This window comes from Brachyhypopomus gauderio, chromosome 10 (genome assembly GCF_052324685.1).
Source record: "Brachyhypopomus gauderio isolate BG-103 chromosome 10, BGAUD_0.2, whole genome shotgun sequence".
In the NCBI taxonomy this organism is placed as follows: domain Eukaryota; kingdom Metazoa; phylum Chordata; class Actinopteri; order Gymnotiformes; family Hypopomidae; genus Brachyhypopomus; species Brachyhypopomus gauderio.
Genome location: NC_135220.1, coordinates 17538125 through 17607475, shown reverse-complemented (window position 1 = coordinate 17607475; position 69351 = coordinate 17538125). Strand labels below are relative to the sequence as shown.

Here is a 69351-nt window from a genome sequence, read left to right as displayed (position 1 = left end):
GAGCGAGCAAACATTGCACTTGAACTGCAAGAACACACATTATTTGTATTATAGCCACATAAATAAAGTATCATTAGCTTCAGAAGAAGAGCCCTGTAAGAGTACAAAGCAGGGAGACTCCTCGTTTATAGCAGAGCCCTATAGAGAGAGAGAGTCGCGTCAACTCCGTTCACTCCAATGGACCAGTTTTTTACAGCAATGGCGGATCGTGGAGCCTGTCAATAGTTCCCGGAAGTTAGCAGCAAATACGAGCAGCGCAGTCAAACTGGATCAGTGGACCATCTGTGATACACTTTTACAGGTTAGTACGCTTAAAAAATCAGATTGTGTATTATAAGGACATCAGAATCAAATTAGCATGTGCATTAAAATGTCAATTAAAGCATTTTAGTGAATTATCCACCTCTTAATAAGCAGATTTAGGGAACTAAATCTATGCTAAGACAACGTGCTTACGGTTAGCGAGATTTCACATTAACGACCGACAGCCTATTAATTGTAAATTCCTCTCTTAATGCCATTTCACCTAAACGCGATGTTTTTGCGGGGCAGCTAAGTATTGGTTAAATGTAACATTTGAGTGTGATTGTAGAGTGTGTTGGGTCGAGTGTTACGAATTGACCAGGCAGAGAGTGATCCAAATGCGGAAGAACACCGCTTTTATTGAAATGAGACGCTGGCACAGAAACAGGCAGGGGAATCACGAGTACTAGGATAAGTAACAGCGTTTTCTTGGCGTGGTCAGGACGGTCCAGGGTCATACCGGGGGAGCAGACGTCAGGAGGTACAGAGGGACTAGGCAGGAGACAAGGTCGGGGACGTAAGCGAGGGTCAGAACACAGGAGAGCAGACAGGTAATAGAACGGTTAATACGGTAATGTGATGGTAAAAGGAGTTTATAGGTAACTGCATTAACTCTGCTGAGGACTTTAAATGGACCAATATATCGTGGACTAAGTTTTTTGCTCCGTTGCTTTAGGTTGAGATTCTGTGTCGACAGCCATACTCTCTGTCCTGGGTGGTAAATCAACGCTGCGAGACGACGACGGTTCGCGTTGAGCCTGCGTGTGTGTAGAGCGCATCGCAAATGTACATGTGCTAGTTCCCAGGTGCGGGCACTGTGTTTAAACCACTCATCTAGGGCTGGGACATCAGCTGGTGTTTTGTCCTACGGGAAAAACGCAGGTTGGTAACCATATACACATTGAAAAGGCGTGAGTTTGGTAGCGGTGTGTACAATAGAATTCCGAGCATACTCTGCCCACGGGAGATATTTGTGCCAGTTGTGCTGAGAAACGCAATATTGTCGGAGAAACCTCCCTAACTCCTGATTGTAACGCTCAACCTCTCCGTTAGACTCGGGGTGGTAGCCTGACGTCAGGCTGACAGTAATACCAAGAAGTTTGCAGAATTGTTTCCAAACCCGAGATGTAAACTGCGTGCCCCTATCGGAGACGATTTCTTCGGGCAAGCCATAAATCCGGAATACGTACTGGAAGAGGTCAAGAGCTGTCTCCATGGCAGTGGGTAGCTTGGGGCGAGGAATGAGACGGCACATTTTCGAGAACCGATCCACAATTACTGTAACAACAGTATTCCCTCCAGATGTGGGCAAATCCGTGACGAAGTCGATCGCGAGGTGCGTCCATGGCCGAAGAGGAACAGGTAAGGGAAGGAGTTCTCCTGCTGGTAGCGTCCGGGGACTACGTGACTGGGCACAAACGGAACATGCTAGGACATAATCACAAATATCGTCCTCCCAGGATGGCCACCAGTAACGTTGCGAAACGAGATGTCGTGTGCGTGTAATACCGGGGTGGCCTGTGCCCGCTGTGTCGTGTGCAAGCTGTAGGATACGCCCCCGAAGGGATACGGGTACGTATTGTTTCCCCTCCGGGCATTCTACCAGACTGGGATTGTTGCGCAAAGCCTCGTCCAATTCTTTTTGTACGTCCCATCGGAGAGCCGCGAGGAAGCAGGACTCCGGCAGAATATGTCCAGGTTCGTGGGTTGCTTCGTCCTTTTCGTGGATCCGTGATAGGGCATCGGCTTTGATGTTCTTTGACCCAGGTCTGTAAGAGACAGTGAAATGAAACCGGGAGAAAAACAGTGCCCATCTGGCTTGTCACGGGTTCAGGCGTCTGGCTGACTTCAGGTATTTGAGGTTCTTGTGATCTGTATATACAATAAATGGGTGCTCCGCTCCCTCCAACCAATGACGCCACTGCTCGAGCGCGAGTTTGATGGCCAGGAGTTCCCGATCTCCGACGTCATAGTTCATTTCAGCGGTTGTCAGTTTTTTGGAGAAGTAGGCGCAGGGATACAGTTTCGGCGGGTTTCCCTGCCTCTGAGAAAGAACAGCGCCCACTCCCACCTCCGAAGCGTCGACCTCTACGATGAACTGGAGTTGGGGGTCAGGAAGGTGCAGTACGGGGGCCGACGTGAATGCCTTCTTAAGGAGTGAGAACGCTCGTTCCTCTTCAGCGGTCCAGGCGAATTTCTGAGTCCTCCCTCCCTTTAAGAGATTAGTGAGAGGGGTAGCCAACTCACCGAAGCCTCGGATGAAACGGCGACAGAAGTTGGCGAATCCCAGGAATCACTGCAGCTCCTTTGTGGAACGAAGGGTCGGCCAGTTCGTGACTGCTTCCACCTTCTGCGTATCCATGGAGATCTGGCCAGGGGACAGCGTACATCCCAGAAATGTCACAGAGGAGCGATGAAATTCACACTTTTCCGCCTTCACATAAAGACTATGCTCCCGAAGGCGCTGTAACACAGCAGAGACGTGTTTGACGTGTTCTGAAACGGACGGGGAGTAAACCAGGATATCATCAATGTAAACGAATACGAAATCATCTATCAGATCACGGAAAATGTCATCCATAAATGCTTGGAATACGGCGGGGCTGTTAGTCCATATGGCATGACAAGATACTCATAGTGCCCTCTGGCGGTAACAAAGGCAGTTTTCCACTCATCGCCCTCCCGAATATGGACCAAGTTGTAAGCGCTGCGTAAATCTAGCTTGGTGAAGATGTTCGCTCCCATCAAGCGCTCTTGCGAAGCAGTGATAAAGGGGAGAGGGTAGGCATATTTCGATGTGACTGCGTTTAGGGCATGATAGTCTATACAAGGGCGTAATCCCCCATCCTTTTTCTCTACGAAGAAGAAACCAGCAGCAACCGGGGAGGTGGATGGTCGAATGAACCCCTTCTGCAGAGCCTCGGTGACGTAGGACTCCATCGCCAGATCTTCAGGGCGTGATAGAGGGTAAGGTTTCGTTTTACGAGGTAAGGGGGCTCCAGGCAGGAGGTCGATTGCGCAATCACAGGGACGATGAGGAGGCAGACGACAGGCACTGTCCTTGTTGAAGACGTCCGCAAATGCACGATACTGAGTGGGGATGACGTCAGAGAGAGGTGTGTCTGGGCTTTCCACCGAGGATGACCGGAGTGGTAGGTGAATGCACTTGCTAAGACAACTGTCCTTCCACCGTACGAGTTCTCGTTTTTTCCAGGAGATTTCAGGGTCGTGCATGGACAGCCATGGAAACCCGAGTATGATGGGGTCTCGGGGCGTGGATATGAGGAAGAACTCTTTCATTTCACTGTGGAACAGACCTACACGTAGCTCTACGGGGCAGGTACGGAGTGTAATCACACCCTCTCCTATAGGCTGCCCATTCAGTGAATTTATTCTCAAGGGAGGATCTACAGGTACAGTGGGGAGGTGTAAGTGGTAGGCGAGGTCCTGATCTATGAAATCGCCTGCTGCTCCCGAATCCACTAAAGCAGACAGGTTTGTATCTATGCTGCCCCAAAATATTAGTACGGGTAAGCTAACTTGACTATATTTTTTAATAGGCAGGAATGGCTGACATGTTAGTGGGGACCTGCCAAGCTGCACAAACTCGTCTGTCACCTGAAGACTCGGATCACGTACATGGGAAGGTGGCGCACAGGACGCAATGACAGGGACGTCGGTATTACTGGAGCGGTAGGTCAATAACAATTTGTCAACGTTAATGGACGCTTGAATGAACTCAGACAAGGTGAGGGCTTCACTTCGGCAAGCGAGTTCAACCTGAATGTCATTTCGCAGACCGCGGCGGAACACTGTTTTCAAGGCCGAGTCACTCCAACCGCTTCCTGTAATTGTAATCTTTAGTGAGGGTAAGATTGCTCCTGCTTAGTTGAGACAACCATTTTTTTCTCCTCTCAGTATCAGTGGGGAAACCATACATTTTTGCTCGATAATTTATCAATGTATTTTAATATGTCATATACTGTCTGGATGTAAATGTAATGTGTTTTAATGTACCCTTTTAAAGCATATTTCTGCACAATGAAGTCAAAGAAAATTTTCCTTCTGTCAGAAAATGTACATTAGTCATTTAGATTACTTAGGTCACCAATACCATGGGATTACATAAATTACCATGATTTAAAGATATGTTAATGTTAGAAAATTTATCTAATCTGAATTTCTCACCCCTTCCTGTCCCTCTAAATATATAAATGAACGTAATATATAACAATTATAAAACAATCAAAGCATTAAACAGCAATGTGCTCTAAAGTTGGTCGTTATATGTTCACAATAATCCTCAAATCGCAGTTCTGTCTCTGTGTTTATGCGCTCAAATTGAACTTCCTGGAACTATCTGAAGTCTCCGTGAATCACGTGACCATCAAGCGTTTTGAACTTCCGTTGTCGCGACTCTCTCTCTATACGGCTCTGGTTTAAAGCACAGTGCTGTAGGGGACTGGATGGCGAAGGCTCAGGGTGTGTGAATAAATGTGAAAAGAGAATACACAGATCATTCTTACCCTGCTGCTAGCTCTCTGATGTGTCACAGCCAACTCATCAATCAGCCAAAGATCCACCAATCACATCTCACAATCGCTCATCTATTCGCGTTCACTGGTTTATTGAATAGTTCCTGCACTTGTTCCTTGTGTCATTTCTCTATTTAAGACTCAAAAGTGAGTGTCTCCCGTCCTGCTGCTGACTCCCAAAGCCTGCTGCTCTGCTTTGATTCTATTATTGGCTATTTTTACTGCTGGTGTTGCTATAAGCATCTTTTTTGTTTGTTTGTTTTGTTCTTTTTATGTCTGATTTTGTGGTTTTTATTCAAAATTCCTTTTTTTCTGGTCTGTACGCTCATGTCTTGCTCCGGGTCTCTGAGTCTACGACATATCACATGATGTATCAGCTCCTCCCCAAAAAATGTTTCAGACAGCTGCCTGCAAAGGAGAATGGGACTGTTGGCTTATCTGTCAGCTTAAGAGTATCTGGCTGTATACTAAGAGTTGACAAGCTGAAAGGGTTGTAGTAGTTTAGGAATTTAAAACAGAGGGACACAGAAACGTTTTCCAACATGAGAGAGACAATGTTAGTGAGCACAATGGGTGCAGGTGTTTATGAACGTGAATGTATGTATCTTGTGTATGTGTAATCATGGGAAACTGTACATTCATGCTCTTTGACTGGACAAAGCTCTGGCCACCATGACTCTTTGCATAATGTCCCTCGCTACCTCTGAGCACCATGATAAAGGCTCTGTGATCAGCTGCCAAAAAGACTAACACCGCCGGAGTGCCATGCTTCCTATTGATGCAATGCACCAGCTCGAGCTAGATCACAACCCCCTACACAATTACACTAAAAACACCCAAACGGCAACAACCTTCCTCTGCTCCTCGAGGACTGGCCTGGTAGGATCACGTGACTCCACCAGCAAGACAAGTGTCAGGAATCACTGGTGGAAACTGTGGTCTTCATCACTTCTGTGGCAAATGCCCTCTGCTCTCCTTACTACGGCAGTTACGGCACTGAGACGACCACAGACAAGGACACGGAGGCAGGGAGGGGTAGGCGGAGGATCTTCAGGAGAAAGAACTCTGTCAGCTGTCAGGGTGGAAAGGCAGGCAATCACTGTAAGAAACATGAAAGAGAAGAGAGGTGTGAAGAACGCACTTGGTGAAGGCAACGTGCACGCAGGGATGGGGAGCAGGATGAAGGCAGAGAAAGTCTTCTTCAGTTCTGTCCCTCGGGGGGGGGGCTTGCTTCCTGGGAGTGTGTGTGGAGACCAGCTCCTCTCTGCATTCCACCGTGTAAGAGGAACCTTGATAATGAAAAACTGATTTATGGCCAAAGTAGCAAAACCACAAAATGCCACAATGAAATATTTTACTGGAGGCTCCTGGCATTTGGGGCCTAACTGTAGGACAAGAGAACAAATTCTGCAACATCTAATGATGCCATGTTGCTCTGCTCCATCCAACATCGTGACAAGCATCGTGGTTCTGATCAAAACGCATCAGGTACCCTAACAGAACACGTGCATTTATAGCACTCATGGCTAACAGCACAAACTGGAAAGCAATGCACCTTATTGAAATAACAGCTAATCAACTTGAAAGCATGTAATTGTGCCCTTGCATAGAAGGACACAAAAGACACCAAATGTTTCTGAGGTTCCCATTTTGTCTCAGTATGTTCAGCTGTGGTGGCGTCATGCTGACCTCATGTTTGTGTGTTATGTGAGCAGCAGTGTGTCACTGCTCTCGTAATGTGCGTCACAGGCAGTATAATAGCTCCCGTTTGAACATAATTAAATGATACAAGCAAAAGCAGACAGATGCAAGCCTCAAAGGGCCCTCGGGGGAAAAGCTGTTATTTTAAAACTGGGCTCATCATGTTATCTGAAATTGGGTAGCGTGCTATTACAACTCGAACCTGACCCGAATTAAGTGCCAAGCAATTTCAGTAGCACTCCTGAGTTTCCAGTTCCAGTGGCATTTATTTGAATAAAGCTAATTTGGATGAAATCCAAATATTTGGATCTGAAGTGTTCTTAGAGAAAAGTCCACACTGGTTCATAAAATTCAAAATTCAATTTAAATTCTAATCACACAAGTCTCTTTTTCATCTTTTTTCCATGATGGTCCATCTGTATGTCTTGGTTTTTCTTGATCTTCTCAACAGGAACAGCTTATAATGATCTGGTGTACTATTCTCCCACACACTGGGCCGGATTGGATGCCAAATAACTGTCATTATATTCATCAGTGGGTGTGTCATGATGGCTTTTGACGCAATCATTAAAAAAAGTAGGATAACTTCACACTTTTTTTTCAAGCAATCAGAAGCAGTAGGAGAATAGCTTCCATGTCATATTAGCTTCCCAAAGTCATAATGATGGATAGTTTTCTAAGCTATTTATATTTGCAGACACACATATAGGGATAGGTGTTAACTCTATTACTTGCAATGTAAAGTAAAAATAAATAAATAAATAAACAGATTTCAAAAAAAGTCCTGTCATGATCTCAGAGCATCATTTATTCATTCTACCTGGTATGGGGAGCCAATTAGCAAATCTGGAGGCTTGGAACAAAATCCATGAAAAAAGTTTTCAAGGTTTCTGAACTATCTACATCTGATTATACACCATGATTCTCTCACCTTCCTTGACTCACATATGAGATTAAGTGACATCCCATTCCTAATCCATAGGGTTCAATACAACGTTGGTCCACCTTTTGCAGCTAACAGCTTCAACTCTTCTGAGAAAGGCTGTCCACAAGGTTTAGGAGTGTGTTTATGAGGACATTCTTCCAGAAGCACTTTGTGAGGTCACATATTGAGTGTATGCGCTCTCGGTCTCCGCTCTAATTCATCCCAAAGGTGTTCTGTCGGGTTGAGGTCAGGACTCAAGTTCATCCACACCAGATTCTGCCATTCATGTCTTTATGGACCTTGCTTTGTGCACTCGTGTACAGTCATGTTGGAAGAGGAAGGGGGCAACCACAAAGTTGGGAGCATGAAATTGTCCAAAATGTCTTGGTATGCTGAAGCATTCAGAGTTCCTTTCACCGGAACTAAGGGGCCAAGTGTGTGTGTGTGTGTGTGTGTGTGTGTGTGTGTGTGTGTGTGTGTGTGTGTGTGTGTGTGTGTGTGTGTGTGTGTGTGTGTATGTAAAGCATAATTTGCTTTACATTTCACATAAACAGGAAATATGTCAAATGCAGACATTGCCCATGAAGGTTAGCATACTGATTTCATTAAAAAAATAATAGAAGTATAATTTGTGTGGCCACCTAAAAAAATCTGTATTCCATTATTGTTCTAAACCAATTTTCAATTGATTTCATATACATTATATATGCACATTTATTAATTTCATGCAGAAGCTTAGGTTATCTAAACAAATATATTTCCACCACATACCAGAAACAAATAAATTTTTTTACTTAAGATCAGAATGTTGTAAAAAATAAAATAGAAATGTTTCAAAGGGTTATGTTCCATTAGTTTGGATTATATCACAAATTCATCATCCAGCAATCTAAAGCATTCACAGAACTCCTGGAAGACATTTAGGTACATACTGTTCATTCCATTCACTGGTGAATCCACCCAGATCCTAACCTGGAATTTTTTTCTGTTATGTTCTAAACCAGGAAAGTTGACAAAGGGTCTGACAGTTCACATGTTAGGCTTTATTGTGTTTGCACAATGTTGACCAAATGTTAGACAATGGATTTTCCCATCAATTAATTTGAGCCTCCAGTGATGTCGCCACCTAATGGACATACATCGGTATTTACTCCCATGAAGAGAGTTACCATGTGATGAAACTGCTCTGTATGTCCAGTTCTGCACCAAAACAATAACCTTGAACAAAGCTAAATGTGGCACTTTATAATACAATATTACAATTTTGCCAATATGGTATGATTGTGTTTGTCCCTTTATTGATGTTCTGCTGATTGACTAATCTCTGCCCCCCTGTGCCTTCGTTATCTGTCTCATGGCTTAATTAAGTGAGACGCTTTGATGTGGCTCTGTGCTCAGCCTCTCCTGACAGCAGCCATGGGTGGCATGATGAATGGGTCTGCTGAGATAGAGGTTCCATGTCTTCCACTGGGTTCTGACAGCAGTGGGGTCTGACCTATCAGGTCCTCTGCTGGGTTCTTAAAGTAGTGTGTCCGCCGTGCGAGGCACATGCCCCCATGCTGCCCCTACTGAGGTATGACTCACAGACATGGACTGAGTTACAGCGTCATTAATGAAGGTATCCAGAGACAATGAGTCACAGATCAACATCTCTGAATTTTGAACATACCTTCCAGGCTGATAAATGAGCATTGCTTAGACTTGTCCTACTAAGAGGGTCAGAGATGTTTCCAGAGTGAAACAAAAGGATCCAAAAGTTTGAGTCCACAACCAACAACTGAAGCATTTGGTGAGGAGAAAGTGCCATCAAGCTGCTTCATCAAAGCTCTTTTGATATTATACCAAACAGTTGGACAATTATTTCACACAGGACACGAAAGAAGAGGGCAGTGGGACATCCTCCGATGACAGTGGAAGAGCAGGAGAACATGTGGTGAATATTGTGTAAGACATTACAGGGCAAAGGAGCATTCCAAGTGTACACAAATGACTTCGATATTGTAGACTACGTGCTTCAAAATACATTAAGCACATCAGGAACAGTAAATACATGTACCGGTAGTTTTTTTTTCCATTTGTTTTAATTTAGGAGATTGACTAGCTATCTTTTAGATTAGGTTTGTTGCAGTGTTTGTATGTACTATGTGGAATATGATGACATGACACACATACATTTGCAAGAACTCCAGAGGAATTCAAGCACCAGTTCCTGGTGGATAAAAGTCACTCAAATCTGTAAGACAAGACAGACCAACCTGTACTGTGCCTAGATCAACTACAAGAAAGCCTGTGATTCAATGCCGCACACATGGCTCCTGCAATGCTAGAGGCTGTATAACATCAAAAAGACTCCGAGGGCCTTCATCCAGAACTCGATAGGCCTTAGCAAGACGTCTCTAGAGGCCGACTTCAGAACAGAAGCACAAGTCACCATCAAGTTCAAGATTTACCAAGGAAATGCCCTGCTCACACCACTGCATGCAAATTATCTGTGCAAGATGCTAACAGGCACAGCGTACATGGAACACCACAACCGAGCAGCTGGCAAAATATACAGAGACGTATGGGCTGGAAGTGATGAGGTCAAAGTGGCACCTCTCCACCCTTGAAGTTCCTGTGGGACTTCCAGATATAAACTGACATAATGGTAATAGCCAGCCAGGTAAACATAGTAGTGATGGACAAACAGCAGAAGATGGCTGTAGTGTTAGATGTAGTAATCCCATGTAATAGCCTCATCAGGACCAGGGAGCACAAAACGTAGTGCTGAGGGCTGAGAAAAGGGCTAGAAAAGATGTGGGAGGTGAAGACAACAGTGGCTCCCATAATAATCGGAGCAATGGGGGTTGTGACCCCAAACTGGCTGAATGACTCCAGCAGATCCTGGGAAAAACATTAGAGGTGTCTGTCCAGAAGAGTGCAGTCCTGGGAACAGCTAAGATGATACGCCTCAAGCTTCTAGACCTCTGGTAGGAGTCCCAAGCTTCTAGACCTCTGGTAGGAGTCCCAAGCTTGAATAAAAAAAAAACTACTGGAAGGAGGGCAAGCGGGGAACGTTACATACTGTATATGTGTGTATTTATACACAAAGTATTGAGACACCACCTGCCCTTTTAGATAAACAGATTATTAATAGAAGAGGCCACTGGACTCGAAGCACACTGACAACTGACTACGGAGAATTGACCAAGAATTTATTGAGAAGAGTAAAAGAGCGGGTGTAGATAACCTGGCAAGCCAATGTTCAAGTAATGAACTCTTGAAGATCTTTCTGCCACTTTCCACTCACCAGACATCTCCCGCTGTCCACCGGCCAGAGAACTACGTGGTAATTACTGCTGACTGACTCAGCCGGACCCTGCTAGCCTGGGGCTATTTGCAGTGCAATATGGGAGTGTGTCCACACTCACTGAGACAGGAGTTTACTTGGTATGTCCCAGGTAAGGGATCCCCAAACCCTTGTTGTTTATGGTGGTGTTTGTAGTTTGTAGCAATGGGCCAGCAAGGGTGTGAGGGTGATCAGATTGTGCCATTGGTGGACATTCCAGCAGAACGAGGACATGAAATGAAAAAGAAATGACAACTGGAAGGAAGCTAGGCAACCAGGACAGGACTTACACCAAAGTAGTATGAGATTAAGCATTCTGCGCTACCCACAACACTATTGTGAAGGTGAGGGAGGGACTTGGGTGTAACTTGGGCATAACAACTTAGGTAGAGAGTGAGGAGGATGTTACATTAAGGGAGCATGGGCGCTCGATGAGATGGGCCTACCAGTGAGGAACAACCTACTCACTGTTATATAGGGTGGGGCCCACCTGAGCGAGATCAGACTAACAAGCCCTGATTAGTTCCTGGTTCATTTCCTCCCTCTGGTGGCCGTTAGCTGGAACTGCGGCCACACGTCACTATTTTTTTTTCAAGTAAAAAACACTGGCGCATATGTACACACACACACAGGCAAGCCAAGAAATCTGAATTTACCATACAGACGGCAATTCAAGAAAATAATGTTTAACAGAACACCAGATTTAAAAAGAAAAATCAATGTTAATTACAATTCTAAACATTTAGTTGAAATAATGAACAAATAAATATGGTGCATAAAGGGCATAAAATATATGATAGAAGATAAAAGATCAAATATAGAAGAGGTTAGTTTCTGAAAAGTAAATAGTAGTAACTTAAACCTACCTTTTAACCTACCTTTTTTGATAAATCACTTATCATTTATATTGATTGTCAGCTTACTGATAGGAAGATTGTCAGCCAACACACACACATATGCTCATTTTCATGAACGTTCACCCTCTGTCTCTTTCTTTGATTCCCCAGCACATACAAGGCAGTGCTGGGCTGTGCAGCCTACAGGCATCTGTCTCTTCTAACATGTAGCTGGGGAGACGTAGCTGTCTGGGGCTGCCTCCCTCAAAGCTGGTCTCATGGCAGTGTGCTACAGTAAGTGATCCAGAGGGCCCGGTTGGGGCCTAGTGGCCCCGAGGCTGCCTGCTCCCTCCCATGCAGGCCTGCAGTGGTTCCCCACTGTGAGTGATTCCCAGAGAAAATCAGACAGTACTGCAGGACTTGGACATCAAAACCCACTTCAGATCCATCAAAGAACAAAACAGGTACATGTAACACCCCCATTGAATCCCCCAGGGGGCGCCACCAGCTTCACTAGTGCACTGATTACACACTACTGTCCTGCAAATAGTGCAGTATATATAAATACCCCCCCCCCCTCACACACACCACTTGTTTTAGGTTCCTCTTAGTGTAAGTAACCCATAGTTTCACCTTGGCCATTCAAAAGCAGCATGTATGTGGGAGAAATACAGACCTCCACAATAGAAAAGTTTTTGAAACAAATCAGTGATTCACATAAACATGATTTAGATCAAAGCCGGCTCTCTTGTGTAGCTCCAGTCTGGATAGTGTGCGCCATCCAAAACACGGCCCGGGGCTTCTAAGAACTCACCAGCCAATACGGAGTTCAAACTCTGCCTGCCGAGATCAATGGAGTGTTTTAAAAGAACCAGCGGCTACACGCCTGTCGCAAGCCCCTCTGTTAACTGCCAATTAGAACTGTATGTGTTGAGCAAAACTGGAATTGTTCAAAGAGAGCAGAGTCCACATCGCAGGGGTCAATTCAATCTCCAGAGCAAGAAGGAAGAGGAAGTGAAAGCAGACTCTAATTAGGAATGCAAATACATTTCAGAGCTTTTCTCAAATGAACACAACCTCATAATTACAGTGTCCATGAAAATGAACCGTTTATGAGTAGTGGGCATCACACGTAAAATAACTTATAAAAAATGAGGAAACTCAGTCTAGTGTAATTAAAACTAGAAAAGTCATGTCACAGGCTGCACACACCTTACTGGATCAAACAAGTTTGGAGTCTGAGCTCATGTTCAATGAATCCTACATTTAATTATAACACATTTATCTAGAAACTACTTCAGAAAGTGTTATATAAGCAGAATGAGAGAGAAACCATCAGTTTGACTTTTGCCACGAGTGCTGTCACGAGTACACCCTGCATCACAATCTTTATTCTATATTGTACCTATTGGTTTTATTTTTACTTTTGATCATGAGTAAATTATAATATTTTCTCTTTTAACCTCCTCAATACACGTTTTTTAATTGATAATTATGACATCATATTATACAGTGACTACTGTAAATGATTTAGTAAGTGACTTTAGTGAGTAATTATAATTTATAGTGAGTAATTATTAATTTAAGAGACTAATGTAAAAGCAGGTTCCTGAATTAAGTTAATTTTGGTGGTATATTTTCACAACGCACCACTTTTAAATGAGTACTTACAGTTTCAAAAGAAAACATTATGTTTGTACCAGTGTTGACATGTTGTCCTAACTAAGTCTTTTATAGTGTTTCAGGGCGAATCTAAATGTATGTGTGTGTGTGTGTGTGTGTGTGTGTGTGTGTGTGTGTGTGTGTGTGTGTGTGTGTGTGTGTGTGTGTGTGTGTGTGTGTGTGTGTGTGGATGTATGCAGGCAGCCTTGTAGAGTTAAGGTTGTTAAGGTTTGGAGGAGCAGTTCTGATCGTCGGACCTTCTGATCTTCCCCTGGGCACTGCTGTCAGGTGTTTAGCAGGCTTGAATTGCCTCTGTACTACACCAATTATAAAGGCTTTAACGGGCCAAAGAGTTCTAGAGAACAGCTTCCTGCCAGTCTCTGATGACACCTCGTTACCCTCCAGCTGCACCTGGTCACAGATGAAGACCGGTCTTCTAACTGCCCTCAATCTGCGTGTTTCATCAAACTTTGCCCATGCACATGAAAGGATTTTGACTTTAATATTAAATATTCTCTGGTCAGAATCCCTGTCTAGCGTACACCATCAAGCAGGGATTATAACCGTATAACAGGCATTGTTGAAAAAATAATTACTGTTCCTAGTAATATAATTAGCCACTCGGTTAGACTCTAATTTATCGGTATAATTGAAGAAAGCATCATGGCAATTATTTAGGATTGTTTAGGATTATCTTGCTTGGTTGTGCATCGTTATTAATTAGTTTGTTTGCTTTTTTTGTGATTTTTTCAATGATTGTTTCATATTTAATGTTTGATTATTTATTTTAAAGTTTTTATTAAATGAATAACAGATGTGTGGATGGGTCACTCCTGCATGTGACATGAGAACCTCAGTGGCTGTATACTCACTGTCTCCTTTCAGCCACAGTTACACGTGCTGAGGTTCTGGAGGTTCGTGCACGATCACTACTTCCACTCCGAGATAGCACATATAAACCAGGCTTCATGAGAGATTGCACATGCGTGTGTGGGCCGGAGCCGAGGGGCAGGCCTGCTGCCCCTGCTCATCTCCCTCTACGCCAGCTCTTTTGCCCCCAACTACCCCTTCACTAGTGCAAATCACCACTCCGCTGACCAAGCTGGAGAAGACGGATAACATTGTGAGGATGCTCTTCACGGATTCTCACTCATTGTTGTTTGACCCTGTATCTGCCAAGCAGGAGGTCAAACATTAGCTGGACTTTGGCAGTAAGAAAAGGAGTTGACATGGCTCTGACCCAGCCTGGAAGTCCAGTGCCCCTGGGCTAGGAGAGAAAGGACAACATGGAGTCAAATCCTGAAGGTGGGTCTGGTCCTGATATCAACCCTCTCCAGCATGTTTCAATGGGCTTAGCAAGAGAGGAGCTTCACGCACATGCATCACAAAGATGAGCGGTTCAAACAGTGCTCATACAACACCTCCCATAGGACAGAAAATCCTGATCGATTGTATGTCGTCCAGTAGAGGGTTGTGCATTCAGTGCTGACTTCTGTATGTTGTGGTAACCTGCGAACTGCAGGATGTTGATGGTCGTTGATCACCGTCATGTGACGCAAACACATCCCTATAGGCAACATGTTAGAAATGGACCCTGACACCCTACAAATGAGAATGTGTCTGGCTACACAGGACATTTATTGTGGCACAGTAAAAATAAGTCGATTTCCTATTTGATGGAAAGGCATGTTGATCTGATATACTGTTGTTTTATGACTTTCAATAAATGTCCTATATTGATTATTCATATGGAGATAACACTATTGTGATTATAACCATGGCTTTGAGTCAACATGGCTTTGCTCAAAAATGGATAAAACATATAGCATTGGACTAGCATGTAAGCATGTACTGTACATGTAGCAGCTTTACTCACATGCATCACAAACATGTTTAGTATGTAATTTCCTAATTCAACTAGTTGTGGGGTATCAGACTCTACTAAGGGGGACATAAGACACAGTGCGAAATGTATTAACAACTGTTATTGTATTCCATACAGAGGACAAGAGACAGGGGACAGAAAGAGGGGGTCTGAATGTATAGATTCTGAGGAATTTCATACCCTCAGACTATTCAAACAGATTCACAGCTGAGGACAATTTGTCTGTATGTCTCTCTGTGTCACGTTTAGCTCCACCCCCACCTGTTTATCTTGTTTGCCCCTTTTATCCCTTTAGCCCCTCCCCTCTCTCTCTCTCTCTCTATCTTGCTGTGGCACTGCTTTGTTTGGGTTTGTCCACGTCCTCATGTTTTGGTTCTTTCATGTGTTTTCTTGCCACACCCGTCATTTGTAACTCCGCCCCTCATTATTGTTTCCAGCTGTGTCTTGTTTTGTTCCTGGTTAGGTCAGTGTATTTAATCCTTGTATTTGATCATTTGTTTTGTTGGTTATTGTATGTATCAGTGTTTATGCCTCACTCATGTTTCAGTCTATGTAGATGTCTGTTGTGATTAATGTTTTTGTACTTCTAGTGTTCTTTAGTTATTGTCTTTTAGTCTGTCTTTGATTGATTTGTATCCTTCAAATTTTTATGTAATTATTTAATAAACTGCTTCTACTTCTACAGTCACGTCCAGCCTCCACCTACCCAACGTCACTCTGCCACTGCTGAAGTAATTATAGTCAGTGTGCAAAGCAGAAAAACCACAAGGCAATCACAGATGTCTTGCTGAAATTAAGAATCCTTGATTAAATCATATTATTATTATTATTATTTTGCTATAAAGGAAAAAAATTGCCTTGGGAATCTTTGCTGAGCAATGAATTTCAAGATGGCTTGGCTTCCAATCATTTTGTGGTGTAGGACTTCCCAGCCTATGACAGTTCCTCAGAGCTTTGCCCAAGATCATCCTGCCGCACTGGCCAACTTTAAACCAGCCTCAGCCTGAGAATGGAACTGCCTTGACAGCAACAATGAGCAGAATCACTCACTCCTTTCCCTTAAAGGTCACACCCATAGGTCCACTAAAGCCTGTAATAATAATAATAAATTATTATTATTATTATGCCTCCATTAAAGGCATGGTAGACTTTTATTCTGGAATGGATATGGGTAATAGGCATGATTAGAAGTATCAGATTTAAAGGAAAGAACTCATTTTCACCCAAGAACATAATTTCATGAAGGCACGACATTTATGCTCATGAGTGAAATGAAAGATCTCAGCCAACTCGAGCTATTGATCTAGTGCCATTGCTTCTTTCCTCTCACACTTTTACATGCATCATGTAAAGTGTCCACAAATACATATTGTCCATGATTCGAAAAGAGAGAATGGATCACATTAAACTTAATCTTATTGTTAGTTGGACCTCAGGATTAAAAGTTTTCATACAAGAGTTCCCTTGGCTAATTATATCACATAACCTGCAGCAGTATTTGGTGTGGTTTCCCCACTCCCCCTCCAGACTGTCTTCTACAGTCGAGCTGGAAAAGGCGTTGGGGGGGTGAAGGGAACAGTGTTTCACGTGGTTATCGGAGCACTTGGGGCTGTGATCCCTAAACTGGGAGAATTCCAGGAACAGCATCAGAGATCTCCTTCCAGGAGAGTGCAGTCCTGGGAACAGCCAAGATACTGCTGGAGCCTCAAGCTCCCAGATATCTGGTGGAGGACCCAAACATGAAGGCAAAAGACCACACAGAGAAGGACGAGTGGGGAATTTTATATTGTGTTGAGTACTGAGTGCAGAGACACCGTCTGCTCTTTTTAGAAAACAGATTATTAATAGAAGAGGCCACTGGATTCAAAGTGCACGGACATAGTGATCTAGGGAATGACACTTCACAAAGTCTTATGATTTTTTTTTCTCTCATAGGTTCCTCATATTTTATTTTGAGAAATTTATATTTGAGACATTTCAATAAATAAGTCAGAGCAGCTGGAATGGAATTAAGATGACATAAGGACTGAAGGTGCTTCAGGTGCCCTGGGACACACGGTGCAGGGACAAACAAATACATTTACATTTATGGCATTTAGCAGACGCTCTTATCCAGAGCGACTTACAAATACCCCCCCAGGCATCGATCTGAGCCCCTCTCATTCTCTCATCCATCTCATGGTCTCATTCATATGGAAACAAAGCACGAGTCCTCTGAGCTGCTGCAATCCTTAAAACTCGCTGTGACGGTCAAGAAGCAGCTATCATCATTAAATCTCCTCAGAATGCGTCAGACACAATTTGTCTTAACTGAACTTAACCTACTTAACCCTTGCAGAAATCCCCAGACAGGTTGACTGAAATCCCCAGCTGGGGTGTCACAACCAGGGTGACGCATGCCATTTAGAGGCTGCCAGCTGACAGCAATTCTCTATCCAGTACAGGAGCTTTAGTCTGATCCACAGTCAGCTGATAGCACTTCTCTATGCAGTACAGGAGCTTTTAGTCTGATCCACAGTCAGCTGATAGCACTTTTCTGTCCAGTACAGGAGCTTTAGTCTGATCCAGTCAGCTGATAGCACTTCTCTGTCCAGTACAGGAGCTTTAGTCTGATCCACAGTCAGCTGATAGCACTTTTCTGTCCAGTACAGGAGCTTTAGTCTGATCCACAGTGAGCTGATAGCACTTCTCTATCCAGTACAGCAACCGTAGACTGATATTTTGCTGCTTTGATATTCTTAACTAAAATATGTAGTACCTGTAGGGATTTTAATATTTCCCAGTGAAATCACAATGAAAGAATAGTTCTTCAATGGTCATAAATTGTGCTGCAATGGATTCTTCATTCTTCATCTGTGAATGTGTTTGTATGTGTGTGTGTGTGTGTGTGTGTGTGTGTGTGTGTGTGTGTGTGTTTGAGGGTGCATGTGTCTGTGCATGTATGTGTGGTTTTGTATACGTGCACACAGAGTGCAACAGAAGGAAATCAAAGTCTTCAGCAGAAGCAGGTCATGATGGTGCTTGTCCCTCTGCAGACGTTCAGAGTAGCACCTGCTGGAACACACACAAAGAAAAATATCATTCACTTTAAAAACATGGAAATTCCTGTCTTCATAAAGATAATAAGATGACATAGCACTCCTATGATAGACAAAGAAAGAGTCATTGGTAAAAAAGAAATTATTTTCCTTCTAAATTTGAGTGTTGTATGTTGAAACTAATCTGCTCGGAAACACCCACTAAACTTGGAAATTGATGAGAAATTGATGACTCTGGCTCTTCAGGACCAGATTTTGTCACCCCTTCGTTTAAACACAACAATATATATTTTATTTGAAATATGCAAGATATCCATCTTACCATGACTTATACTCTGTAAGAGAACCAATGTTGCTGCAGATATGAGAAGATCTGTGTTTCTGTTTCAGCGGTAAAGCCCACTTCCTGTGCAACCTTTTTTTTTTTCTTTTTAATTCTTCCTTCCAAAGTAACTGTTTTGCCTACAGACATCTTTCATCATGACTGAGATACCTACCAGGCTTCTTTTATTTACATGTATCATTCAAGGTAAGTACAACTTTATTCATATTTTTCCCAGTTACAAAAATCTTTTTTTGATCTGAAAAAAAAAAATCAAACAATCAATTCTGTAATGTGGTGAGTGGACTGGTTACATTTTGTCCTTCAGAGACGTCTGTTCCATTTCTATAATATATATGTCTCATCAGTTCTTTGTATTAGTCTCTCATATGTATTCTGTTTTCAACACATAACGGTTCTCATTAGACATTTAATTAATCCTTTTTAGACACTGAAAATAATTTTGTTCGGTATTCATAATTTACCAATACCAGGAGTACTCTGTTATACCTTATACGTTGTCTATAAACTTGTTAGACACTGTTTTACAGGATATTAGGTGTGAAGTAAAAGTCACGTGTAAAACCACGTGTGAGAAACCCCTGATAAGTATTCCCTTAACGAATCAACAGGCATCCAGAGCATCATCACCATAGAGTATAAGGAATCAGTAACTGCGGTAGTGGGGCAGGAAGTGGAGCTGCCCTGCACCGTTCCACAGACCTATGAAATGAACATCAACCAGCTGGAGTGGCGGAGAGCAGACAAAAAACTGGTGGTGTTTAATCCTGCCTACCCAATTAACTACTGGGCAGATGTCAAACTAAAGCTGATCAACAGAACAGACACAAATAAACTGAGAGGCTCCATCTTGATTCTGAGTAATGTTAGCAAGAATAATGCCGGAGACTATATCTGTGACATCACCACGTTTCCTAATGGTTCCATCAAGAGAATAACATCAGTGCACATTACGGGTAAATTCACAATGAATCTTTAAACATTTTGTATGTTTTCATATTTTAAAAGGACTTTGCACATACTTTAAGAACAATTTAAAATAACCAAATAACCAAGTTTTGCTCAATGTGATTCGATGTGAGTCATTGTCTTCGCCCAAACATGTCTGATTGCATCCCAGATCCAAAGATCTTAATGGAGGTCATGCCGTCTTCCACTCTGATAGAGGGGGACATGGTGAACGTAACGTGTAGGAGCCATCCCCCTGCTGACAGGTACAGGTTATGGTCTTCACAGGTGAGCCCAAGGCATCAGCAGACATGGGCACCCACAATGTGCTTAGTCACCCGGCTTCCATCACCCTCAGTGTGACATCAACATCATCACACTCCTTGGACCCTTTTTCTCTCAACAGATCCACGTGTCATTGGAAAGCCAGGATGGAGATTTCACAATACAAAATGTTACTCGACAGAGCGGTTCCCTGACCTGCCAGCCCCTCTGGAACTCATCGAGTCAACACTTACAAAACCTGATGTCAACCAACCCACTGACCGTAGACTGTGAGTGTCCTACACCTATGGCGAGTGTCCATGGGTAAAATGCGCATATGTATGCTTCACTGTCGTAGTCTATCAAGGCCAGACACCACAGTTGTGACAGTAGCAGAATACAAGTCTTGATGATGTCTTTTAAGTTGTGAAAATTGCACAAATAAAGAAATCATTATTTTTGTTCTTCCAAACAGTCCTTGATAGCATTGAGTGTAGTTCCAGCAGCCATATAGAGGTTGACACTGGGATAAATCTGACAATAACGTGTGACGCCAAGTCCTCCAGGCCTCTACGTTACGTCTGGATGAAGGTGAGATACAGTCTGAACTGTGAGATCTGTCTGCCCAGTGCTTACACCTGTAACTTACCTACAGGTACTCCCTCTCACTCCCTGTAACAGGAGCTCATGTACTGCCATATTGACTAAAATTGAAAAAATGTTTATTTATGTCATCTAAAAATCCTTATTAATGTATATTGTGTTTGTTTATTCCCTTCAGGGTAATTCCAGTGTGTCCTCTGATGTCACTCTAAGCCTCTGGTCAGTTAACACTGGCGACTCAGGGATATACACTCTGACCATTAACGCAAGAAACCACAGTCGCCTCCACAGGCAGAAGAACTTCAATGTCACTGTGCTCAGCAGGACTCACACAGGTGAGTGGACAAAGTGTCCTGGAGTAGCCTAGTGAACCACCACAGAGGCTCCACGTTCTGGTTAAGCTATGTGGAACATTAAATCGAATTAATATTCATAACCAAAACAAATGAAAAACAAACAAACAAAATCAAAACAGAAACAGAATCATGACATGCATCTCATGGGATGTCTGCTGTGTTCTAGATCAGTAGCATGTGTGTATGCTGACCCAAGTGTGGTTTGTTAGATTCAGGTGGTTTGCACGTGTTCAGCAGACAAACATTTCCTGCACTTGGTGTTTTTGTGCTGTGAGGTCCTTCAGCTGAACACGTCTCTGAAGCATGATTTCAGTTTCACACGTGGGCAACAGAGAACCCATGACCTATGCCAAAACATCACTACTCACCCCCTACAAATGTCTAGACAACAGTTATGAACAGTGGATACGTTTTAGAAATATACTTTTTCAATCGGTAAACAAATCTCAGCTAACTTGTGTGTCTTTCATACAATGAAACACAATAATTGTTGATACATAAAATACATTTGTCTGTCTTTCAAACCAAAGAACACATGGAAACTTCACAGACCAGTCGCACAACATTGACGACGGGAGAGCCTGGTCCTGAGTTGACGACGTCTCAGTCAGGTCACGTCAGCGGGACTGCCTACACCTCCACAGCAAAAGGTCCTTATGCCACTTCTCCCCCTGCTGGAAGCAACACCACATTGCAGGCCAACATCACAACACAGCGCTCGGATGTGACGAACACAACTACAGCCTCTGAAGGCAGCTCAAGAGAGGGATGCTGTAAATGGCAGAATGCTACATCCAGCCCAGTGTCTCCCCAAAGAGGACTCACACGTGCACATGTGAACACCAGTATAGTCATGGACACTTCCATGAACCAGCCTGGGTTCACACAAGAGGGCAGCAAAAGTAGGTGGATAATTATTTAACACCGCCTTTTAATGTAGTTTGGATTTTGATAGATAAAGCCTATTTCTACTGGTAAAATAACTATATGTAAGTGGTAACAGAAACTTTTGTCAGTATGAAAGAATATTGAAAGTTATTTCAATATTTAAATTATTATTAATGCACTTTTCCCATTAGCCCCTTGGAGCTCTATTTGAACCAGTCTTTGTTTTTTGCTTTCAGATTCGCAGCAGAAAAACGCAGTCTATTTCCTCATACCTCTCATTCTTCTGTTGGTATTAATTGGGTTCCTTACGAGGAGATTTATTATCCAAAAAAGGTGAGACACACACATCAAAGTGGTCATGTGTCATCTGACGTCTTTCAGTCTGTTAGCCTCTTTCTGTGTTTTTTTCTCTGTCAGAATGGATATGCCACCTTCATTCAAGCCGCCTCCACCACCAGTGAAGTATACATCAGTAATAGACCATAACATAAAGATGACTGACATCTTAGTGTGATGGCTTCAAGCATCAAAACAGAGCCCTCATATTCTAGAATTGTGTATGGTATTTTTATTTCCAAAAACATTTTTTTGATATCCTGTAAATTTTGGCTTTGCATATGTATAATTAAAATGTAGTTTGAATTACTGTATAAAACGTTTTAAAATTGTATTGTATTTTTATTAGAATGCCACTTTACTTTTGGCAGCTGAGCTCTCCCACACTGCACTTGGGTTTGTGTGTGAAAGGTCAATGAGGTGCAGCACAGAAAGAGAAAAGAATCCTCACCTCAGCAGAGTAATAGATCATTGTAGATCACTGAATCACTGTAGATCACTGTAGTCATGGCACTATATAGTAATTTGATAAATAGCACACATGACGTTTTACAAAGATTTCATAGCAAATAGCACCTTCACAATATTCAGGCGCTCTGTAATAACTGTATGCAGTGGCGTGCACAGACATTTTGGGGGGCAAGTGCTCGGGGGGGGGCACTTTTTAGCGCACATGGAACACTTCATTATAAAAAAAATTACAAGCACACGTTGAATGAAATTTGACTTTTATTTGTCACATTCTCTAAACGTGAGTTTTCAATGGAGAAAAATTCACGCATCCAACTGATATAATTTATATCCAATATAGTCATGTCCTTCAGGTAACTTCTGTTTACCCTCCACTGTCTGCAGGCCTTGTTGCATATATTTTGCAATTAGTAAATCAATATAGGCCTACAATTAAGACAGTAAAAGACCGTAAAGTAGGAGAAGGAGTTATAGGCTACTGAGTGTTGTCATTACATGAATGCAGATGGGCATTTTTCACAGGTAATGGGGAACTTCCCGTTTCTTCTTTCACAAATGAATGTAATTTATGTTGCCCAACAAAACCTATACAACTGAAGACGTTCAGCTTAACACATAGATTTGCAAACTCTACCTTAATTATTTGTATGTGGTCGTCCTCACGTTATCTATCATTGATTTGGGCTAGTGCGACTAGTTTATCAGGTGACCAGTCGGCTAAAAATGCTTAGTAGTTTGGTGCTGTATGAGACATTTTACAACACAAGAAAATGATTTCACGTTGGGCTTAGAGGGCAAACGGTACGATTTGACTTGATGTGTATGTGACCTGGCTGGTGGGCACGGGAGAAGAAGTCTATCTGACCGTGTGTGCTGTACTGAAGACGCTTTCTTCCACTCGCTGAACTGAACTGCTGCTGCAGCGCATCTGGTGTTAAAGGAAGAGAGAGGTCGGGTGTGTGTGAGGTGGTGGCTCATTTCAGGGCATTGTTTTTAATTGCTCAGGTTTTCAAAAGATCATTTCAAACCGACCTCAGTAAAATGATAATAATAAAAAAATAAATAAATAAACGAAGTTTCAAAAGGGCACTTTCGTTGATAAAGGGCAGAGTTGGTGGTGCTTTAGCACCACCTGATGTCTACGTGTGCACGCCACTGACTGTATGTTTACATTATGCTGCTCAGTTCTAGTTCCAACACTAACTAAATAAATGTGAAGTGCAGGGGGCACGTCCTGCTGGTGAAGTAACACACTCCTGTACGGTGGCCTGGCACCCCAGAGCCCATCGTATCAAAGGGTGGTTAGAGATAACGGGCCAAAATCTTGCCAGTTACTTTGTAAAATCTGATGACATACTGTAGACTTAAACAGACTAGGCCAGTCCCAGCTTACAGCGTTTGGTTGCCACGGAAGTGATTTGGGAGAAATTCTGACAATGCATGATGACGTAGGACTGTATGGATGCTATGAGAACCCAAACCATATGGGTGAAATAGATGTAACGAATAACGCTGGAGGCCATGAAGCGTTAATATCCTTGCATGACCAGGAACCATTGCAGATGTCAACACTAAAACCTCAGGCCTCACCTCAGATAGTCATTGTCTGAGAAAAACCAACCATGTTAACCACATCAACCCTAGTGACCCATTGAGACAGGACGCCTTTCTTCACACAGCAGGTCAGCTGCATGGTTTTCACGTCCTTGTACGTAACCATCAAAGAAAGAAGTACATTCCTATCCTTCTGCTCTGGTATTTGCCAGTACTGTATACTGACCATTGCTGAATACTGACCAGTGCTGAAAGTATAAGTTTCTGGAACTCACGTTGATCAAGCCAACCAGTTGAATGATCTCGATAACAGTAATTAATTAGAGAAGCATTGGCACTGCAGTGTTATTAACACTGCAGGGTAATTTATTTACCTTGAGCAATGTTTCTACATACATCACTGAAAACATGAACAGAACCAACAATGTTCTGTTTGGCTACTCAAGTTATAAATATACACTGAAGCATATGTAAGTGTAAGGTCCACTTTTGAGAGAGAGAGAGAGAGAGAGAGAGAGAGAGAGAGAGAGAGAGAGAGAGGTGTGTGTGTGTGTGTGTGTGTGTGTGTGTGTGTGTGTGTGTGTGTGTGTGTGTGTGTGTGTGTGTGTGTGTGTGTGTGTGTGTGTGTCAGAATGAGAGACTGTGTGCACCTATACTAGCCTAACTGTATTGTTAGAAAATGTGAGACCTTGAAGCTTGCGGCTCAGAACTAAAACAGGAGATAGAAGTTTAACAAGAGGGACGTTTCCTGCCTTAACCCGTGTGGTCGGAAATGGAAAATAAAAAAGACAGAAAGAAAGAAAGAAAAACTATATCCTCACAAACTCCACACAGTTCAAACACTCTGCATGCATTAAACATCCAAAAGCAATGTTCCATATAAAAAATAAGTTTGCATTATCAGAATTCTCTGTTGGGCTGATGCAGCTACATGCGGCTGTATTATATGGAACATGGCGTAAAGAGTCTTCAGCTAAAGTAATAAGACCTGCACAGTTCCTTTATGGTTCCTCCTGTACTGTGTAGATTGCAGTAGGGACTTCCAGACTGTGTTCAACTAAAGCTGATTACCAAAGGACAGCGGTCTATGGATTCTTATAACATTGTTTGTCAGTCTACAAATATTTTCTATAATGTCCATGCAGAGATTTTTGCGAAGTTATCACAACTATATCCCACAATTAAATAAATAAATAAATAACTACATAAATCTAATGTAATAAGCTCGAGTAAGTAAATCTAAATCTATGTTTTGACAAGCATGCTTGCCGTTTCTTCAGGCTATAAATTAAATGAGCTGAGCAAAGAAAACTGAAAATAAAGATTTTATTTTAATACCCCATCAATAAAGGACTTAAAAAATAAGAAAGCCAGTATATATTGTTTGCAGTAAATGCAAAAAGTGTTCAGAAGTGTGGCTCATCACACAGCACACAAAGCAGTTCACTTTGTTAAGATGACGTGAATTGAGTGGATTGAGTATATGTCACATTTCCTGTTTGTAACTGAAAAAGATACAAGACAGTAAAAATAGATGCAGATACGTTGCACCCCATGGAGAATGCGTGCACGCACAACTAAAACTTCTTCACCAGCAAACAGATTAACAACAGGCCATCAGCAATGCCTGAAGGTAAGTAAATTAAGATTTTTCTTGCAAAATACACTGACAACAATCTGCATTCAGATCATTGACCAACATTGATCAATTGATCAACCTTTCACTATGGAGGGAATAATGTAGAGTAATGCGCAGTATCAGTGGAACTCCTTGCCTCATTACAGGGGCTGATTCCAGAGGAGGTTATTCCAGGAATTGTTTTCAATGAATATATTTTCAAAGAAATCATTTCAAAGAAGGATTTACGTATAAGTGAAAATTAACTAAATGTACTAACCAAATGTCACCCTCGGGTGTAACCTTCTGACTGGGAAAGCAATGAGATTTTAAGCAAGGATAACTTATGCATGGATAAATAAGCAATGATATCTATGCATTTCCAATGTGTCCATCCTACTGGCATATCTGCGATATTTTTAGTTGACATCCGTAAATCTTTAAATTAACAGCAAGAGAAATTAATAATGGGATTAATAAACAAGCACTCCATACTGATCATTATAATTATCAAGAGGAAACTGGCCCACATTAATTACTTTGTTTTGAATAATTTGTAATGCATTACTATATTTAAAATTGTCAGCAAGTGGAGAAATGTAATGTTGGCTTTATCCCTTTGTAGAATGCTACAAGCAGTACATCGGTTTGTCACTGACATCCCTAGCACTGCTAATATCTCTGTGCCTAAACGTACTCCTGTATTTACTGAGAAGAAGGGAGAGAAAGAACAAAGGTATTAAAGTGACAGCATTGTATTGGCCATTGTTATGTCATGAAGGCAAATACGTATATGATATTTTCTCTGGTGTATAATGATGTGTGTTACATTAGATGTGATTTTATGAGTAGTCTAATAGCACTGGGAACAAATTAAATCTGTCTCAATTAACTCAAAATGATTAACTCAAAACTCATAAATGATCAACATCAGTTTTTGCTTAAAGTTTACAGAATTCATCAAAGTTACACACGTCCATTTAAATGTACCTTTCTGTCTTTACAGCGTTGGAACAGTCACTTTACCGAGATTTGTGTCAAAGTAACAGGTATCAATGCAACATTTCTGCTCTCCTACGTATATATAAATATATTATATTTGTGTGTGTGTATGTGTGTGTGTGAGAGAGAGAGAGAGAGAGAGAGAGAGAGAGAGAGAGAGAGAGAGAGAGAGAGAGAGAGAGAGAGAGAGAGAGAGAGTGCAGTGTAGCAAGAGATGTAGAGATATTCAGAATTGTAGAACATAATATTTCCAGAGAAACAGGATGTTTTGGACAGAGGTCCTTCAGCTATATATATATATATATTCTCAATTTTTCCACAGGTTGGAGATTGAGGGAGAAAGGCCACAGAACCAAGACAACCCTATTTATGGAAATATCCATATAGATGGAGCAGGTTGGTTTGGTTTGACAGATTCAAGAACGTTTTCTAAATTTCTTTTATCTTTTCACTTTTTTCCTCATAACAGAAACATTTTGACAGTTATGTAGACCCATTTGTCACCCTATACATTCCAGAATGCAACTCTGCAAATTATGAAATTCTAAATTAAAAAATACTATAATTAAATATTTTTGCTACTATAGTTTCCAGATTGAGTGGTGATCAAATCGAAATATCATTCCATATTTATAGAAATATTGAATGAAACAACATCCATATCTTAAATGTCTGTAGAATGGGCAGAATGTTAATCTTTTCTTTGATACAGGACCTTTGAGAATGGCTGAAGATGTCTGCTATGAAAGTATGCAGTGCAGGAGACAGGACGAGAAGGTACCCACTGTCAAATAATATGCTCCAAAAACGAATGACGCATATAACAATCAGGAACACTTGAGCAAATGCTTCGTTATTAAAGACACATGAACATTGTAGTGTGAACCCCCTCACACTTTTCACACCAAGCCCCAGACTGACCAACAAGTTTTAAATGTTCGAGCTGTTCGTGACTGCAAACCCTCTTTAAGTGTTCTTTGCTGACACAAATGAAACATGACTATTTTGAGCAGGCCGTCCCACGCAATGCGTGAAAACAGCCACACGTGTAGAAATACTACAAAACTTTGACTTCCCACCACTGCTGTGGTATTGATCGTAGACCACCGTGCAACAAAGAGAAAGGCTGTATGCACGATGCAATGGTGAGGAAGGCCATAAACACCATCTTGGCCAAAGACTGAACTGTGTATCCATGCTAAACAATTCTGTTGGAACATATATATATTATTCTATATTCTATATATTCTATAGAACTCTTTTATCAGGTCACTGATTGATTTCACAGAACATCCCATAATAGTTAGATTCAGTTTAGGAGTGATAATTTTAATGATATAATAATGAATATAATGATTATAATGTTAATCATTTACGAAAATGTAACCAAAGACTAACATTTTTTCCCATAATAACTACGTTTATTTTAAACATTTTAGATGCCAGAGAAACTGAAATATATGAGATAATATTTGACTTATGTCTGAATCTTTCGGTGCTAAAATTCTCAAACAATTTCATGCAATGATTGAAGTTTGAAAAAAACTTCAATAAGATCCGAACTCACATCCAAACTGTACAATAAAGATTGTGTTCTGTGTGTCCAGTAGGCCTACATGAGAACATGTCAACCATAAGACAAAAACAAACTTTGCAACTCCACATCATGTATTACTTATTTTATAAGATAATATATCTAATTATACTACAGCAGACATTAAAATGCTCTTACAAGTAATTGGTAAAAATGAAAATGCATGTTGCGAAACCACACCAATTTAAATAAAATACATTATCATATACAGAAAATTGTATAATAATTATAACAAAGAATAGCCCAGAGTATAAATGATTGCAATAATGCTAATTTATAGAATTAATGTAAGTGATGTTTTCTCCTGAATCTGGTGCTCTGTGTATTTCTCCCAGGCTGAGCCAACAGACATCTCCTATGCCTCTCTGGACTTAAGTGTCAATACAAAGCGGAGGAAAAAGAGGAAGCACTATGTGAACCAGAACCTCATGCATCAAGCCCAGACTCATCCTCAGCCCGTGACCCAACAAAGCGTCCTGGAAACGGGTGCGGACGGTGAGCCGGCTCTACCTTCACGCACAGACAGCCTGATGGCCTCTCGCCATAGCATCTACCTCAACAGCCATCAGGTCGCCCTGGAAACAGAGGAGCGAGAGCGAGAGCGGGAACGAATGAGAGAAAAACAGTACCACCGTCAGAGAGAGATGGAGACAATGAATTTGCATTGTGACTTTGAGCTCGGCTTTGGCCAATCAGATCCAGGCCATGAACAGGACAGCTAAAGACAAAGTGCAAAAGTGCTAATTGGTGCAATATTTGGATTTTGGAGGTGAGTAAGCAAAATTATGCAAAAGACATTAGATCTGCCTTTATTTAAAATGGAATAAGCAAGTGTTCTGCAGCTCTCCTGTGTCTTTGCTATGAGCTTTTTGTGATCTCTAAAAAGAGCTTGCACAATTTTATGCACTGACAAACAATAAGAGGATATTGCATAAGTTTGTTGCTGTGATCGTACTGACATCACACTGACATGCACATTTTCCATAAACAAATAAATGAATAAGGGTTGTACACAGTCATTACAAAATTAGTAAAATGTATTTATGTGTTTGTGAGATGGCCTATTAATATATATATATTGGTATCGGTATATATATATGGGTAATTTTTACTTCCTTTAAAAAGGATGCCAGAGGTCATCCATTGTAATTCAAATCTGGTTAAGTGTTATTCTAAAAGAGAATGAGTTTGTACTGCACTGGTTTGTTATAAATGGAATAGTCTAGTTTGATGTTTAATTGACTATGTAAATTTCAAGCATGTCATGCTAATGCATATTTAAAATGTATGTTTTTGTTATTATATTTATAATTAAAAATTTGCGCCTTTAATTTTATCTATATGTTTTATGAACTGTGACTTTACTCTTTTCTAGTATATAAATTAACTCTTTTCTAGTCGTTAAAACTACAGGTTGTCTAAGCTTTAGCCTTGTCTTTGGTCATATGGTCTGTTTTCAGAAGACTAAGAAAACATGACTAGCTCAGCCAGTGGACAGTGTGTCTTATGTCCAGGATGTAGCACTGAAACAGTTGAGCTGGATCACTAAGGTTACCCAACTCCACTAATCAAGTGCCCAAATGAGTTACTGATTCCCTAATAAAACTAAAAATCACAATCAAGTGGGTTTCTGATGGGTGATGTGATAAAATGCACCAAAACGTGGGCACAATAATTGCAAGAAAAAGATCAATTGGTGTGCACCATTTGTTAATTTGTAAATGATTTTTCTCATGGTCAGATTTGGCCCAGATCAGACATCGAATCTTTGGTGCCACCTCTGATCAGATACCAAATGGAAACTGATTTGAATTACAATGGATGACCTCTGACATCCTTTTTAAAGGAAGTAAAAATTACCCATCAGGGAGACATTCTAATACATGGGGTAATATACTATATCAGTGATATGGGGACACCAAATGACTGTCACATATTGCACATCAAGACTACTACAAAAAAATTAACCTCTTACCTAAGGAAAAAAGTAGCAGTATTTACATTTAATCTATTAATTCTGCAGAATTACAACAAAGACAAAAGTGAAACAGAATTTCATAGGAAAAAAAATATTTTTGTATTTTAGCTATGGCATTTTGATGATGGCTTTATGGGAGTGCATTCTTTATGTCAAACACTTGTAGGGGTTTCACCTACTAATCCTTTAAAGTAGATATAATTTGTTTTACCTTAATTATTAATCAGTCTCATTAATTTTAGAATCAGTCTCATATTCTAATTATACCAGAACCACAAGTTTAGTTATCAACTAAAGGTAATGAATGGTTTGGTATCTGAAGGATTTAACAATGAATTCTTTGGAGGTTTTGGCAACAACCACTTTTGAATGACATCAACACAGACAATTTGGTGAAAATAAATGATACATTTATTTAAAACCAACTATTCTAAAACACAAAGAGCATCAACATGGATCAGTATATTTACAGTGAAGACTCAGCATGTAGTGTGTGTGTGTGTGTAAAAAAAAGGGGAGGAGTAAGTGTGCGCGCTTGTGCGCGTGTGAGGAGGCGGAGTTGTAATCTCAGTTCTCCTATGGAGAACAAAGCAACTAAAATGGCGCCGACTTTAAATAGTAGAGCAGCGCGACTATGTTAATGAGCTCAGCTGGTTTATTCCAACGTGGTCAGAACAAAGAGTAATGGCGCTGGCTTACTAACTAAAAATTAATGTGGTGTGTCTGAAAATGGGGAAGACTACAAGTTGTTCATTAATTAGATAAATAAAAACATGGACTTTGTGTGTACAAATCAATGAGGATTATGAAAATAAAGTCAAACACATTCAGAATGTATTTACAGAAAACTTAGTTAACTCTGTAGTTCAAATAACTATGCCCTTTGATGAACTATGCCCAGCGTTAAGAGTCTCACGTGTTGAGGATTTGGGGTTTTGTCGTCCTCCCTGAATTCTCCCGGAATTGGGAGGGAATTTCCACCGCAGGCTCCTCGTTGATTAAACGACGTCGTCCAGGTGTGCTGGGGAATCGTCCAGGAACGCGAGTCTCGTTCACGGTTTAACAACAGGGAGTTGATCGCCTTTGTTTCAGTCCGTGTGGCCGCGTTAACAAGCTTGATTGAAGTAGTTTGGTGAATCTGTTGTCGCAGTAACGTTGATCGGTTGCTGGTTAGATTACACCGTAACTCGGGCTCGTTAATGAAGTAATACGACTTTCAGCTGTTTGCTGTTAGTCGTTGCAAAGTTCGCGTGTTCTCAAAGAAAAACCGGAGAGAGAGAGAAATGACGGAGCCTCTCTTTAATAGGTCTAACCTCGGTGTCAGTCAAACCAGAGAGAGAGAGATGAATGGCTGTTCAGGGTATTTAAACACCTGAACTGTAGACACACCCTTACTTCCGTCAAAGCAAGCTTGTTCCATGTGTTGCCAGTGGTACTGCCACCTGCTGGTTTAGCATGGTACCTACATTCCCCCCTTGGTCTTCAGACTGGGGCCGATGTCACAGTCCTGAAGAGCACAAAAGGTTATCCCTGCAGTCCATGTTCCCTGTAGCATCCACTGGAAGGTGATCAATTCCATGAGTCAAGTTGTCCATCCCGCTCATAGCATAATCCATGAGATGGCTGGGAGATGCTGTAGAGACACATCTGGGCAACAAGTTCACTACTGGGCAGTTCTTGAACAGTAACTAAGGTTAACCAAATCAAGAAAAACAATGAAAGGATACTAATGCATGGCTTAGATTTCTCTTGGCTTTACAATAAGAAAACAAGGTCACATGCAGGATTAAATGCCTTTGATGGAAAAGAGGAAATACATCAGGCATGGAGAAAGGTGTGGAGTTAGCACATGTTGGTGTTAGTCTGTTGGCTGGAACAAACCTAACAATGCTTTAAAGGAAAGATCTTGCTGGACTAAAACATTTGGGTTAATGTCCAGTTAGAGTGTGGCTTCTTGTGAGATCTAGTAAAATGTAAATGGGGGTTTAACTGAGGTGTAATGCCTCATCCTATCCCATGATAGACAAGTATTTAAGTATCTTACACTTGCTATACTGGTAGAGGAGAGAATAAGATCTGTGTGAGGGGTAAAATGTAGAAGTTAGGAGGTAACGCCGGGTACACCCCCCTTAGTAAAGAACCTATTGCATTGAGAATGCAGAACTGTGAGCGGAGATGATGCCAGGAACATCTCCCTTTAAAGGGTTAGAGATCTGGAAACATAGCTACATGTTTACAGGCTGAAGGTTTACATGTAACTTCATATAAAGTCAGTTCTACCTCCCCCCTGGCTCAGGCTGGAGGTCCACTAACTGATCTTTATCTATGGCTGCCCCCCCTTCCACTGGTTCTGCCTCTCTTTCCACCTCTTGGCTCTGTCCCTGTGGCGAGAGTAGTGAGAGGGGCCTGCAGAAAGAACAGTGTCTGAATTTACAGGGAAAGCATAGGGAGGATCTTGGAGCTCTTTGGAGTCTCCTTCAGGCAGACTGGGCTGCACAACAGTCTCCCAAACTGTCTGCGTGGTCTTTCTGATCTCACGCATCGACAGGTCACCTTGGCGTGCTAAAAGTGTGACATGGGTTCTCACACAAGGGTGGAGATTATGCAAAAATAGGGATTTGAAGGTTCGGTCTTCTGTGAGACCTGGTCCATTTCTTCCCTGGAAAAATGTTTGTTTCAAGCGATTAAAGTAATCTCTGGGATGCTCTGAACGCTTGTGCTTAATTTTAATGGCCGACATGAATGCTGACGCTTCGTCAAAGAAAGGGGAATACTCCTCAGCGAGGGCTTTGCATAGCTGAGTGTAACTGTCCCTAATGGAAAACGGCTGTGATTCTATGAATGTGCGAACTGATCTAGAGGTGGTTTTCCAAATCAGCTTCACTTTCTCTCGTTCTGTTGCATAAGGCAAGTCCGAGAGGCTACACTCAATTTCTTTGAGGTAGTCTTCAACATGGTAGTTTGACCTTGCTGGGTCGAATGGCTCCATGTCCTTGGCTAGTGAATCTAGTAACTTTAACCGAGGGAAATGTTCAAGGACATGTCTATTAGAATAGGAAGGTGGACCTTCACTATCCAAGTGGTGTAACTCTTGGTCAATAGGATGCCTACTGCCTCCTGTCTCTCTGTGCCTAGGTGGCAGTAATGAGCCTTTATGCATCTCAAGTTGAGAAATATCTGTATTTCTCCTTGAGGAAAAAGCTGTAGCATGTACGTCACTGTGCCAGCCTGTGCGTGGGTCAGTGGAATGATGCTCAGCGTTTAAGTAAGGCCTGTTATCTGCTCTACCTGGTGAGACGTCCCTTGTCTGTACGTTCTGCCAGTGGTGTACATCAGCATGCCTTCTGCCGTCCTGCTCTGTGTCTATAGGGGGCAACAGTGAGCCTTTGTGCATCTCAAGTTGGGAAATTTCTGCATTTCCTCTTGAGGAAACAGCTGGAGCATGTACATCACTGTGCCAGCCTGTGCGTGGGTCAGTGGAATGATGCTCAGCATTCATACAAGGCTTCTTAACTGTGGTACCTAATGAGATGTCCCTGGTCTGGACATCATGCGGAGGATAATGGTCACCAGCATGCTTTCTACCTTCCTGGTCTCTGTCCATAGGGGGCAACAGTGAGCCTTTGCGCATCTCAAGTTGAGAAATACCTGCATTTCTCCTTGAGGAAGAAGCTGGAACATGTACGTCACTGCGCCAGCCTGTGCGTGGGTCAGTGGAATGATGCTCAGCGTTTAAGTAAGGCTTCCTAGCTGCTGTACCTGACGGGATGTCCCTGGTCTGGACATCATGCAGAGAATAAGGAGGGCCAAAAGACATAGCAGGATTAGTATTACTCTTTTTGTTACTCAAGAGTAAGGGGGCAGAAGCTAGGGACGAGTAAAAGGGCTCTGCTGACTCGTAGCAAGATGATGCAGACAGGGCATCTGCTCTAGGAGGGTGATTCTCCACAGAGGCTTCACTTTGAGCTTCAGAAGCTGAACAGTCAGTAGTATCATATGGATACTCTGAGGAAGAACTAGTTACATCTAACCTAAGGCTCATGGGGACTGGAGCCGGGGCCTTAGGACGTACAACAGGTGCATCATCACCTGTGGAGTGCTGACTATATTGGCTTTCTACTGTAACTAATTTAGAAGGTCTAGAGGTGTCGGACCTAGTTACAAGGAAATCCTGCGCTCTTGCACGGGCAAGTTCACTATCCCTTTGGAGGCGGGCAGTTTCTGTTAAGCCCGTGTGACGTTCACTTACGGTGAGCACGTCATTCAGCGCATGAGTGGTCAGTTGGAGGTTGTGGCGAAGGTGCTCAACCTCAGAACTGAGCTTAGCAGTGTCCTGTTTGAGGAGTCTATTTTCCTTGCGTAGTGCCTCTACTTCTAAGCGAGCCTGCTGCTGACATAGAAGGAACATTTTAAAACTACATCTGGAACGGTAGGGGTCTCCTCAAAGTAGTCCTTTAGAGGTTTGTCAACATCCTTCCTACCTGGTTCAAGAATCTGAAGGAGCTGAAGCAAAGATTGACAAGTATTCTGTTTTAGAAAAGCCATGGTTAGTCTAAATGTACTTATAGACTAGCTCAAAAAAAGGGACAAAATCAAGTCAGCTTCAGTACAATCTGGCTTAGCTATTGTGCCAGGACCTTGTGTCTGGGCAGGTAAAAAGGGTAATTACCTAGGTGGACAAGCCAAATTGAAACTGGGGTAAAAAGAATTGTGCCAAAGGTGATTATGGTCTCTGAAACTAAACACTAGCACACTGGACCAAAGACTGCAACAGTGAAGTTATACAAAGACAGTGAAGTCTGATAACTGTGCTAAATAATTATCCTAATACTTCTGCAGTACAGGGGAAATCAGTGGGATGCCACACAAATTAAAGCAACTGAATTACTATTGAAGTAATCAGAAATTAAATGAGTAAAATAAATATACTGATCTTCAGTTGATTGCTCAATGAATGTGAATAGTAACCAAATGGTAATCAAATTAGAACACTATCACCAAACTGTAGTTACCAAGTACTAGCTTTCCTCTATAGGAAGACTTGGGAAGCGCTCTGGCGCCCTCTTCTGGCGAATTTGGAGATGGTCCTATTCTAATGGCTTGAAAGCCTGTGATATGAAAATATGGTTGATATCAAACAAATATGGTTGAGCCAGAAATCTCCCTCACGCAGGGGCACCAATTATGTAGGGGTTTCACCTACTAATCCTTTAAAGTAGATATAATTTGTTTTACCTTAATTATTAATCAGTCTCATTAATTTTAGAATCAGTCTCATATTCTAATTATACCAGAACCACAAGTTTAGTTATCAACTAAAGGTAATGAATGGTTTGGTATCTGAAGGATTTAACAATGAATTCTTTGGAGGTTTTGGCAACAACCACTTTTGAATGACATCAACACAGACAATTTGGTGAAAATAAATGATACATTTATTTAAAACCAACTATTCTAAAACACAAAGAGCATCAACATGGATCAGTATATTTACAGTGAAGACTCAGCATGTAGTGTGTGTGTGTGTGTAAAAAAAAGGGGAGGAGTAAGTGTGCGCGCTTGTGCGCGTGTGAGGAGGCGGAGTTGTAATCTCAGTTCTCCTATGGAGAACAAAGCAACTAAAATGGCGCCGACTTTAAATAGTAGAGCAGCGCGACTATGTTAATGAGCTCAGCTGGTTTATTCCAACGTGGTCAGAACAAAGAGTAATGGCGCTGGCTTACTAACTAAAAATTAATGTGGTGTGTCTGAAAATGGGGAAGACTACAAGTTGTTCATTAATTAGATAAATAAAAACATGGACTTTGTGTGTACAAATCAATGAGGATTATGAAAATAAAGTCAAACACATTCAGAATGTATTTACAGAAAACTTAGTTAACTCTGTAGTTCAAATAACTATGCCCTTTGATGAACTATGCCCAGCGTTAAGAGTCTCACGTGTTGAGGATTTGGGGTTTTGTCGTCCTCCCTGAATTCTCCCGGAATTGGGAGGGAATTTCCACCGCAGGCTCCTCGTTGATTAAACGACGTCGTCCAGGTGTGCTGGGGAATCGTCCAGGAACGCGAGTCTCGTTCACGGTTTAACAACAGGGAGTTGATCGCCTTTGTTTCAGTCCGTGTGGCCGCGTTAACAAGCTTGATTGAAGTAGTTTGGTGAATCTGTTGTCGCAGTAACGTTGATCGGTTGCTGGTTAGATTACACCGTAACTCGGGCTCGTTAATGAAGTAATACGACTTTCAGCTGTTTGCTGTTAGTCGTTGCAAAGTTCGCGTGTTCTCAAAGAAAAACCGGAGAGAGAGAGAAATGACGGAGCCTCTCTTTAATAGGTCTAACCTCGGTGTCAGTCAAACCAGAGAGAGAGAGATGAATGGCTGTTCAGGGTATTTAAACACCTGAACTGTAGACACACCCTTACTTCCGTCAAAGCAAGCTTGTTCCATGTGTTGCCAGTGGTACTGCCACCTGCTGGTTTAGCATGGTACCTACACACTAAAATGGCCAAATGAGAAAGTATAATGCATACTGTACTCAGTATATACTGCATACTGGTCCTTGTAGTAATATGCAATATAGTATCCATTATGTAACAAACACAAACCATACTACCATACTAAAGTCACGTGTACATATGAAGACTGTGCACACTTGTGAAAGATTTTCCACCACCGTTGTATAACGAAAACAGCTTACACAACGGATATAGCTCTGGTTATTTTCTGAATTATTTAGCAGAGGTAATGTGTCATTTGGATATCTTTAAAGAACTGGAAACATTTATTTTGGTCACCAACTGCATATTACATACTGATTTGGGACCCAATCAGTACACAAGTACTATGTAGTAGGGTATTTCAAACACAGCCCTTAATATTCTATAAAGGAAATGCACTGGTCACTTTTTCATCTGAAAATGCCCCCTTGGTCAAACTAGGTGGCAAAATATTATACAACATGGTTGCATTTACTAGGAGAAACTGCAAAAGTATGAATGAGATGTTTATATGCTTAAACTAAAGGCAATAAGACTTGACAGAAATCCATCCAAATTACCAAAGAACCAGTCATTCATGGACATTGATATGTGGCCAGGGAATTGGGTTTCTTGACATTTGTGTACCCGATTTTGACACCACTTGTAACACAACTATGTAAACACCAATTTTTTACTAATTTTGCCATGGCAAAATGGAAAAGTGCATTGGGAGGAAACTCGAAAGATTGTTTAGTGCCGATCATAAATTTGGAACTCACTGTGTATGAAAGCAAAAAAATATATTTATAGAGTTTGTCCCACATTTAAGTATTTTAGTTTGGGCTACAATGTCATGCTTTTTGCTCTGATACATGACTGAATAAAGACATGAAAATGTGTAACTAAAAACAAATTGTGTAACTTATTACATAAGCATAAAAAAGTTTTTTAGGTTTTATAAATGCTGTTTTTGCTGTCATCTCTGCACAGTTGAACACATGGCACCTATGAAGCTCGGCATTTGTAAATGACAATTTAACCAAAATGGAGGAACTCATACACACCAATACACTATTGCAATGACTGTTTAAAATTTACCACCACAAGTTAATTATCAGGCTATGGAGCCAGTAATTTTGGCAGGGTGGCCAGTCTTAGTGGGGCAGTCTGAGCCTCATGGCAGAGAAGAAAATATTTAAATGTGAATTAAATGCATTTTTCTCTCCGCATGCAGAAACATTGTACAAGTGCCATAGTAAAACTAACGGGCAGTTAGTTAGCACACGCCCTTCCAAATTGGTCACACATGAGGACATGTGCAGTTGGGTTACGGATTTACACTTTACTGATGTGACCAAACTGAGGAGAACTGGGGGGAACTGGGATGCTATATTGGCACAGAAATGTAAAGTAAACTTGAATAAAACTACTTCCACATTTTTCTAAAGGATCTTTTAGGTTGTTTAAGATGTATGACTTAGTTGACTTCAAGTGTAATAACAGGATTATCAATGATGGTATGAGACACAAGATTTACTATCAATATAATGGAGATTCTTTTAAGAGACATCCTAATACAAATGATAAAACCACAATGGCTTTTGCTAATTCCAATTTGTTAAATGGCCCAAATGTCCTAAAGTGAAAGAGACTCATTTCAAAATAATAAATAAGATATATCCTGTAGCCATGTTTCTTGAAAGAAGATTTTAATTAAATGTTTATTTATGTGCCTTTTGTTAGTAAGAAGTTGAATCCCTGTAGCATTTGTTTGTTTTTTAATGTCAATAGTTTTGGATGGACATGGATTAATGGATGAACTGGTTTAATTTCAATCTTAACATTCCTTCCTTTGATGCTGATGCCATTTTTATTATTTTTATTATTTTATGCGCAAAACAGGGTTGCAATTACTTACTTTCTGAGGTGTATGCAAACATACTATCTGGGCCCCCCGAACGAAAGATGTTGAAGGGGGGGGGGGGGTATGAACAGATTTCTCTGCTGCCATATATGTAGTCATACTTTTAGCCACCACATTCACTGCAGTAAGCGGAGGGGCAATAAGCCCTCCTTCCTCTGATTTATGGATGAATTTAATATTATTCTTCATTATGTAGATGGAAAACTGCCAAATGCTAGAATCATCTCACACCAGATCTCTAGATACTTCTTTTTCTAATCTCTCATTGTATGGCTTTGCTCCTCTGTACTGTGTATGGCATGTATGTATGTGTATTAGTTATTTTTACGCCCCCTAGCTCGTAACTTATAGTTATGACATCCTTGAGTGTGTATCGTTCAGTTAACCTCTTTATTATAAAAAAAATTAATTACTTCCGCGATGAAGCGGGGGCGGGTGACGCAGACGTGAGTCACATGATGGCACTATGACGCAGACGTGAGTCACGTGATGGCAGTATGGCCGCAATATGGCTGCACGCTGGTGAAAGTCACGATACGTCTGTCAGCACCGAGACTCTCGTTTCTCGTTTGAAGTCGCATTGTAACGCTGGCTAGACGGTGAATGTGTATTTAGGTTTATAGATAGCGACGGCGCTGCTGCCATGGACACTGACGGACAACTGCGAAATGTAAGTGTACGGGAAGCAGCGTGTACCGAGTGACCGCTGTTATCCGAATTAACACCGAGTCTGGAGCTGAGACACTTTTAACTACAGCTGTTTGTTTTTTCCGCATTTGTGCTTTGCAGCTGCGCGATTTTCTCATGGTTTACAATCGAATGACGGAGATCTGTTTCCAGCGGTGCACCAGCAATTTCAACTATAGGAGTCTGACCATGGATGAGGTGAGTGGGCCGACGGGAGCACGTGTGACAGCCAACTGCACACCGACTAAAGTGAAGCTGTGAAGGCCTTAGATGGTTAGACGGCTCCATGCTGTCGCTCACTGGGTGTTTGGGTAGATGTAATCCTATTCTAGGTAGTTTAACACGTAATGAGAGGCTAACGCTTAGAGTAGTGTCGTTCAAATGATTTTGGACTACGATTAAATGCGCAAAGAGGCGGACTAAGGTGATAACGTTGCTGTGATTTCTCCATCTCTTTAGGAGCGCTGCGTGGACAGCTGCGCTGGCAAACTGATCCGCTCCAACCACCGTCTCATGGGCACGTACGTGAAGCTGATGCCCGCGATGGTGCAGCGGCGTCTGGAGGAGCTGGAGAGCAAGGCTGCAGAAGCCGAGAAAGCGTCTGAGGCCGCAGCCCCCGCGACGCCCCTGCCTGGAACATTAGCTGCACCAGAAGGCCCCCCCACAACTACGTCACCCCCAGACGTCTCTTCGGCGGCTCCCGTTGCACCTTAAGCAGGTGGTCAGATGTGGTGACGATGGAAGTGACCACTGGGTTAGTGGTGTTTCCACCGTTGGGTGTTGAGACGCTGCAGGCGCCGAGTGATCTGCCGTCGGTCCCAACGCAGGTTACCCGTGCTGCAACAGAGGAAATGTTACGCCTCGGTCTTCAAATAAGGGACCCAACATTCACAGCCCTCTGCAAACTCCACCAAGAAAGTTCCCTCTCAATTGCGGGGCCAATCATCCCAGTAGAACCAGATGCTCTTCAACAGTGTAGCCAGAAGCAGCACGGAGGTCCCAGAGTCTCAGTCCACTGTGGGGGGGACCTTAAAGCAAGCTGCCATCTCGTCATTTATTACTGGAAAAGTTTAAACTCAGTGCATAGATTCATTTTGAAAGGATTGGACTGGTTACACATTTGATAATGTGATATTTTTTATAGTGTCATGTACCAAAAAACTATTAAAAAATATACAATTTAAAGTAGCAAAAAGTAAAATGGATGGTATTCCGTTACAAAAGGAATTGAAAAATAGATGTGCCTTGATATGCAGAATTAGCTGTCCCTGTGCACATGCATAGTGTATGACCTCTCGGGTCTGCCTGCCCTGTCCAGAAATGTGAACATGGTTGAGAAGGGGACTTAGAGCCTTTGAGAGCTTTCATAAGGGGATGATGGTGGGATATATTTAGTGTTAATACATGGATGCCTTGTAGAGGGTTTTTTCCCCCAGGCATTGTATGTATGGTGGTGTTTAGAAGGGTAAAAGCTGTATATTTACCTGTGAACTAGAATAAAGAATGAAAATCATATGTAAATGTTTTGATCCAGAGCAACAACCAGTTTTAAAAGCATATTTTTGAGTAATGTGTTACAGTTCACACATTACTACACAGTCGTATAAGGGATTGTTTGGTAAGGAACAAATTGTCATTACAAATTAAAAATTTTGTCTCAAAGTAAATTTGCCAGAATGTCCCAATTCTGACATGGCCTTGTTTCTGTAGACTTTGCCCTGGATGTTGACCATATTAAAGCCGGAATTGTAATTGTACTGAAAATGTAAACCTTTCCATAAATGTAAACCTAGAGTGCCCAAGCATTAGAGAAATTGACTTGGGACCAGGAGGTCACCATCCTGATACTCTGGACTGGCATTTGAAACATTTGATGGTGAAGGAGACCCAACACCCCAACTACCACTAACATTCATGGCCAAAAGCACCTCTGAGCAAGGCATCAAACCAACTGCCCCGGGCATGTGTGCTCATAGCCTCTGGTGAGTGTCTGTGTTCACTACCAAGAATGCAGTCAATTTCCCCTTGTGGATTAATATATATATTGTAAAGTTCGTTAAATACCAGGGCAGTTTACTGTTGACAACTCGTATCTTTTATTTAAACATTAATACAAGTGAACTCACTCAAGAAAGAATAACTGAATCCTCTCTCCCTCACTCTCGCTCCTCGCGCACTTTTCCACTCACACACACACAACTTAAAGAAGCAGTATCCCAATAATCCCTTAAGGATAATTACAATATTAATAAAAAGTACTTATTTAATTCTTTTATTTCATTTCTTTAAATTCTACCACATGGAGAAGTTTAATTCCTGTTACACAGACTATAGTTTTAATGAAATATTGAGGGAGAGATCATCGGTTGATTGCTGTAATGTTTGTAATGCATTCCGGTAATGTTATCAGTGCTCAGTATATTATCCTATTCGAGAACAGCTTGTTTTTTGTTTGTTTTTTTACAAAAAATATTTTTTATCCAAATCTCTACCAAGAGCTGTAAATGTAACACAATTGCCTAAAATACATGACCAGAGGGCAAGGTTTTCCAAAGACTGCCAGCAGAGGGCGCTGCTGGTCTCGGCTCACGCACACAGAGGTAAGCCCCGCGAGCACAACCTCCGCCTTGGGTGTGGACGTCGGTAGTGTCCGTCTGACTGCCCTACTGCCCACAGCACCAACGTTTGATCGCTTCGTCTTGCGCTGCCAGATCACCAGGTAAAATGCATGAATATGGTTTTCTTGCTTGACTGACAGGAGTACCGAGCGCAACTTTGCGAGCAGTAAGCTGATTCGTCATTCCAGCTATTCTACGGCGCTCCTCCAGCTTAGATATGGCGTTAGCTTACTGGCTAGCTAGCTCACAAGCTAACAGGTTAGCCCAGTGAAAAATGTTACATCGCAGTTGTTTATGCGTAAACAAACTGTTAGGATATACACTTATCATTGAGAACTATGTTTCCAACCTAGCGGTTTGTTTTTATAATAGTTTACAAAGTGTTTCTGTATATTACAGCCACAACGTGGAGTGGCCGTCGTCCCGTCTGTTTAAACACTGTTGACCACTCGCCCCGTCACCACAGTCCTGACCACAGTCCTGACCACAGTCCGGACTACAGTCCTGACTACAGTCACGACCACAGTCCTGACTACAGTCCTAAATACAGTGACCACCACAGTCCTGACACGACCACAGTCCTGAATACAGTCACGACTACATTCCTGACTACAGTGACGACCACAGTCCTCACTACATACCTGTCTGTCTAGATCAGTTATGCGTTTCCTTCCCTAAATAGATTCTCAAAGGTAGAAAAAAAGTCCATACTTTCAGTTTCCACACTTTTAAGAGAACTGTCTGAATTGTGAGACGGTCTTTCAGCTCTTCATTCAGATGTATTGATTGTGCAGCTTGGTGTTAAAAGAAGAAGTGATGTTATTCGAGAACCGTTTTGCTACTTGTGCAACAATTTGCATTCGTAGCTGTAAAGGTATGAGCAGTGGCAGGTCTTAGCACAGACTTTGGAACACAGGTATGAGTGAGGGACTGATGCCAGGACGTGTGTGTGTGTGCGTGTGTGTGTGTGCGTGTGTGTGTGTGTGTGTGTGTGTGTGCGTGCGTGCGTGTGTGCGTTGAGTGAGAGTTTTCCCAAGATGGCTTTTTAAAACTCTTTTAAGCAATGGATATGTGTGTATTGGCAGGATGAGGCCTGTGACTTTAATGAGGGAGGTTCTAAAAATTGTTCTTAGCTGTCACTGTATTGAAGTATGATGTTTAATTACAGCTCTTACATTTCTAAGTTTGTTTTGTCCTGTGATGGGGGGGGGGGGGGTCATGATTCAAAATAAGACCTCCACACATATCAGTGGAATGGAGGTGATTCCACTGCTACTTCCTCCTTGAACGTTTCATCCCTGTAGACATTCCATAGAGCTGCTGTATGTTTCCTGTCACTGTAGACCTCTCAGACAACAGCTGCGAAGTGACCCTGTGCCTGTCGGTCCTTTCCAAATGCCCCACTGACCTCACCTGTGGCTTCCAGATCCTGCTGCATTCCACCCCTCTCCCAGGGCACTCCTGGTAGGGGACGAAGGGTTTGACCAGTACGAGGAGTGAGGGGGTGCCGCAATGGATGACATCTTCACCCAGTGCAGAGAGGGCAACGCCGTAGCTGTCCGCCTCTGGTTGGACAACACGGAGAACGACCTTAACCAGGGGTGAGTGGACCAGCAGGTACTCTTACAATCAGGTGACCGATCGATTGATTATTACATACTACACTTATCTAAGAGCAGTTATCGAACTATACTATTCATTGTTCTCATCGATGTCATAGAACACAGAGCCTCTGGTTTATACAGGTGGTTCTTTGTTATTGGTGTTTAATATGATTTTATCGTCATTGTTTTCTTCACTGTAAGACAGTTGGTTGTGCATTTCACGTTTTTAAGTTTTTGCCACTTCTTGTTTTGAATTCAACAGATTAGGATAGTATAGCCTTAATTTGGAAGGTATTCTGTAACTCAAATCCAGGGCTTTTAAAGCTGTGTTTGATGTGAGTTCTAGTGATTCAAATGAACAAAAAAAAGCACACGTGTGACGCTAAGCTGAACTACCCATGGAGAGATACGGTGTGTGAGACGCAGTGTGCTAAGGCTGTCAGTTCTCTGTCACATTCATATTTACAACCGTCTGTGACGAAGTTTACTCCCCGCTGGTGAAAACCATGCCATGCGGTTCTTCAAGTAAGTCAGAGTTGAGCTGCAAACCATCGAAAGATCATTACTGGTAGCATTTCAAAAGGTGACATAATGGAAAATGTCTGTATATGTATATGCGAAGGAGAATTGAAAGTCTACCCGTATATGGTACAGAGGCTATGCAGTGTTGATCAGTGATTTTCTCCTGAAATGTTTCCCCTCGGCCAGACAGTTGCTCGTAGCACTTTTGGTCTTTGGGCCTCTGTATACTGGTGGTGTGTTCCAGACATTCTGCTGCAGATCCACTGTACCTCCAATGAAACCACTGCAGAACCACTTGTAGAGTCACCTGTACCGAGACTCTAATTTAGCCCACTGTCAGTGGAGCAAAGGTGCATACGTTATCAACATGTTATTCTGACATAAGCACGAGTTTGGCATCACAGCTAGATTAACATTGTTGTTGTTTGTGGTCTGACCCAAAGATTTTCTCAGATTTTAATTAGACTCGTTTATTGCAGCAAAGAAATGTGTGGTCTCCACTCATAATGCGCAGCGTTAACTTGCCGGAATGCATTCGCTGTCTGGTTGGTGAATTGCAGGCAACGTCAGAGTTTGAGGGGCGAGTTTTGAGGAAGACTACAGCCACGTGTGTTTAGAAAACGGTCACGTGATGAAGATTTTATCGAGGCATTTCCCGTGCACTGTAAACAGTCGGTAGTCACAGAGTCGCTGAATTGCCGAGCCAGCCTGTAGAGGTGTTCCGAAAAGGATCTTGAAGTGCAGAATCTCCACAGACGTCTCGGTCCTAGACGAAGCTGCTCTCTTCCCAGGAGTCCAGCTGTGTGCTTTACGGTGTGACTAACTTAATGGATGTGCTGCCGTACGCACATCTCTGTACTGAGTCATGGGAGGGAGAGGGAGCGAGAGAGGGAGAGAGGGAGAGAGAGAGAGAGGGAGGGAGGGAGGGAGGGAGGGAGGGAGGGGAAGCAGGTCTGCGTAGGAATGGCAGGGGCGAATAGTTTCCATACTATGAGCTCACTAACCAGAGCATGCTGACTTGAGTTGTACCAGGCTTTTCTCTATCATTTCTCCTTCTCTCTCTCTCTGTCTATTTCTCTTTCTTTCTTTCGCAATCATTATCTCATTCTTCTTCTTTTACACAGACCTCGCAGCCAGAGGCTTTGGTCGAGCGTAATGATACAGGCGAAGCGGCAAAGGCCATAAGTCACTCACAAACCGTGCAGTTCTCATGCAGTGTGTGGAGTTTTAGCAGGCATCTCCATGTCATGACCCAAAGTTGTTGTGGGAGTGAACAGGAAATGGCCATTGCAGACTGTGTTTATAGCCGTAGCAGCAATGAGATTTCAAGAAAACTTGTCTCAATGTATCTAATCTATAGACGGCTCTTATCAGTGGGCCTGCGCTACTTAAATGGCGCTCAGTGAAAAAGACTCAGGCATCTCGTAATTAAGGTTGTCCGTGCTGTAATTAGCATTCCGATGATTGGGGCATGGTTTTCCCTGCCTACTTTTCTTGCGAGCCATCCGTTTGTGGTTCTAGCGTGAAGTTGTAAAAAAAAAAAAAAAGCTTGTGGTTTTCTATTTCCCCTACCCAAGAACCCCCCCCCCCCCCCCCCCCCCAAAAACAAAAAGTTTAAAGTTCGGACAGGATTTGTGCACACTCCCCTGCCTATTTTCTTGCAGTGGGTCATCCGTTTGTGGTTCTAGCGTGAAGTTGTAAAAAAGCTTGTGGTTTTCTACTTCCTCTCTCTAAACACCCCCCGTCACACACATCAAAGTTCAGACAGGACTTATGCACACTTACAGAGGCACAGCATACAGGAAGCACAACAACATTACGCTTGACGCAGATCTGTCAGTAATGAACTGTAAACAGTGGAATTACCCCACCTACAATCACGGTGCTGTTTGGATCTGTGTGTTGGACCGGTGCTGTTTGGGCCGGTGTGTTGGGCTAGTGCTGTTTGGGCTGGTTCAGGCTCGGAGGATACTCTGGCCTCCCTTTATGTCCCCTTTCACAGTAGCACAAGCGGGCATGCTGCAGCTGAGGTCATGGCGTTTAGTGCCAGGCTCACAGTGGGTCTCCTCTCCCTTCACCTAAAACCCTGCTAGTGCAAATCAGGCAGGAAACAGTTCAGTATTTCTACGGTAATACAATTCTTCAGTAATTATTTGTATCTGCCCTAAAATAGGATCCCAGCTACCCCCAGCCATGTTAACAGGTCAAATTACTAGCATGTTCGAGGCTCGTGTGTTTAGGGAGTCTTAGCCAGTGGCGTTGCCTTTGTGTCTGCTACCTGTTTGACATAATTTAGGGTATGCTTCTGATTTTAAGGACACCTTGGGTTATTTTTGTGAGTCCTCGGGTATACATCACACTGAACATTAAAATAACATGCGTTTCACTTGTTTTAGTTGTTTTTTATTTTTATTTTTGAGTGTGTGTCTAAGAAACAAATGATTGGATTACAGATTTCTTTGCAAATCCCTCAATGTGCATAGAAACATTCAAGGTTATTTTGTGTATGGCTCCATATTTACTACAGGTCAGTAGCGGAGTGGAGTCCCATGTCTTCATTTTGGTTGTGAATAATGTGTATAAGCAGATCCATGTTTGTCAGTGAATCCTGTAAGTAGATCTAGAATCAGCAAGGTCAAAAACTATAGGATGAAAAGATCCCATAGAGAACATACGAAAGACGATCGGATATTTTCTACCTGCATTCTTAATATTTGCTACCGTTTAAACAGGACAGTGTGCATCAACTTCGACTGGCCTGCTTTATGTCTCTCTGACTAATATTTGTGCATTGTGTCAGTCGGCATGCTTTTGCATGGTTTGGTATGGGTGTCAATGATGTGGGCTTTGGGGCTCCACATCCTTAGATGGACAAGAGAAACTCGTTCTGCGAACAGACCATAACGCCCACAAGTACTCAAAAGGCAAGGAGAGTGGACTATGTGTGTGCACATGTGCATGAGAGAGAGAGAGAGAGAGAGGGAGAGAGAGAGGGAGACACGGGGAGAGAGGAAGAGTGTGTGGAAGGGGGAAGGGGCGGGAAGTGAAAGAGGGGGCGGGGCTTTGGTTTCCTCTTTCCCGCTCGATTGTCCGTCGTGCTCTGTGCTGACAGTGTCACTCTGTTCTCTTCTGCAGGACCTCAGATAACTGCATAATAACTCTTCACTTTCCTTTCTGATCATTCCGATCATTCCTGCTCAGCTTGTAAGAGGACTGCTGGAAAATGCCCCCCTCTCCTCTCTACTGTTAATCTCATTAACTTTTCATTTCTTTTCTTTTTTTACTTTCTGATCTGAAGTCAAGACTCAAGAAAACAGTTCAACACTTTGTTCTGAGTATGTGAATAAATATAGCGGCTAGGAAAACTGTAAATCATTGGAGCTCTCAAATTCCCACTGGGAAGTTTTATTCCATCAATTTACATTGTTTTCTTTATATATACACATCCTGTTTATCCTGTAACAAAGGGCGATGTCAGTTGAACTGCAGTACGGGTTTTGACATGGCAGCAGTGAATTCAGAGAACTTAAACTTCTGTTACTATAGCCAAACCCGTGTGCGTGCTGCTCTCTGTGTGTGGTCTGATCAGTTGTGCAGTGTGTGAAGAGTACTGGCAGCTGCCTTGGTATTATCCGCACTTACACACCACGTTCCCGCAGTGATCAAGCTAAGAACGATGAACTTGCAAGCTCCTCTGTTTTCACTGTCAGTTCATTACAGCAACATTCTAATAATGACATGACAGTTTGAGCAGAATTAGCATGAGTCTCTACAAATGACACGCAAACAATAGGCCCGGTTGCTCATCTTTGATGACAGTAGTAGTGTGTGCGTGTCTCTCTCTCCACGAGCTTTGGTGTTGGCTGTATTCATTATGCTCCTGTGCAGCAGGGCAGTGAGCATCTGGTTGTCTGCAGTTCTGGATCTACTGGGACACCAGCCCTGGCCACAGAGCATCGTTAGGGACCGTACAAAGGAAATGGATGACTTGCAAAAGAATCCCGCACGCAAATATAAACACAGCCTGGTGCAGAGTGAGGGAGTGTGTCTTTTTTACACACACACACACACACACACACACACACACAAATATAAACACAGCCTGGTGCAGAGTGAGGGAGTGTGTCTTTTTTACACACACACACACAAATATAAATACAGCCTGGTACAGAGTGAGAGAGCGTGTCTTTTACACACACACACACACACACACACACAAGGGCCAGTTAACTGCTGTTTATATTTAACCTGTTGGGGAGCCTTAGATACAGACAGCTGAGTTTGGAGTCTGGAGGGAGGGAAGGCCCCGCCCACAGCCTCTGGGCGGCGCCTCCTCATGCCACTGCTTCGTGGACCATTTTTTACCCCCATTAGGAACTTGAAGTTAAATATGAAGAGAATCAAATTAGACATGTATATCGCTATTACAGTGTTAGTTACATAAGCGAAACTCTGCTCAGCACGTGCTGGTTGGTGGCAGCTACAGATGAGACATGTTTGCTCAAACCACAGTAGCTGAGTTAGGAGACAGAAAGAGCCGCTCGGGTGGGTGAGATCCTGGGGTCCAAGCGCGTGCGTGCGTGTGCTTTTTGAATCATCCCGGATGTATTTTACAGCTTCAGGTGATGAGTCTGTTTGATTAGGGGTCCTAATTGCACTGTGCGTCTGTGTGTTGACGTGTGTCTCAGCGATGACCACGGCTTCAGTCCACTGCACTGGGCGTGTCGGGAGGGCCGCTCCAACGTGGTGGACATGCTGATCATGAGAGGAGCACGGATCAACGTGATGAACCGCGGAGACGACACGCCCCTCCACCTGGCCGCAAGCCACGGACACCGTGACATCCTGGGCAAGGTGAGGAGAGAAGACCTGCACCTCAGTGTGGGGGCCTGTTGCATTCTGGCTGTAGTGTGAACAAAGGACCTGTTAACCAAGCAAGCATGCACCTGTTGTGTGCGAGGCGGAAACCAAACCCAAGAGAAAGAGAAATTCACATTTCCCATTATGTATAATATAATGTTTAACACCACTAACCCAACACACAATGTCATTACACACCTCTCACTGGAGCAGCGTCCGGTTTCATGTTCATTCTAGACCTGTACAGCCACACGCATGACGTCGTCAGCCCAACACGTCTCCTCTGGTTACTTATGAGCTACTGCACTGAAATCTTCACACACTACATGTAGCCCACATTGCTTTTCTCCTTAGTGTGAGGACAGGCTGGAGTTGGCATAGTCCCCCATGTTCATACGCCCTGACAGGAAAGAGTGATTTAACAGGAATTTCTTAGCATTGGACTTGGGGGTGCCAAGGATGTCTCTATATATATATTTTAAATCTTATCTTAATCCTATTCCCAAAATAAACTGGGCAGTGCATCTTAGTTTAGAAGTATTTTACCAATAGCCAATTATGTAATTGAAGATCATTACCATAAGATCTTTTTGACCACACACACTGGCCCTTTGTCCCTTGTCCAGCTGATCCAGTGCAAAGCAGACACCAACGCGGCCAACGAGCATGGCAATACGCCGCTCCACTACGCCTGTTTCTGGGGCCACGACCTGGTAGCAGAGGTGAGCACCCTCTGCTGGCCACTGCAGTAATTTACACCCTCATCCAACTGGAAGACCTTGTGTCTTTCACCATAAAACACACTAAATGTTTTCACTGAACTTCCCATCCCTGTCGTCCCCTCCAGGATCTGGTCAGTAATGGTGCCCAGGTGAGCATCTGCAACAAATATGGAGAAATGCCACTGGACAAGGCCAAGCCACACCTGCGTGACCTCCTGAAAGGTGTCCGATGGAAGTCTGACCTGCGTGAATCAGACACGGAAATCACTGCAATATCAGCCAGTGCCATGATCGGATAACTGCTCTGTTGTTTTTCTTGTGTAAACATGTTTTGGTTGTTTGTTTGTGTAGAGATGGCAGAGAAGCAGGGTCAGAGTCTGACCAAAGTGCCCTTTAAGGACACCTTCTGGAAGGGCACGACCCGTACACGACCACGTAAGCCCCGCCCCTCGCCTGCTCCTGTGAGGCATTATTCCCATACTGCACTTGTATCTGATGTTTGAATAATATAGTAAGAGGACATAAAGGATTTACGCAAATGAGTAATACGTCGAGAGTAAATCCGACATGAAGGCTACAGTATACGAAGACTTCAGTGTAGGATTAAACGTGTGCCTTGTTTCATTTGTACGTGTTGTTTTGCTTTGATGGCCGCAGGTAACGGCACACTGAACAAACACGCTGGCATAGACTACAAGCAGCTGTCGTTTATGACCAAGATCAACGAGAACCATTCGGGAGAGGTGAGCGGGGTGTCCGTCTGAAGTCTGAAGGCTACGCGCAGGTTGTGGTCATTGCAGCTTGTGTGCGTGTTCCCCGTAACGGCCGCTGTTCTCTTCCCGCCGTTGCAGCTTTGGAAGGGCCGTTGGCAGGGCACAGAGATCGTGGTGAAGGTGTTCCACGTTCGGGACTGGACCACGAGAAAGAGTCGCGACTTTAACGAGGAATACCCCAAACTGAGGTACACACTCGGGCCTCACAATCTACGCAAAAATGTCACGTAAATGTACAGCAGGTATGGGAACACTCCACTGTGATGAACGCAAATGCTGAACAGTAAAGATAAGAATGAAAATGCCCAAGCTTGTGGGACTTGAGAGTAATGGATAACACGTGCACTTCGCACCATTTATTCAGGTTCTGTTTTCAACTGGCGCACTTAGAATAAAAAACCGACCGTTTGTGTTAATTCTGACCGTGAACCAATTTTGTGGTACACGGTGATCGAAAATCTGTTAAAATGTTTTAGTACAACTTTGGTAAACTATGAAGCCACACCGCTTGATGGATTATCGGAGCTTTGTGGCTTCTGAAGTCAGGAGACTCGTATCAGACTCAAGTGTCATCCGAGCTTTCACGAAGGCCGGATTCATCACTGAACAGCTAAGTACTGTTCAACTCTGACACTGAAGATGAAGAATTTGATGATGATGAATAAAGTTGACATATAAAGTGGACTTGAATAGAGTTGAATAAAGTTTGATTTATCTGACTGTTTGGCTTAATGCACCTTATAATCCGGTGTGCCTTGTGTACGAAAATAGACCCGTTCATTGATAATGCGCCTTAGAATACCGTGCGCCTTTATGGTTAGAAAAATACGGCATTTGTCCTTTCATTGCTGTTTTGTGCCTTTGGGTCTGGGCCAGTATGCCTCTGAACCATGAAGTAAAGTGCAGATTTTAAAAAGCGTTTGAAGCGTTTAAAAAGCATAGGGACACTTTCCCTGAAGCATTATGTGAAGCTGTCTCATTCGTATGTATGTATATGCACGTGTGTATATTTTGACATCGTTCCCCTGTTGTAGAATCTTCTCCCATCCGAACGTGTTGCCCATGTTGGGGGCGTGTCAGGCTCCGCCCGCACCCCACCCCATCATCATCACACACTGGATGCCCTGCGGCTCCCTGTACAACGTGCTCCACGAGGGAACCAGTGAGTCTCGCCTCCCACACGGCGACGCGGACGGGCCCGGCCGCACCGGCCCGTTACAGAGACGGCTGCCTTAACTGCATTTTTCTGTTTGGTGTCAAAAATTGCTACAACTTTCAACGTCTCTCTCTCTCTCTCTCTGTCTGTCTCTCTCTCTGTCTGTCTCTCTCTCTCTCTCTCTCTCTCTCTCTCTCTGTGTGTCTCTGTAGACTTTGTGGTGGATCAGATGCAGGCAGTGAAGTTTGCCCTGGATATAGCGTGTGGTATGGCCTTCCTTCACACCCTGGAGCCCATGATCCCGCGCCACTATCTCAACAGCAAGAGCGTAATGGTATGAGACGTGGAGGCGGCTTCCTAAACGACTTCCTGATCCTAACAGCACTGATGTATTCATTAGACCTGGTGTCTGTAAAATCCCAAAGAAGGAAACGCATACTGCCGAGACACGCCAAATACAACATACCAAAAACACTGCAGAAGTCTCGTTATTCAACGTCGACTTCGTCTGGCATGCCAACACCTCTTCCTCCGTTTCCTCTCTACACAAGATACTGACTCCCTGCTTCTTGCGTCCCAGTGTTAAATATCCCTGACACACTTTTCGTTCTCGGTACGATGACCAGATTGACGAAGACATGACGGCCAGGATAAGCATGGCGGACGTCAAGTTCTCCTTCCAGTGTCCTGGCAGGATGTATTCTCCGGCGTGGATGGCGCCTGAAGGTGCCGTACTCTCTCGGGGACTCGTCTTTTAGAACCAGGCGTCCTCTTTTGACTCTCTCTCCCCGCTCTGTACCACTTATACCATGCTTTCCTTTTCCTGAGTGAATCAGTTTCTCTCTCTCTCTCTCTCTCTCCCTCCCTTCTGCAGCCCTGCAGAAGAAGCCCGAGGAGATAAACCGGCGTTCTGCGGACATGTGGAGCTTCGCAGTGTTGCTGTGGGAACTTGTCACGAGAGAGGTGCCCTTCGCAGATCTTTCGAACATGGAGATTGGCATGAAGGTAAGATGCAGTGCTTCAGCCCATGTGTGATTTACTCACCAATGCTCAAGGCCGTTCCTCACACACCGTACGTCACATTTTCACTGTCCAAAAAATTGTTTGGTGTATATCATCATGTATATCATATTTCTGTCCTATAAATTACACAGGCTTACATTGTTTTTCGTGACTTTACTTTTCCTCCCCACTAGGTGGCACTAGAGGGCCTGCGTCCTACCATCCCGCCTGGCATCTCGCCTCACATCTGCAAACTTATGAGGATCTGCATGAACGAGGATCCTGCCAAGAGGCCCAAATTTGACATGATCGTGCCCATCCTGGAAAAGATGCAGGACAAATAAACAGCCCTCCAGATCCCCACACAACAACAACCCCCTACACTCATCCATATCTCCCACACCCACACCCCCCTCTGCTCAAACCAATCTCCCACTCCTCCACCACAACATGCTCCACAAATACTAAGCTCACCGGTATTGCCTTAATCTCGGCCTTCACCAAAGTGCTCTCTGCCACTGCAACCTTTCAGCAACGCGAAAGTCATTATCCTTCATACATCGTGGAACGGTTTTAATGCTCTCCTCCCAACGTCTCTTGTACTGTCCTTCATGATATGCAGTCAGCGAACTATTCTTTGTGTGCGTGTGCATGTAAGCATGTGTGAGTGGGTGCGCATGTGAGCATGCATGCGTGAGTGTCTGACAGCCTGTCTCTCTGCTCTGTCAGGGGGTTTCTAGCCCCAGCTGTTTTCATAGGCTCTGTGTAGCCATTAATCAGTGCATGGTGGTGGTGATGAGCGTGTGACATGGTGAATGTACTGTAGCCTCCAAAGTCCAATGACTAACCACTTGTCCCTCTGTTGTATCATTCATCACCATCACTCCTTTCATGGAGCCATTAGTTCACTAGCATTGCCTGTGCTCGTCTTGTCTGTAGGTCAAACTATTTAAAATTGTGGGGGTTTAAAGCTTTGTGGTCATGTATGTTTCCAGAGCTTATGCTGCAAATGGACTGCTCCTGTAATAACTATGTAAAGGAAAGAATTATATATGCAATGAATATTAAGTCACTGATCAAAGCTATCATAGGCCTTTCTCTCCGCTTTCAGGATTTTAATAGCTGTGGATGTGAAATGGTTTCTGGCGAACCTAAGTATACATGTTAAGTTTCTTGTTTGCTAAAAGACAAAATGTAATAGCTCATATGTTTTAATGCCTTGTTGTGCAACAACTTACCAAATAGTGAAGTGCCATCAGGATCCCGTTCCAAGTTTGTTACGGAATGACCACATTTATTTCAGTGTTGAAGATTCTAAGGATTTCAAGTATTGGCCCTGGCCACAGTTGAAACAGCCGTGTCCTTGCTGCCAATGTCACATTTTAAGAGATGAACGATGCTCTGGAACGCTATGACAGCAGCATGGTTGGTGCCCCGCACCTTCCCACTGTCCTAATGTCCTCTACACTGGCCAAGGCATGTGCTGAAATGTAATGTCCTAAGCCATTATTTATACTATATGCATATGACAACCCATGAATGCTATGCTGTAGCCTTTTTGCTAACACTACATCTGTAAACTATGCTTTCTCTGCTTGTACTGGTGTCTGTTGTCAGCTCGTCAGTCTGTAATAAGAGCCAGAGAGAAGAAAAGATGTCCCATCCAATTATTTTAAATGCATTACAAGTCATTTTTTTATTCTCTAACTTGAGCTCATATGTTTTCGGTTCCCCACTGATATTTTTAAAAATATGTGATCTTTTGTTTATCTTATTTTGGAGATTGGGCTTGTTTATATTTTATTCATCAGACGTTTACTAAAGGATGATACAATCAAATAAAGTGTCTGTCCTTGCTTAGTCTTTTGTGTCGTCTGGCTTAATTCTGGAAGTCTGGTGAGCAAGGTTTTACGTTTTATTATGCATGATATTTCCAAATGTAGCCTGGCATGCTTTCTGCAGGGGAGCGTTTCGTCAGGTCTCGTGCGCACTCCAAGCGCAGTCCCAGCCCGGCATCTGTCACGTGATCAAAATAGGAAGCACAATTTCGTATTTCTCATCTTATAAATGTAATCCGTTTGCGGTTTTCTATATGAGAAGGAAGAGTTTAATTATTACTATAACAATGGCTATAATTTTCCTCGTAATGTTCGTGATGTATAGTACTATGAATTGGCAGGTAAGTTTTGGGTTTTTTTCTCATTTTTAACATACATTAGACAGCTAGCGTTAGCGACATGCTAACTGTGGTCGATTCAAGAGCCTACGGTAGAAACAGGTTTGTGCTTATTCATTATAGCTGAACTAACGACCTTACGACCAGCCGTGCTCATAAATCACTGCTTTGGTAGGAATGGTAGGAAGTGTCAAATATTAATACCTGACGTGTGTTTGGCAGAGACGGGCTGTCACACGTTTCTAAATTTCTCTGTCATCACTTCTGAACAGTCTGCAGCGTCAGGACGCAAAGGCGATGTCCATATAGTTGGGAGACCACTGTACAAACTGGACACCTCCTGGCCCAAATATTCAGAGTACTTCACTGGGGAGGTTTTCGGGGTGGCTGTCAATCATCTGGCAGGCCTGGTGTACGTTGCACAGGTGATCAACCGCCACCAACGCGAACACAGATGTTAATGTAACAAACGTCACTAATGTAAATACTCTGTTCGTGCAGAGAGGGGACAACGTGCCAAAAGTGCTGGTGTTCACCACAGATGGAGACTTCGTGCAAGCTTGGAACACTTCTACGCTGGAAATGCCGCATGGGATTTTCCTTGCCAACGCGACCAACGAGCCCTCGGTGTGGGTGACTGATGTAGGAAACGGTGAGTTCACAGAGACTCTTGGTTATGGAGTCGTGTCATTGCAAGACAGACGTTGGCAATGTTGGGACTAACTGCAGAGAATCATCCAGGCTAATATGGCAGCTATTATGCTTAGATGAGCACAATCATGATTTCTTGAAACAAGATCAACATTTCTGACCACTGATTGAAGAGAATATACACCTTTCTTCACATACACCACATGTATAGCTCTTACACTGACAACTACATGTTCTTGTGTTTTCAGGGCCACATGGTCACACTATAAAGCAGTACTCTCCCTCAGGGAAGCTGCTGCAAGTGTTGGGCTCACCTGGGAAGGCTGGCTCTGGCCTCAGCCCACTGCAGTTTGACCAGCCTGCTGAGATTTTTGTTCATGACTCCACTGGAGAGATCTACATTGTGGATGGCGACGGAGGCCTGAACAACCGCCTGATTAAGCTGTCTCGAGGTACCCTTCAGCTCATTGCATGACACCTTCCAGAATTTCTGCATGTGCAACAGACAAAGATGTTATATTTATTATTTCTCAACAAGGAAAATGGGTAAGCAGAATACATCATTGAACAGACATCCTTGAAGTGGGTAGTGTGTGTGTGTGTGTGTGTGTGTGTGTGTGTGTGTGTGTGTGTGTGTGTGTGTGTGTGTGTGTGTGTGTTTGTGTGTCTGTGTCTGCAGACTTGCAGGTGCTGTGGATGCATGGGGAGAAAGGGCAGGGACTGGCACAGTTCGACATCCCCCACAGCGTGACTGTGGATAACTCGCAGAGGGTGAGTCTGGAAAAGCCACAGCATCTTGTTCTCAGCCCTTTTGTTTTGTAGCATTTTTACTTTACTGTTGCTCCGGCATTATATCCAAATTTCTTGTTCTGAAGCTCTTAAGAACAGTAGCAAAAGCTCCAGCACTAGTGTATTGGTGTCTGTACATGTAAATGTACAGACACTCTTATCCAGAGCAACGGAAGTGCACACTAGGGGGCTGTAGTACACACATGCCCTAGCTAGTGCCAAGGGAACAGTTGGGGTTAAGTGCCTTGCTCAAGGACACTCACAACCCTCCAATCACATGACCGGTTCCCTAATCGCCAGACCATGACTGTGTGCTGGTGGTGCATGTCTGTTTGCATGGTCGATCAGGTGTGGGTTGCAGACAGGCGTAATAAGCGAATCCAGGTGTTCAACTCTGTGACGGGAGACTGGCTGGGGTCATGGGGGAGCTGCTTCATGGATGATGCACCCTACTCTGTCAGGTTGGATGAAAAAAAGCTCGCCATGAACTTCTTTTCCAAACTGAACTTGAGAAAATATATGTGATCATATCTGAACAGACAGTCTACACGTTTCGGTCTGCTTCTTTACACATCCCTATTGATCCTTATATCATCTACCATCACATATTGAAGAGTTCAGATCATTTAGCTTTGCACGAATATGCAAACACCTGCATAAATGTTTTTTACATTGTTGTTCTTTTCACCCTGCAGGCTCACCCCTGACCAGAAGTACCTGGTGGTTGCGCAGCTAAACACTAACCAGGTGACGCTGCTGGATGCTCCACCCGTGGGCATCATTGGCCAGTGCCGGGTGGTGAGCTCCATTCAGCTGGCCGACGACATCAAGCCGCACCTGGTGGACCTGGACCAGAGGAGTGGGGCACTTTATGTGGCAGAGATCGGTGCCCAGCAGGCCCAGAAGTTCACCCCCTTCACACTGGGGAACAGCGTCCTCTAAATCTAAAACCACAACAGATTACAATTTTATAATCATAGTCTAAAGGGGAATTTTTAGTAAGACACAGGGATTTACACATTTCACACCACATTGCTTCTATTAACATTTCAAAGCTGTGTAAATGCATAAAACATCTTTGGGTTAAAAGTTTTTACCTGAGTAATAAAATTTGTATATTTACACGGGCCCATTATAATGTGAAAAAACGAAGCAATGCACTTTGTAATATTAAACTGTAATCACAGCACTGCTGTCGGATGTTGATCTGCAGTGTGAGCTGCCCATTGGTCTGAAAGAAAAATTACATCAAATGTGTTTTAAAGTTAAAAGATGGCAATTGATTTTATGCGTACTGGTATTTGTATATTCTGAGTTGAGTAATATCTACTCATCGCTGTTCGTGGGTGAACTTCTTTTCAGTGCTAATGTGATGATGGGTGTTGCTATATGCATTTATGTAATGATGTCATTTAACAATGCTACAAATGAATCTTGAATGATAAGGTGCAAACGTTCCATTGTCAGCATGTATGGATGCTTTCACTGTGGCTTTTATTTTTGAGTTAATATGAATCCGCTGTATGTGAAGCTTCAGTAACACCTAGATATGATCAAGAACGAGGGAAAAGAACATCAGAAAATTGATGCTGATTGCCTAAACCCTGATATCTGTGTTTATAATTACAACCTGCCATCCCTGCATTTTTAGGAAAGGTGAAGGTGCTGTTCTTTGTTCTTACTCCATTGTGTTCCTAAAATTGGCATGACTATTGTTTATGATGAAAGTGAGATGTTTTGAGGTTATTGTTATTTATCTTTTCAGTGTCTGGCTAATTGTTATTGTATGACTATTACTCTATTCACCATGTGAAAAGCAAAAATGAAAGTAAAGCTATCATTACAACCATAAAACATTTTGCAGTCCCGATGTTTGTCATGGCCAGTGTTTGTAAATACAATATTAAGTATTTGTATTGTTTTCCCTAGTATATATTCTTGAGCAGTGCCTATAGCATTATCTGTGTTTAGCTCAATTTATATTGTAGTTCACCATATTTAGCTGATCTAGGACCGCTGTAAAATTTAAAAGGTCTCTCCCAAACCTACACCAATCAATTTCCAGTCCGCTCGGAACAAAAATGAACATGTTCCCAATACAACGCCAAACAAACTGGGGGTTATAAAGCCACTGCGTAGACCTTCCTGCCTGTCGTTGACCCAGATGCTGTATGTGTCAAAGGTGAAAAACAAGTATAATTAGGATTACAAGAACCTTTCACACCAAACTGCTATAAAATGCACTTTAAAGGTGATATAATATTCATTTGTTGGTTTCCTATGTTTTATTGTCTATTTTCACACACACATAACATATCTGATGTGTGCATCCTCCTTTCTGTCGTCTGTCCCGTTACATCGTGCACATTTAACGCTCCTTTACTGTAAACAATGTCTTGCAAGTTGTTCAGCCTCGGTCGGTCATAACGGTTTTGTTAGCCCAGGCACAAAATGTCTTACAACACTGCATTTTCAGCAAAACCCACTTTAAAACAAGGACTGGACCACGAACTGTGTTTAAAATAAGCCTTCACGACCACAGCAGTACGTGGGACCTGATCGGAGCGCAGAGAAATCTGCCTGCCGCGAAAATAAATGATTGATGATCAACCTCAACATCTGCTGCCTCGAATATGAACTACAAGATAATACATTTACACAAAATATTAGAAGGAATATACAGTTCGTGTTGTAGCGATTAACTCGTTTGTGGTCCCACTTTCGAGCCTTCTTAAGCGCATTAAGGCTGTTGTGCGGGCAGCTCGGACCCGGCCCGAGTGTTTTGGATCACCATGGCGGAACTGAAGGACTGTGAGGAGTGTTATCTAGCAGCGGTCGGTCTTTGTTTTTACCTCTTTGCTTATGCATTTAACTATATTCCGTCATATCGAAATGTTATATAGGCCGATCTAGTTGATCTTATGGTATTAGATCTCCAAAAGATCAACCGGGCTGTTTAATTTGTGTGTGCAGTAGTGGCTCGTTTTGAGTTAGCAGTGCTGGCTAGCTGACTAGCTAAGCTGGGTGATAATGGCGGCGGTGTGTTCGTGGTGTTGATTATAAACACAGGCGCCGGTGTTCGTGCCTACAAACGCACTCTGCCGTCCTTGTTCCTGACTGCAGCTGGTCAACCGCGGTACAGGAGCTACCTAGAGGTGCTGGACCGGTCTCGGTTGGCCAGCTGGCCGTCTATGTGGCGAGGGGTCCAGTTTGTCGAGGTTCAGGTACATGTTGAAGGAAGGGTGGCTAGTGATAACACGAAACACTTCAAACGGGAACGGCGGCGTTATTTCACCAAAGGCTCGTTCGAGTAATATACATTTATACGTCTATTATAAGCTCCTTAACTAGCATCATATTACCAAAAACATTGCTAGCTGGCGCGCTGTTGGCTACCGGAAATTGACATTGACATTTTTCCCATATGTATTTATTATTGTTGTTGTTATTTTTTTGCATCTTCTCCCTCATGTCATGAATTTCCGGTCAAATTACAGTACATCGGTTTCCTCCTATAGGTCTGAATGTAGTAGAAATGTATTATGTAGTATGAAATGACCTGATGTCTACAGTTACAGCTTTCACAAAATCAGTGTTTGCTTTATTTACTGTAATGTCTGGTACATTTTTGTTTTTCTTATCATTTAGGAAGTGGGATCTGAGTGTATCTTGGATTCATAATTCCCTTAATTGTAGTCAAGCAGCATCTCCGAACACTGTTCCTGAAGTGAATGTGCACAGTAACCAGATGTTGGTCGGTTAATAGCATCCAGATCATTTGGAATAAAGTTGTATTTTTTATGGTTTTCTTAAAGGGTATGGTTTTCTGGAAGATCATTGTACATTAAAGAGCAAACATTTCAGACAAAGGTCACAATCTCTCAACGGTGAGTGCACTTACACATACAATATACTCAAATTAAAATGTTATATATTATGTATGCATCATTACATAATCTTTTTTGTATTTTTGTGTGCTTTGTCATGTTTACTAAAGCTAAAATTCAGCTAGAGAATAGTCTATTCCAGAAAGTTTGGCAGTCTTCAGTCAGTCTTCTGTCAGTCTTTTGATTGTGAACCTGTGTCTCTGAGAAGTGGATGATTCAGCAGGAGAAGCCACAGGTGGCTTGCACCATGCCGGTGGTGTGGCCTACGCTTCTCGACCTCAGCAGAGACGAATGCAAACGAATCCTGCGCAAGCTCGGTGAGAGACCTTTACGTTCTGGGTTCCTGACTGACTGTGAACGTGGAGCTGTGATTAGAGCTCACAGCAGCATGTGCTGACCCAGGCCTGACTGTTTGGCCGTGGGAAAACGGCACTGTTGAGTTTAGTAATTGTGAGCATGCGTAGACCTGCGTGGTTCTCTCCCTAACCCTAAGCGAGCGCATCACCTCCACACGGTGGTTTACAGGGCTGGGATCAGCTACCCCTTGGCTAGAACAAGGCTGTGTGTTTGGTTGCCTGTAAAATCATGTACTTGGAGGTTAGAGGGGTAGTATCCTCTCCTGTCAGTTAAGTAATTTCCCAGCGTCCACAAGAATCACGTTATCATAGGAATTAAGATATCACAATGCTAAAAGGTAGAGAGCTTATTCAGCCAGGCTTAATTTGGGCCTCAATCTTAGCATTGTGAAGACCTTTCTGCACATTGACCTTTGACCCAGATCTATCACTGCAAGTCCAGTGGTCATGATTGATGAGTGTGTAAAATTAATCTAGCCATTTTGTACGTGTGTGTGTGTGCAGAACTGGAGGCGTATGCGGGTGTGATCAGTGCTCTTCGTGCCCAGGGCGATCTAACCAAGGACAAGAAAGACCTGCTTGGAGAGCTTACCAAAGTGTTAAGGTAGGGATTCAGTAGACTGCTGCGAAAGGCAAAACTAGGTAGATCAGAGCTGAGCACAGTTTGGCTCTGCACAGTCGCACGTACTGGACCACTCGAGCTACATTTGGTGTGTTTGAAGAGAGACCGTGCTGCGCTATGATGGGCGACCCTGAGACGGGTCAGACACTGGGACGTTCCGTATAGGTGTTTGGTGCCTCTGCAAGTAAAGATGGGTGTCCTGTTCAAACAGCCTCATCGAATGCTGTGCAGTTGTGCTCCTAGGTTAGTGGAACGCCTGATCCTGGAACAGCAGATGTTTGTTTGTGTATCTGATGCGTTTCGTTTCTGCCCAGCATCTCAACCGAGCGCCATCGGGCAGAGGTGCGGCGGGCGGTCAACGATGAGCGGCTGACTACTATCGCGTACCAGTAAGTGGGCCGTGATGCACGTCCAAGTGACTTTTCTGCAAATTTACATGAACCATGCCTCATATTCAGCGTTGGTTGTTTCTTATTTTTGTTTCTTGCTAATAGCATGTCTGGGCCAAACGGCTCCTCGGAGTGGTCCATCGAGGGCCGCAGGCTGGTCCCACTCATGCCCAGGCTGGTGCCTCAGACGGCATTCACTGTGACCGCCAACGCGGTGGCCAACACCACGGCCCACCAGAATGCTTCGCTGTTGCTGCCTGCAGACACTGGCAACAAAGAAGGTAAAACATTTTTTTAATGGGATAAAAGGTTTTTTTTTTTTTTTGTGATTATTAACTGTTTGTAACATTATAACTATTTGTAACTTCGTAATAATCACATTTATAAAATCTTTTTAATGCATGCTTCATAGAAAGTGTTAGTTTTTGTCTTGGCATTCCTGTGGTTTGTGATGGTGTCTTGTTGTTTATTTGCTTTGCACAGTGGTGGTATGTTACTCGTACACCAGCACTACTGCCACGCCCCCCAGTGTCTCCGCCCCCAGCAGCAGCATGGCAGCTGCGGTCAAATCACCCCGGCCTGCTAGCCCCGCCTCCAATGTGGTAGTGTTGCCAAGCGGAAGTACTGTCTATGTTAAGAGTAAGTTGGTGACCTCCAGAAATATATAGATTTGATTATTGTTAGTTTTATTTTTAGTTTTAATGTTCATGCATGTATTTTAAAAGATGGCTCCCTGAATAATGAGGAAGGAGATGTTCTTATTTTGCTTTGTTATTCTCTCTTAGGCGTGAGTTGTTCTGATGAAGATGAGAAACCTCGTAAGCGCCGGCGCACCAACTCCTCTGGCTCCTCCCCCGTGCTGCTGAAGGAGGTGCCTAAAGTGGCTCCGCCTGTGTCCAAGACCATCACGGTGCCGGTGAGCGGGAGCCCCAAGATGAGCAACCTGATGCAGAGCATCGCCAACTCCCTGCCCCCCCACATGTCCCCAGTGAAGATCACCTTCACCAAGCCCACCACGCAGACCACCAACACCACCACGCAGAAGGTCAGTGTGCGTGCTGTGACCCGCCTCTCCCTCCCTGCGTTACCAGGGACTCGGCTTTCTTAGGTTCTCCCCCTTCCTGCCCCCTGCAGGTCATTATTGTCACCACCTCGCCGAGCTCCAACTTTGTGCCGAACATTCTCTCCAAGTCGCACAACTACGCTGCCATGTCCAAGCTGGTGTCCAGCTCGGCGCTGACCTCGTCTAGCCAGAAACAGACCATGGTCATTTCAGCCAGCGCTGCCCCAGGGCCCAGCCCTGTGGCGGTCACTACGGTGGTGTCCTCCACCCCTGCGATGGTGATGTCCACCATGGCTCAGAGTAAGTGTGTGGATACACATGTATGCAAGAGAGTGCTCTGTTGTCCATGTATTTCCTGGATTGATTTTATTTGTGTGTGTGTGTGTGTGTGTGTGTGTGTTTAGCTGGATCCTCACCTGGAACCTCAGCAGCCGTGAAGGTTGCCACAACCAGGCTGCCCTCTCCCAAGGCTCTGGTTGGCTCTCCGTCTCAGATCCTCCAGTTCCCCAAACAGCAGCAGTCACCCAAAGGGCTGCAGGGCTCCCCACTCACCTCCTCACCCCAGAGCACCACACCCTCGGGCTCCAAACCCACCATACAGATCAAGCAGGAGTCAGGTCAGGCCTTCAGCACATGGAAGTTCCTGGAATTTCATTTTGCATACCTTAAAACACCCTGTTGTCATGTGTATGATGATGTGTATTGTTATTTATGTCAGTTATACTTTGTGTGTGTGTGTGTGTGTGTGTGTGTGTGTGTGTGTGTGTGTGTGTGTGTGTGTGTGTGTGTGTGTGTGTGTGTGTGTGTGTGTGTAGGAGTGAAGATCATCACACAGCAGATGCAGCCCAGTAAGATCCTGCCCAAACCCTCCAGCGCAGCCGTCGTCAGCAGTAGCAGCTCCGCCCCCATCATGGTGGTCAGCAGCAATGGGGCCATTATGACCACTAAACTAGTCACCACCCCCACAGGTATCTGACATTTTCACTTGGCCATCTAGCTGAAACCTCAAAGCCCAGACTGAGGTCTGACTCTGCCTGCTGAAGCTCCTCAGATCCAGAACCTGACCACCAATCATCCGTAATGAACAACGTGCCTTGCTTTGCTTGAGGTTGCAAAATAACCCTGTGTGTGTGTGTGTGTGTGTGTGCACGCGCAGGGACCCAGGCCACCTATACCCGGCCCTCCGTCAGCCCCACCATTGGAGCCCGGGTGGCCACGTCGCCCGCCGGGGCAACTTACGTGAAGACCACCAGTGGCAGCATCATCACGGTGGTGCCCAAGTCTTTGGCCACGCTCGGGGGCAAGATCATCAGCACCAACATCGTGACCGGTAAGCTGGTGGAAGCTGGAGGCGTGGCCAAGAGACGCATAGAATGATGGGAAGTGTTCCAAAGTGAAGGATTGTGGGAATGGATGGGCAGGTGGGGGGGAGGGGGGTGAGAAGTGGAGTCGTTTCCGCTGTGGTCTCATCTACACTCTTCATCAAACAGGCACCACCACAAAGATCACAACCATTCCCATGACATCCAAACCCAATGTCATCGTGGTGCAGAAAACCACAGGGAAAGGGGCCACCATCCAGGGCCTGCCTGGGAAGAACGTGGTCACCACGCTGTTAAACGCTGGGGTAGGCTCGCATTACATAGTCATGATCGCCATCTTCTCATTAACAATTTTGTGTTTTTACGTAGCCTGAGCTGGGCTTGCCTTAAAGGCTACGTTTGATGAAGGTTTCTTTGATGCGTGCGTGTGTCAGGGCGAGAAGGCTCTGCAGGCGGTACCAGGAGCCAAACCCGCCATCATTGCGGCATCGCGCCCCATCACCAAGATGATCGTGACTCAGCCCAAGGGCCTGGGAGCGGCGGTGCAGGCCTCCAGCACCACCAAGATCATCCCCACCAAGATCGTCTACGGCCAGCAGGGCAAGACCCAGGTGCGGCCCGTCCGATGACCGCTTGCCTCATAGTGCCCGGCCACGTCCGAGCAAGGGTTTGGCGATATATCAAAAATGCGTCATTGTGATATTTGGACACCCAACCCGATATGTGGTGTGTATCGTATTGCGAAATAAAGTAATGAATGAAGATGAGGGTATCATCTACGTATAGGCCTAATCCCCTGCAGACTGGATGAAGGATTATGTTCTCTTACCTACGACGGGAGCGTAGTGTGAGCCTGTGGCCGTCCTGCTGTGCAGGTGCTGATCAAACCGAAGCCCATGGCCTTCCAGGCGGCCGTGGTGAGCGAGCAGGCCAGGCAGCTGGTCAGCGAGACGCTGCAGCAGGTGTCGCGTGCGGCCGATGCCGGTGTAGTGGGATCCGTCCAGGAGGGGGCGCTGAAGGACGATTCACCCTCATACATGGAAAGCAGCCCTGTGTCGTCGGACAGTACCCACGGTGAGCTTGGACAGTGCAATGATACATTCCCAGGTGTACCTTTTATAGAAGGGACAGATCATTTGAGTGTGTTTGATTTATTTATATGTTTGCATGCATGCATGGAAGCACCTTATGGAAATTGTTGTAATTAATATAGTTGGATTTTAGTCACATTCACATGTTTAGCTGGCTAGAGATTCTCCACGAGGGACTGTTATTAGCACTCAAGTAGGGACACTTTGTAGGAGTAGCATTTCACATCATTGAGGACAATTTTGTTTGATCTTCATGAAATAAAAAGATCAAATGGGTAAAAAAAAATCTTACTAGTATTTCACATCATTGTGAACTATTTTGTTTGATCTTTATGAAATAAAGATCTTTAGGAAATAAAGATCAAAAAGGTCAAATAAAATCAGTATGACTACCCAAGTATCACCTGTTATTTATCCCTAATGATCCCTTTCCAAAAGAAATTACCAAATGCTTTTGAAATTCTTTCATCTATAATTAGCCAGAGAGGAATGCTTTGTGTTTTGCAAGGTCTGCGTGATGCTGAACTCTGGTGTCTGCGCCCTCTAGACACCCAGGCAGTAGTGCACGTCATCACCTCCAGGGGTCAGGAGTGGGCAGAGCAGGAGGTCTCTGTGGAAGCCAGTCCCACCATCATCTACCAGGATGTAAGCGCAGAGGCCCAGTCTGCAACATCCACCATTAAAGCCCTGCTGGAGCTGCAGCAGACCACAGGTGTGTGTGTGTGTGTGTGTGTGTGTGTGTGTGTGTGTGTGTGTGTGTGTGTGTGTGTGTGTGTGTGTGTGTGTGTGTGTGTGTGTGTGTGTGTGTGTGTGTGTGTGTGTGTGTGTGTGTGTGTGTGTGTGTGTGTGTGTGTGTGTGTGTGTGTGTGTGTTACTCCTCTCTCTTCAAGGACAGTAAGAACATGTGCTTTTATTTTGGACAGCCAAGGAAAAGGCTGAGGCCAAGCCCCGCCAACACACCATTGACCTGAGCCAGATGGCAGTGCCCATGCAGATGCCCCCAGAGAGGAGGCAGTCACCCGAACCATCGGGCCAGGCAGTGGGCCAGGCTGACACCCCAGCAGAGAGCTCCTCCATCGGTACACCTGCCTTCTCCCACACCTTTAACAAAGCCCAGCTGCTTTACAGCCTACTCGGCTCAGAATGGATTTCTTCTCTTTATGGGTTGAGGCCATTTTGGATAATGTTGGAAAAAGTTTTGAAATATACTGTTTGTGCGTGTATGTGCAGCTAAACCCGTGAAGGCTGCAGCAGTCGGTGAGGCTTCTGTTTCCTGCAGTCAGACGTGCCCCCTCTCCTCCACAGTGAAGGTCTCCAGTAGTGCTGCACCCTCCACAAGCACAACCACCCTGAACACTCTGGTAACGTGTGTGTGTGTGTGTGTGTGTGTGTGTGTGTGTGTGTGGTTATTACAGTTGACCTGTGAAATATATGTCTGATGGAGATGAACTACAGACAGACCCTGTGTGTGTGTTGCAGGGCAGTGTGTGTCCTGAGCAGGCCAGGCCTCTGGAGGAGCAGGTGGTAGTGGAAGAGGGTGATTTAGAGGGCGACACCCTGGACCCTCAGACGGGGCTCTTCTACCGAGCCGCCCAGTCCACCCCACAGCCCGCCCCTCCCCCTCTCCAACACCACCGCACCCCTCCGAATGCCCTCGCTAAGGCTGGCCCACCTGCCACGCCCACCAAGCCCGCCCCCGGCCAGGCTGAAGCGTTGCCGGCGTCCAAGAAAGTAGAGCAGCCCCACCCCAGGCCCCAAGTCCCGGCGGCCTCGGTGAGGGCAGACAAGCCCTCCGCCTCTCCCTCTCCGTCAGGCCCCGCCGGAGCGCTGGCCACCCTGCAGGCCGTCGTCGCCAAGCCCCCGCACACCCCGCACACCCCGCACACCCCACACACCCCACAGCTGCCGAAGCTACAGCAGGCGCCGAGCTCACACCACCGGCCCAACATGCACACGCCGCTGTCCCACCCACCACCACTGCAGGCACACCACCCCGTGGGCACGGAGAAGAACACCGCCAGCAGCAGCAGCCAGGTTGGGGAGCGCTCTCTCTCTCTCTCTCTCTCTCTCTCTCTCTTTCTCATATCTATCTCTCTCTTTCTCATATCTATCTCTCTCTTTCTCATATCTATCTCTCTCTCTCTCATATCTATCTCTCTCTCTCATACACTGCCCCCCTCTCTCGTACTCCTCTCTCTCTCTCATACACTTCTCTCTCTCTCTCTCTCTCTCTCTCTCTCTCTCTCTCTCTCTCTCTGTCTCTGTCTCTCATTCACAGGTGCAGCAGCCAATTATTACCCAGGGTGCCACCGTCACCAAGATTACATTCGGTGGTCACCAATGTCCGCCCACATCCAGCACTGGGGAGGCAACAGCCAAGCTGCAGGCGGAGTCCAGCTCGGGGATGGGCGCGTCCGAGAAACCCGTCTCCGACATCCTCAAGATCTCCATGATGGAGGCGGAGATCGACCCGGGTGCGGAGGCCATGGTGGTGGACTCGTCCAGCGACCGCGGCCCCTTCAGCAAGACGCCGTCCGCCTCGCCCCTCATCACCAGCTCCAAACACGCTCACAGCTCCTACAGCCGCATCCAGAAGAGTAAAGACCTGGACGTGATACAGGTGAGCAGGTCTGCATTGTGATGGAGGCGTGGCCGAGCTTACGGATGCACACAGGTAGACACAGACGAACAAGCAGACCGAAACGCTCTGTTGACCCCTGAGCTATAACGTCTTGGTGTGACTGTCTCTCTCACCCCAACCCTGCAGGTCATCCCCCAGTACTCCATTATGCCCGACTCCAGCCAGTCGAACGTGGTGGTTGAACCCAGCGGCTTCCTGGAGATCACCGACTACACCAGCCAGCGCCTAGACGAAGAAGCCGGCATGGACCAGGACGTGGACAGCAGCAACGACGAGGGGGCGGGGGCCAGCCCGGCGGAGGCCTGCGCCGACCAATCACAATGAGCAAAGGGGCTGCACCTAATGCGTCCACGCCTACCGCTCTAAGGAACGGGAGCATGCAGTACGTTCACCCTGAGGAGGCGGTGGGACCTTCCTGTCAGTCTGTGGGAGGCATGCAGCGCACATAGGGCACGGACCCGGGAAATGTGGGCGGCGGCCTCCTGGGCTGTAGCAGTACCGAAAAGAAGCAGCGGGGGGAGGGGCCTGTGGTTCACGTCTCGGCGCTTTAGAACGGACCCTGACATGGTACCTGCTCGACGTCCTCTCCTCAACACATTTCACTCGCGTGGTTTTCCCTCACAGCAGAACGAAACCGAACCAAAACCGTAAAAGACTTCCACAGCGTCCTACTTCAAGCAACGGGGGTGGGGGGGTGGAGTGCATGGGTGCGCCCCCTAGCTTTGGGGATGTCCTGCAGAAAACACCTGCACCTCATAGTTTACAAGCAGACCACAGACTTAGAATCCGATTTGGACGTTCTAATTCTTTGGTTAGGACATCATCTAATGCTGTTCCTGTAACTGGGTCTCCCCAATGTACAGGATACTGTAAATAACATCATCATGGTTACGCTGTTAGTACTAGAAGATTATTATCCTGGCAACGCACTTGCAAAGTGATGTTTTACCCAGTTTGCTAAAGCAAAGACGACCCCCCCCCCCCCCCCCCCGTCCAGTGTGTTCTGATTTACTGTCTTTGTTGACATAAAGGTTAGCGTATTATTTGTATAAACTTTAATACAAGATGCTCACAGAAACATTTTGTCTGGTCTTCTTTTACTCTGGCCTATATTTACTTTAGAGTGTGGGTGGGGGTTATGTGGTACGTGTGTGTTCCTCACTGGCGTAACTGGGGGATTTTGGATTTGAATCCCACCTGAAATATTTTATGACGCATAAAATAATCGGGGATTTACAGTAGCGGACATATGGTACAGCTAATAACGTATGTGTAAAAATGAAATGTTTTTTTGCACAAAAATTAAGCAACAGTAATGCTCATAAAATTCTGAAGCCTCAGACTGTTTTTACTGTTTTTACAGCTGCCATGGCTCAAAACTATTAACTAATCAGGACCGTGTGTTTTTTCAGTATCTGTCTGATAGTTATAAAACTAGCTGCATGAGTGATCAAAGTTCAGACACGGAACTGTCCCCAACAAAGAAGTCAGACATGATATCCTTGTGCCTGCTGGTTTGATGGAAGATCACACCTTAAATTCTGAAATGTCAAACTTACTCTGCTGCTTGTAGTGATGTAGATTACTGCTTTGCACGTGTCAATTCAATTCCTGGTTATTTCTTTGTCTGGCATCATACAGGTGTGTGTTTGTAATAACCTGATGGCCAGATAACTTGTGTCTCTCAGGTATTATTCAAATGTGGAATTTCCCGATGCCAGGGTGTATATGTGTGTGTCAGTAAGTAATTATGTGCATAATTAATGATCAGGGTATGTGCTTTACGGTGGATTCCAACACCTTCAGTGGTTTTAGGGAGGAGCTGTGGTGTTTTAAGCCTTTATTTATAACT

At 43.9% G+C, this 69351-nt stretch overlaps 6 protein-coding genes and 1 long non-coding RNA gene across 9 annotated transcripts; 6 read left to right on the top strand and 1 right to left on the bottom strand.

Moving 5' to 3' along the window:
- Window positions 1–18640: 18640 nt before the first annotated feature.
- Window positions 18641–22462, top strand: LOC143525783 (nectin-4). The gene is made up of 9 exons (XM_077020095.1): window positions 18641–18742; window positions 19168–19512; window positions 19677–19792; window positions 19911–20058; window positions 20244–20359; window positions 20550–20706; window positions 21258–21629; window positions 21852–21948; window positions 22033–22462. The coding sequence occupies exons 1-9, from the start codon at window positions 18694–18696 to the stop codon at window positions 22127–22129; spliced, it is 1497 nt and encodes a 498-aa protein (XP_076876210.1). The 5' UTR covers window positions 18641–18693; the 3' UTR covers window positions 22130–22462.
- Window positions 22463–25513: 3051 nt separating this feature from the next.
- LOC143525782 (uncharacterized) lies at window positions 25514–30342 on the top strand. The gene is made up of 6 exons (XM_077020094.1): window positions 25514–25609; window positions 26220–26330; window positions 26601–26643; window positions 26919–26992; window positions 27309–27373; window positions 28526–30342. Exons 1-6 carry the CDS (start codon window positions 25600–25602, stop codon window positions 28910–28912), a joined length of 690 nt encoding a protein of 229 aa, XP_076876209.1. The 5' UTR covers window positions 25514–25599; the 3' UTR covers window positions 28913–30342.
- Window positions 30343–39036: 8694 nt separating this feature from the next.
- timm10b (translocase of inner mitochondrial membrane 10 homolog B (yeast)) lies at window positions 39037–40770 on the top strand. Its single transcript, XM_077020093.1, has 3 exons — window positions 39037–39238; window positions 39358–39453; window positions 39715–40770. The coding sequence occupies exons 1-3, from the start codon at window positions 39212–39214 to the stop codon at window positions 39967–39969; spliced, it is 378 nt and encodes a 125-aa protein (XP_076876208.1). The 5' UTR covers window positions 39037–39211; the 3' UTR covers window positions 39970–40770.
- Window positions 40771–41822: 1052 nt separating this feature from the next.
- Window positions 41823–54372, top strand: ilk (integrin-linked kinase). Of its 2 annotated transcripts, none has more exons than XM_077020089.1 (13): window positions 41823–41974; window positions 43300–43474; window positions 48688–48853; window positions 49486–49581; window positions 49707–49803; window positions 49933–50016; window positions 50239–50324; window positions 50433–50542; window positions 51389–51516; window positions 51723–51844; window positions 52137–52236; window positions 52385–52515; window positions 52707–54372. In XM_077020089.1, the coding sequence occupies exons 2-13, from the start codon at window positions 43386–43388 to the stop codon at window positions 52854–52856; spliced, it is 1359 nt and encodes a 452-aa protein (XP_076876204.1). In that variant the 5' UTR covers window positions 41823–41974; window positions 43300–43385; the 3' UTR covers window positions 52857–54372. The 2 variants fall into 2 exon arrangements, with proteins under 2 accessions (XP_076876204.1, XP_076876205.1); XM_077020090.1 differs by having other exon boundaries at window positions 41864–41974; window positions 43217–43474.
- LOC143525780 (uncharacterized) lies at window positions 48719–54994 on the bottom strand. Its single transcript, XR_013133733.1, has 4 exons — window positions 54893–54994; window positions 52671–54528; window positions 49058–49259; window positions 48719–48922 (listed from the first exon to the last, which is right to left on the bottom strand). It is a non-coding gene; the product is annotated as an uncharacterized LOC143525780 (long non-coding RNA).
- LOC143525779 (NHL repeat-containing protein 3-like) lies at window positions 54514–57250 on the top strand. Its single transcript, XM_077020092.1, has 7 exons — window positions 54514–54691; window positions 54961–55113; window positions 55190–55340; window positions 55588–55791; window positions 56019–56110; window positions 56477–56589; window positions 56824–57250. Exons 1-7 carry the CDS (start codon window positions 54605–54607, stop codon window positions 57068–57070), a joined length of 1047 nt encoding a protein of 348 aa, XP_076876207.1. The 5' UTR covers window positions 54514–54604; the 3' UTR covers window positions 57071–57250.
- Window positions 57251–58551: 1301 nt separating this feature from the next.
- Window positions 58552–68839, top strand: emsy (EMSY transcriptional repressor, BRCA2 interacting). Of its 2 annotated transcripts, none has more exons than XM_077020087.1 (21): window positions 58552–58962; window positions 59944–60015; window positions 60224–60332; window positions 60876–60975; window positions 61308–61382; window positions 61488–61663; window positions 61866–62021; window positions 62168–62427; window positions 62517–62745; window positions 62850–63062; window positions 63261–63413; window positions 63602–63775; window positions 63936–64072; window positions 64202–64378; window positions 64643–64841; window positions 65367–65570; window positions 65782–65937; window positions 66089–66219; window positions 66338–66892; window positions 67137–67478; window positions 67626–68839. In XM_077020087.1, exons 3-21 carry the CDS (start codon window positions 60227–60229, stop codon window positions 67821–67823), a joined length of 3741 nt encoding a protein of 1246 aa, XP_076876202.1. In that variant the 5' UTR covers window positions 58552–58962; window positions 59944–60015; window positions 60224–60226; the 3' UTR covers window positions 67824–68839. The 2 variants fall into 2 exon arrangements, with proteins under 2 accessions (XP_076876202.1, XP_076876203.1); XM_077020088.1 differs by having other exon boundaries at window positions 58555–58962; window positions 65406–65570.
- Window positions 68840–69351: the final 512 nt, after the last annotated feature.

Coding starts and splice junctions, on each gene's coding strand:
- LOC143525779 (XM_077020092.1), top strand. CDS start 54,605: ATGAGAAGGAAGAGTTTAATTATTACTATAACAATGGCTATAATTTTC. Junction 55,341..55,587: donor GGTGACTGATGTAGGAAACG/GTGAGTTCACAG, acceptor TTGTGTTTTCAG/GGCCACATGGTCACACTATA. Junction 56,590..56,823: donor GATGCACCCTACTCTGTCAG/GTTGGATGAAAA, acceptor TTCACCCTGCAG/GCTCACCCCTGACCAGAAGT.
- ilk (XM_077020089.1), top strand. CDS start 43,386: ATGGATGACATCTTCACCCAGTGCAGAGAGGGCAACGCCGTAGCTGTC. Junction 43,475..48,687: donor GAGAACGACCTTAACCAGGG/GTGAGTGGACCA, acceptor CGTGTGTCTCAG/CGATGACCACGGCTTCAGTC. Junction 52,516..52,706: donor ACATGGAGATTGGCATGAAG/GTAAGATGCAGT, acceptor CCTCCCCACTAG/GTGGCACTAGAGGGCCTGCG.
- LOC143525783 (XM_077020095.1), top strand. CDS start 18,694: ATGACTGAGATACCTACCAGGCTTCTTTTATTTACATGTATCATTCAA. Junction 18,743..19,167: donor ATTTACATGTATCATTCAAG/GTAAGTACAACT, acceptor ACGAATCAACAG/GCATCCAGAGCATCATCACC. Junction 19,513..19,676: donor AACATCAGTGCACATTACGG/GTAAATTCACAA, acceptor ATTGCATCCCAG/ATCCAAAGATCTTAATGGAG.
- LOC143525782 (XM_077020094.1), top strand. Junction 26,331..26,600: donor AAGGGAGAGAAAGAACAAAG/GTATTAAAGTGA, acceptor CTGTCTTTACAG/CGTTGGAACAGTCACTTTAC. Junction 26,644..26,918: donor GATTTGTGTCAAAGTAACAG/GTATCAATGCAA, acceptor ATTTTTCCACAG/GTTGGAGATTGAGGGAGAAA.
- timm10b (XM_077020093.1), top strand. CDS start 39,212: ATGGACACTGACGGACAACTGCGAAAT. Junction 39,239..39,357: donor CTGACGGACAACTGCGAAAT/GTAAGTGTACGG, acceptor TGTGCTTTGCAG/CTGCGCGATTTTCTCATGGT. Junction 39,454..39,714: donor GGAGTCTGACCATGGATGAG/GTGAGTGGGCCG, acceptor CCATCTCTTTAG/GAGCGCTGCGTGGACAGCTG.
- emsy (XM_077020087.1), top strand. CDS start 60,227: ATGATTCAGCAGGAGAAGCCACAGGTGGCTTGCACCATGCCGGTGGTG. Junction 63,414..63,601: donor ACTAGTCACCACCCCCACAG/GTATCTGACATT, acceptor GTGCACGCGCAG/GGACCCAGGCCACCTATACC. Junction 64,379..64,642: donor GCCAGCAGGGCAAGACCCAG/GTGCGGCCCGTC, acceptor CCTGCTGTGCAG/GTGCTGATCAAACCGAAGCC.